The sequence below is a fragment of the Raphanus sativus genome, chromosome 2, assembly GCF_000801105.2.
Source record: "Raphanus sativus cultivar WK10039 chromosome 2, ASM80110v3, whole genome shotgun sequence".
NCBI classification, from domain to species: Eukaryota; Viridiplantae; Streptophyta; class Magnoliopsida; order Brassicales; family Brassicaceae; genus Raphanus; species Raphanus sativus.
In genome coordinates, this window is record NC_079512.1 from 38,535,550 (window position 1) to 38,603,823 (window position 68,274).

The following is a 68,274-nucleotide window of genomic DNA, read 5'->3' on the forward strand; positions in this document are numbered from 1 at the left end:
AAATATGTTAAGCTAATAGAAGAAAGAAAAATAAAGGCATTAACTAAGTTGTGCTTAATTTAGTCATAGTGGATCATAATAATATGCAAGATCAACCTCTCAAAGATTTTCCCTCAGTTGAAATAAAGGATGTTGTTTTACATGTAACATGACGGAAGTTTATAGATTAAAGAATAAACGTGATTTTGGTGAGGTTTGGCAAGTGTACATACACATATATGCACATGATTATTCTTCACTGTTAAGTCTGAATTGCTTTGGTAAAATAGTTGGCATAGTCCGAAATTTATTGTAACTGCTAATCTATATTTATTTTTTATTTCTTTTTGAGAAAGGGCTAACTAATCTATATTTATAAACCATTGCAGAAAGACTCGATGATGAATTTTTGTTCAAATAAAAATCGATAGATCAATTTTGGACCAAATATATGTGGATCGGATTGGATTGGATTGTATAGATCAGATTCTTATAGCATATTAAACTAGATGGATTTCTAACATAAAATCAATTTATATAATTCTACGAAAGGTTTGGATCTAAAGCTATCCCCTCGTTAATAGAAGCAAATTAGGGTTGCATAATCAAAGAAGTTAAATACTACGAGGTTCATTGAATAAGTTGAATGTCAAGGAAGAAAGTGGAAGAAAATAGATTAGTTAAATCTAGTAAAACGTGTCGACGAGATGTGATCGGAAAATATCGGACAGGCTTCACAGTTAACAGGCCGATTGGCTTAAGAATTTTCATTATTTTCTATAGCATAGGGGACATCCCTAATAACTTAGGGTTGTTGAAAATATATACGCATATAAAAAATTATTATTACTGCAATAAATTTTTTGGAGCATTTAGACTAGTTAAAATTAAAGATAAACTAATGAGCCACCAAATCTCATAATGATCTTGTGGCGTGTCGGGGGATACGGGTGAAGTATGGTTTGTCCAAAAGTAGACAGCCAGCAAAGTGAGACCGAAACCCTAACGAAAGCCTAGTTAACGATAATGATTTATCTAGTTACCATATTATAATCATCAGCAAAATATTTTCTTCTTGTCTCTCATGGCTACATACACACTTATAATTAGGTCCATGCATAGGATATAAGAAGTCAATCAAGTTGGTCCTTTGAAAATAATTAGGCTTAGTTGTTTTTTGTTTACATTAATTATGAGGAAAGGATTGAAAAGTCTTAGTTTTCATCTTCTATGAGTCAAAGTATTGAATTTGACCACATGGGATATGTGACCCTGACATTTCAAATATTCAGGAATTATTAAAAGCTTACTAACAATAAATTCAGGAATTATATAAATATAAATTTGTTTTGTAAATATATCTTATAGTAATTCCAAAAATCTATGTTATCTTGATATAGAATACTTAGATAATCTACAAAAACCAATCTTCATAAAAACAATGGAAAATCAAATTCGATACTTACTAATAGGTCACTGCCAGTTACAAAAAAAGATAAAATAATAAGTCATTGCCTATGAAATGACAGCATACACATTATGGAAATGCTACATCGGTATGTTTTTGCAGTAACAAAAAGGAAAAACATGTACTGACAAGAAATGAAAATGAACGAGGTCTCGGTTACATAAATTGTTGATATTGACTTGAAAGCATATTTAGCTGTGCTGTCAGAGAGATTCTCTTATTGGTGAAGTTTTATTGGGATCCGTAAAGTTAGACAAGTTATAGTATACTTTTCATCCAAAATACTTATGTAATTGGTTACGTATATTTAGGATTATTTACTCTACTTAAAGCAATTAACCATATAAGCCAGTCTTGATTAATTAAGCTTAGCAGCAAAGATCCGATCATAGGTCGAGTCTCTTTGACGCTATCTTCCCACCCAAGTTTTGCCTAATAGAATATTCCATTAATTCTTATGGTTTATAATAATCAAATAAAAGGATTCCTTCTTCATGGCAAGCGGCTCAGGCCTGCTCTGGAAAGAAATCTGCTTCGCCCAAAGACTATCTGACTTCGCAGGAGACACAAGCTCATCAGCTTTCATAGGTACCATCTAACTCTCTAATCTGCTACTTGGATGCTGCTTGGCACAGTTCTTCCGGTGACAGTGGTTTGGGCTGGATTGCAATTGATCCAAACGGAACAGTGCGTTTCCAAGGATCATCAACTCGCCAGTTTGTTGCCTCAGTACTGATGGCAGAAGCTATGGCGTTACATTCGGGCCTATCATTGGCTGTTGCTTCAGGTTTCAAGGACGTGGTCTGCTTTACGGATTCCAAGTGTCTAGTTGGCCTGTTCACAGGATCTTCTTCTGTGATAGCTCTGAAAGGGATCAGTCATGAGATTAGTGTGCTGTCTAAATCCCTCAATTCTATCTCTTTTCAGTTCATCTCTCGTGTCTGTAACTCGAGTGCAGATAGATTTGCGAAAGATGCTCTGTTTTTGTTGTCTGACTCTCCCTCTGGTATGATAAACTATGTAATGAATGTTTAAGGTTTAATGAATGAATGAATGAAGGTTTGAAAAAAAAAAAGATTCCTTCTTTTTTTTGTATATGAAAGGATTCTTTCTTCTTTGCTAATAGATTCCATGCAATGAGCTTAGCTTATCTAAAGATTCCATAATCTAAGAAAACTCGTGGCCTTAATCAATAATATAAACGAAGACTGCCCAAAAAACCTTAACTAGAGATGTTAACTCCATAAAGACTAAAATTACAACTTGAACTGCACAGACGAAAAATATATAAATAAACCAGTTTTATTAAGTTAATTGTATGTAGTTATATCTGACTATCAGAACAAACTAAACTATCAAACACACAACTCAACAATCATTTTAAATATATATATTTAGCTGATTATTAACAACACTCAACTCGAAATAATTGTACTAGATGCAATCTATATCTCCTATATTTGTTTTCACTTTGATCAGTTGCTTCTATTTTAAATGGGGGGAAATCATTGGACACTGAAATGTGAATTAATCTTATAAAATGTGAACTGAAGAGAAAACAATACTTATACAGTTAGCTTCATTCTATTTTGAGAATCATGATGACATCTAGATATAAGTCAAGTATATATATTCACGCATGGCGATAAATTGTATATAAATTTATATATGATCGATTATATATAATGTTTTCTTTGAAAATGGATCTACATTTTAAAAGAAATTTTACATTTGCATTCAGTACAAATTTGTTTGTCAAAGATAAGTTGAGTACGCCAATAGCGGAAAAACAACTGGATTAACAAGTTATTTAAAAGAGATCTCTCTTTTTCATATCTCTAATTATGCTCCAGATCTCAGTTGTTTCCATTTCACTAACCGTTGCAGGAAATCCATAACCTGTTAATATTTAAGAAAGAAATTAAAAATGTAGTCAGCTTAATATACAGAAGTTGTTTAAGGACTTGTAAAACATTTATGAACTTATGCCCCTTTTCAAGAAAAAAACATTTAATACGAACTTAATAATTATATCAATTTACCTCATCAGGCTCTTGCAAAGAGTAAGACGCGTTAGTCTCCTTTGGAGATTTGGAAACAAGAATGCCAAGACCTTGTCTTCTTTCTCTCAGTATCTGTAACATCAAATTATTCGATCATCGAAAGATATTTTTAATTTTGAATCATCCAGTCATTACGAGGTTCTATATATATATATATATACCTTAAATGCATCTTCGTCTGTGCGATCATCGCCGATGTAAAGGGGAAAAACGTTGGTACAATTAGCGTACCCTACACAAGCCAACACCAATTTTAATTAATAACTATTGATCTCAAAACTCATCATATTACTCACAGTTAATTGGTCGATGAAGCTTTTACCAAGTGACTCTAATAAAAACTCGAGGGCTTTGCCTTTATCCCATTTAATGATAGGTCGAATTTCCAAAACCTGAACGATTATACCAAAACATAAACCCGCTAATTGAGAAAATAAACTCTAGTCACGTTAAAAAGTGGGAACTAATTAATTGTTTGTATCTTACCTTTCTTCCTTGGGTAAGACGGAGCTTAGGGTAGTCCTTCATTACTGATCGAACTTGATTGGCCAAATCACTCCAGTTCTGTCAGTATGTAAATAAATTTATTGATTGGTTATTTTTCTATTTCATAATAGTGGAATATTGAAAAAAGAATTTGATCGTACTTTCTCATCGACGCGTCGGAAGTGGACAGAGACACAAAACTTGTTGTTTTCTATGTTGGCTCCGGGAGTTGATTTTGTTTTCTCCATTAGTTTTTGATACACCTGAACCAAAACATGTAAACTAATGTAAGTAACAATAAAGTAGTTTCATCTTATCATTCAAATATAATAGACTGAATATTGAAGGAGAATGTGACCTCGTCGATCATGGGGAGGAACTCTGTAGCTGGTTGGCAAAGAAGAGATTTATCCTGTAATTTTGTGACAACAAATAAAACTGAGAAACTTATATTAATGATTTATTTATGTAAAAAGTATAAAGAAAACAAAACTTACTTCCTCATACTTGGAGCCTTGCTCTGGCCCTTTAATGTCCATTCCGTGACTCCCAGCATAATACAACTCGGTCAATTTCACAAAATTATAAACCTGACAATATCAAATTATTATAATTAGTTTCAATATATATATAATCAACTACTAATAATTATTCTTTAAACCTCTTATACCTTTTCTCTGCATCTCCCACTAACTATGGCCGTCGGAAAACAATTTGCTAGATTTCTCACTGTTCTTCTCATCTAAAATCAGACCAAAAAAGAATAAGTCAAAACACTTTTTCAATAAGTACGTACATTTGTTTTTCTTCTAATATATATATATATATATATATATTTAGGTTTTAGAAATGAACCTGCTTAGACATGAAAGCTCGATCTGGATCATCAACAATGGGAGATAAAGTGCCATCATAATCCAAGAACATAACGATTTGTTTTCTTTCAGAAGCATGAAGAATCTCTTCGAACATATCTAAAGCTGATGGATGTTCTTTCTGCAAAAATTATACAGTTCTCATTAATTATAAGAGAATTAAAAACAACATAGATAAGTTAGAGCTTGATGATCATTGACTAATATACGTACGAGCCAAGAGCTTTGTTTCATCAAAGATTTGAGATGAGTAGGAGAACAAGCTCTCATGGAATCAACCCATGAATTGATTAGTCCTCCTCCATTGTTGATAATAAGATCTCGAAGAACTTTCTTCTTCACCGTCGGCACATCCGTAGTTGAATTGTTTTCTGTTTCTTTGTCCACGTGTTTTGTGTTTTCTTCAGTGAATCTTACTGAAAACAACAGAAAAAACAGATGAGTATACGTAAAACATATAAACGTGTGTTAGTGTATTAACTATCTATCTCAAAAATTTACCCATTGTTTGTTTGCAAATTTGAGCCGAAAGAGAAGACAAGGAGATTTGAGTTGTAAAAACAGAGTCAGAATGTATGTGTGTGGGCTTTGAGAGAGACAGAAGCTGAAGTGTGGTATGGTCTGTATTTATAGTAACAAATTATTGTAGAAAAAAAACAAGAAACTATACTTTTTGAACAACATTTTAACTTAGCTAAAAGGGAAAAAGGAAATTCAGATATTGTGGTGTGTGAACGCTGGAACCCATTTGAGTGTGGGTCTGATTATTATATGGTTAGTGGGCCCCACAAAGCGGCTTTCCCGCTCTCACCGATCATTAAGTTTAGTTTTAGCGTTGCAGCGTTCCCGGCAACCGCCATCGTGATTCGTGGTCCCCTCCCATTAACACCATATGCCTTCTGTATTTATTTATTCTTATTTTGTTGCTGGTCCTAATTTGTTTTTAGTAATCATCTTCCTGTACTCAAAATAACAATTTTCTATCAATGAAATGAACGATAATTTCTTTTTTCAACGTATAGTTTTCTTACTAGCTTGATATTATAAGGAAACTAGACAAACTGGCAGTTAGATATCATGTATTAAATTATTTAGTAAGTTAGAAATGTCATTTAATTTGTTACTTAGTCTAGTTGTTGTGTATCATGAATTTCAAAAGGTTTTACTGTTTAGTTCCAACCAATAATGTATCCATATAATAGAAAACATAAATCCAAATCTAGTCTCAAAAGATATAGTCCCTCCTATATGGTTTAGACATTCATCTCAGTTTCCCTTGATTATAATCTTGTTCGTGGGGCCTATCCAAAAAGAGCTACCTCTCTCTTGGAAATTATGAAGACTTCGACCGTTCTATATTTTTATCTTCGGTTCTTTTTCTATCTACTTGTCTCCATTTTGTTTTTGGTAAAATTTGTCTCCATTGTTTTGTAATCAGTAAAATAAAGCTAAGCTCTTTAGATGTACGATATACAATCGAAAACCCATACTCTCTAACATGGTACAATTGGGACTTTCATCATGATTAAAAAAAAATCGAACAAAACGCTAGCTCGAATTAAGACTAATGTTGCACCAGCCAATCATGCCCCCTACCATGTCGTTTTATTAATACGACAAAAGTTTCCTGTAACTGCATCAAACATTTTCATTAGTTTCATTAAACTACAGTCTGTAGACTATTACAGCTGTTGAAATTCAAGACAATGTACAATGGTTTGAAAACCATTTCATTTTAAACACCTTTTTTTTTACAGTTCACATCTTCTTTTCTTTACTAATCTATTCAATACCCTCTTTCTTTTTTACCTTTATAATAATTTGTTTAAAACAATTCAACATCCTAGTCCATCATTTTTAATTCATACTTTTATATTTTATAATATAATAACTATATATTAATACTATTTTTGATTGTAATTAACATAAAAAGCTAAAATAACATAATTTTAATGAGAAGAATTTTGAGTGAAAAATATTATTATTGGAATCAATTTAACAAAAAAAATTAAAACACTAAAATAGTTTATTATATTGAAAATAACATTTTTCTTTTGTATCCAAATGAAATAAGAGTAATCTATTCTTATGGATCATAAAAATATGAATTTTGATATAGTTTTCATTTAAAAAAAAACAATTATATAATAAATGAATTAAAATTATTGGATGAAGATTAAAACAAAAAATGCCCAACATTTATATTTAATTAATTTGCGCCATGTGGTAAAGTTGAGCCACATATTTTTTTTATTAACCGGTTAAAATTTTACAACTATATTGAATCTATCTAGATAAGTTACAACATCTCAACAATCTTAGTTGAAATCAAGTTTCAACACCTTCTCAAAGTTCCAAAAAAAGAAAAAAACACCTTCTAATAGATATTCCTCAGACTCAGTTGGGTGCAAAGTATTCATACGGCTTGATTCCGTCATAAGTTTCCATCGAATAAGGATTTTCACAAAACCTTTTTGCGATAAACATATTCATCCTTAATCTATTAACCATCCAAGTTAATCGAATACCATATATGATATTTCATTTGTATGAAATATTTAATTGTGTCCACTCCTGAGTCCTGATTAGTGATTATGTCCCCCGCGCATGCATGCACCAGGATTTAGCTATGAAATTACGAAGAATCTGAATAGGGTTCTTAGTAACTTCTACAAGAAGGAAACCTCATAAAAAACGTGATTTTGGGACTAAACTATTCAAAAAATATTCTCATGACCACTATTTCTTAGATAGTTCGGTTTACATTTGATTGGAACTTATTAATTATCATTTTTCATATTCTGATTTCAATCAGATGCTCTAAAACAACATTCCGATGATCTAATAAAGCCCTGTATACTATGTAAGAAAACATTTTTCGTCACGATATACGTATTTATAGTAACTTGATCAAACGTAATAATAGTGCAATCAATTCGATAACCAAGGAGTTATATATATACGTAACACCCGCATATGTATATAAGTTAATCTGCAAGAAGGTAATAACATATGCGTCAAGTTGCATGGCATGGTTCAAACCAAAATTTTGAACCGACACCTCACGTGTAACGAATCAAGAGTGTTCTACGACTCTACCTAACATGTGGATCCCTACGAGGGGCATAATAGTATCATATTCAAATAATTGTCCCAGTTACATTAACCCCCTCTTTTCGGATAATTATTTTAGCGATCTATTGGGCTGATTACGCTTGACCAAAGACCAAAGTCTGGAACGGGGAGGGGGGGGTTTGAGAAAAGTCTGAAACATTTTTTTTGTCATGATGTTGAGTGATTATTAGAACATTCTAATGAAAATTAGTTGTCGAAATCATGTTATACATAAGTTTCATGTTAGACTTACATCAATCTCAATTATAATCGATCATTTTTCAGTAAGTTAGCACTTCATGAAAACCAAGCAATAGGTTGCATGTGGTACTTTTTTGACCATTTATATCACATGTCATTTTTGGATGCCAGAACCTCTTGTTGTAAACCACCAAACAAGTAAATTCTATGACTGTGTACTTTATGGAAAGAAAAGCATTGCATACTTAATACTATACTTAGGCTCCTATTGGTGAAGACTTTCTCTTTAAGTTTTGGTTTTAGAATTTAAAAGTTGTGGCTGTTATTTTCAATACTTTTGAAAGTCCGATTGGTATCAAAGATTTTACAAACTGTGAATATTATAAAGACATATATTAAAATTATGTACAAAAATAATATAAAATCTGTAAGAAAGAAAAATTTCGAAAATAAAATATGAAAATATTATTTAGAAAGATAAAAGTTCATATTATTTTTTGTATGTTGGTTTAATAATCAAAGATTACATTAAGCAGTGGAATAAATTGAAAAAAAAAAAGATGAAGTTGTTGAGCTTCTGGATTTAGAGATACATATTATAACACATTTTCAAATAATCTATATGATTTTTTTCTATGTTTCCAACTCAAATTAGCTCCAAACTGGTTGTTGAAATTCTTCAAAATCTTTGCTTTCTGATTAGTATTTAGATTATTCTCTTAGTTACTTCCATTTTTTTCTTCCAAATAATTTGTTGAAGAAATATTGTTGTAGCATTGTTTGTCCATTTAAAAGTCTGAAAAATTTGAAACATATTTACAATATTAATTTTTAATCAAACAAATTATGCATAATATCAATACTAAAATCAAAAAATTTCACTCAAGATGAATAGACTTTAAAAACAAAAGTGATACCTCTACCCGGGGGCTGTACCTCCATCTGGGAGTTAGACTTGTGTTATCATTGACCCGGTTTAACCCTTTTTTTTAGCAAAAAAATACAGAAGTGATACCTTATTCTCATGGGTAGATGATGAAACCATATGTGTTGAGTTTGGACTATATATTGAACCTACAAAAACTTTATACAGCGGGCAGTTTGTTTATCAAAATTTTCATAGTGTATATAATATTATGTTCTATTTTTTTTCAACAAAAATAAGCTAACTATATTATTTTAACATAAAAACAATAAATCATAAAGAATTGTGATTGGCAAACTTTTGGTTGTCACAGCTTTAATAATCACAGAGCCTCTAAAACTCACCAATCGGGCCCTTAAAATCTTGTCAAAGAAAAAGTTTTATCTTTTTTTTTTCTTTCGGCCAAAATTACCTCAAAATAAGAGAGAGAAAAACAAATATTAGTTTAAAAAACAAATATATTTTTGTCCATTGAGTCAATTGCGTTGACTAAACTGCTAACGGCAACCGCTTCTCCAAACTTTTCGGCATAACTCGTGACTGGTGGGTCCTAAGCATGCAACAGATACACAGTCTTGCCACGTGGAGTAGTCCATGGTGTCTAAGGATCCTGCCATGTCATCATTTACCTGTTTTCAGTTCACATACAGCAATAGATAGTATTGATATAATTGATATAATAAAAATTGACATTTTTACGTGCTAAATATTCTACAAAACAAATTCTTGTATCCGATGAATTTTATAATTACCTAGACACAACCATGTGTAAAATAGATTCTATGCAAAATCTATGAAAAGAAGAAAGTTGATAGCCTTTAATTTGAGAATATTAATAGATCAATTATATGGACGTTGTATATGAAAAGAGAAAAGTTGACGATTCTTTCTTCAACATATATCACTATTCCATCAAGTTGCTCTCATTTATTTAATAATAAAACAACTTGGTAAGTTCTATATTTTCATTATATGGCTCTATAAATTTATAAATTTTAGTACACCACAATTAATAGTAATAAAAATCTTTCCATGTTTATATATTTTTATTATTATTACGACTATACCGTAGTTGTTTTGCAGTTATCCTGCATAACATTCGACCTGTACCAAAATTAATTAAGTTTATCTGGCATCCCAATCAACCGGTAAGCTTTCAAATCGTATTCTTTTTGTAGAGTTGATGACATTCGACCTTGTTGATCCACGCCAAGTTATGATTCTACAATAAACACTGTAACTACCAACTAGTCTGTGATATGATTATTTGAAGAACAATATAGTCACATAGATACCTTATGCTAGCCTACTAGGAGTAAACCTAGATTTCGGGTTCTGATGATATTGGTGAAATAATTAATTTACGCCAAAACGCCCCCAATCATTGAGAACTTTTCCACGGCTTAAAAAACCACAAGCTGTTAAGATACATGGATTTTTGTTATTTTTAATTATAAAAGGCTCAATCATAATAGCTAGGAAATACTGATCTCTTAATGTTCAATTACTTTAGTAGATAAGAATAAATATGTTCATATATACCATCACAACGAACGCATGTATAACTTATTTTATATATGAATGTGACGAATGTGAAAGAAATGAAACTAAACGAATGTAATTTTTAGACTTATTTGCTGAAAAATATATGTACAGAGGAAGAGAAGAAGAAAACAAAGTATGTAATATATATCAATTCCAAACCAATAACCACATAACTAAATCAAAGTTCTGTTAGGTTTATCGAGAACGAGAACCTTTCAGAAATGTTGGAGCTTAATATGCAGTGCAGAAGATCATCTTTAAAGAGAGAAAGAGATGTTGTTACTTTAAAATCATCGATGTCTATAGATTATGTGTTAAAAGTAAAAGTCGTAGGTTACTCTCTATGTTCTCCAAGAGTCGCCAATCTACAATTTGGGTGGCTTCTTTATATCACCATGGCCTTCAAACCTTTAATGGACCGACACTTTTTTGGTGATTAAAGCTATGAGGTTGATATATGATCATCCTTTTAACGTATCTGAAAGGCATGCATATTAATCATTGCTTTCATGCGATATGATGTTCAGTATATTTGTTATTATTATGAAAAACGCTAAAGAACATTACCCGATGATATATCATATATCTGATACCCACTAAGTGGGTCTTTTGATCAAAGGATTTGAGAACATATTTTTTTTTCTTTCAAATCTCCTCTTATTGTATCTCATATTTATAGATTCTATATGAAAATTAATTTTGTTGGATTATTTATATGTAAAAGTTCTCATAAATTCTAGTTTATTGAAAAATATGCATTTTATCAATGAAATCTATCAAATGGGATTTGATGGGTTTGGATGATATTTATAATTAAAAAACAAAGAATTGAAATATCACTTATGAAGGTATTTGAAGCTTTTTTAAAAAATAAAAAAATCCGCCCGTTAACATATAAAAATAAGATTCTTGTAGATTTTTTCTTCATGTTTTTTTTTTTTTAAAAAACAAACTGTTTGAGATGAAATAGAAAACTTATTTAAAAGTGATTTTTCAAAAAAAATATATTTTTAGATATTTACATAAAACGGCATCAAACTATAGCAATTTTGAAATAAAATACTGTTTTAAATATTTGAAAGTTAAAAGTTTTGTTCCAAAAGTTCTGAAATTTCGTCAACAAAACCTTAAAAGCTGTAACAAATCTTTTTAAAGTTTACTTAAATCTCAGATTTTCTTAGATTTACTTAAATCTCATATTTTTGAATCTATTCAAATCTTGAAATCTTTGATTCAATAAGCACTCTTAAGTGTATCTAGTTGAATAGTAGCGGTGTGTATTTACGTCTATGCTACAATTGTGAACTGATAACATCGTTAACGCGTAAGTAAAATAACTCAAATACAACATCGGCAATTGATTCAATCTATTTCATCACTAAAAACCAGTAAAATGCGTATAGTTTAACTATTCCACGCGAATTACACGGTCCATGTAGCGATGTCGACCTTGAAAATTATTATAGTTTTCTTTTAGAAAATAGTTAAAAAAAAAAAATCAACTGTTTACTTACCCAAAAAGGATCAACTGTGTAAGAGCATCTCCGTTGGTGAATCCTTTTTTGGGGTTCATCTTTTTAATTTTTAATTATTAAATTTTTTGGTTTTTCTTTTTGATTTTGTTTAAAAAAAAAAATAGATCAATCGCGGGCCGCCACGACACGTGGGGCCCGCACTACAGTGATGAACCTCATGAAAAAGGGATTCATTAAGAAGAGATTCAGAATACAGGAGTTCATGAGATTTGATTATTTTATATTTTTTTTTTTTGAAAAATGTGTGAACATCACTCATGAACTCTCAATGCCGATGTCCTAACTAGTCTTACTAGATGAAAGAGTATTTTCTATAATATAAAACGATATCGATCGCTAGACGGATATGGACGGGAACTAGTTGGATCGACTGTGACATTTGTAAAAATAATAATGGATTTAGTAAGCTTCGCGCTGGAGTTTTTCACTGTCGACGTGTTCTTACATTAGGTTAAACGATTAACTCTAAATCCTCCTCCCAGTTTTTGGTCTTTAATCATTAATATAAAAGAAAACATTATTCTTTATCTATAAATTGGACACATAAAGTTGATGTATCCTCTAATTTTCCCTAATCGACGAAGCACGTGCCCTTCTCTATCACATGAATGTATTTTATAAGCACACATATTAAAGTTTGACGTGTATATCTTTATACACGTCAAAATATATCTATAAATCTACACTACACATTTATATCATATATGATATATCTACTCCGGATCGAATAGAAGTACGTTAGATATAATTATTTTTGTTAAGTGCTGTATTATATATTTTGCTAATTAATTTTAAATTCAAATTTCGCTAATAATTTCAGTGTAAGCTTTTGAATTAATATCATATGCGAATCAATAATATATATACGCGTTGTATATGACATGCACTCAGGGGCGGACCTAGAAATAATTTACATGTGGCACAATATATATTAAAATTTTAAATATAATTTATTTCATTAAATTATATATATTTTTTTAAATTACATTATAGCATTTCTAAAAGAAAAGTTACAATTTTAATATAGAACTTTTTAGTCTTCAAATTTTTTTTTCAAAATTTCAAATCAGTAAGATTTTATTAATTACTATTTCAGTAACTTTTATATATATATATGTGCTATTTTATACAATGTTTATTACATATTAATTTTGAAAATATAAGGACCATAGACTAAAACACAAATAATTTTGATAAATATAAGGACCATAGACAACACACAAACAATTTTAAAGTTAAATTTGAAGTTTTTCTTTTAGAAAAAACACTTGTTTTTACAGAGAATCTTTTTAAAGATGTTCTTAGTCATTGAAAGCTTACAATTTATAAGAAATATATCATATAAAAAGAGATAAATATTTTTCTAATTTTAAATATCTCATTTTAAGTAATTGTAAAAATAATATATAGCACATATATTTATAAATTATTTAATTTAGTTTTTGTTTTAATCTAAGTGCTGAAAAATAATAGAACTGTTAGTATATTAGAAAAAGGAAAGAAAGAAAACAGTTGTGGAAAAATATACTCCCTCCGTTTCATAATAGATGATGTTTTAGAAGGATAATCTTGTTTCAATGAAGTTTTGAGATTTTAAGGTTACTTTAACTTTATTGGAAACTGTTTCCAATTAGATTTTCAGTCTTTTAATTATTGGTTAATTGATTTTAAAATTATATCTTTAAAATATTTTTATTAAAGAAATATAATTTTCTTAATCTTTGTGCATTAGGTAAAACATCAAGTATTATGAAACAGAGGAAGTATTATTGAAGGTGGCAAAATAAATGAAAAAAAGGAAAGGTGATTAAAGTCTATGAATCATTTCTTCTTAGAGAAGAAAACCGGTTAGTGGACTCGAACTCAAAAGGATGAGGCACCATCTGACCTTCTGAACCACTTGAGCTAAACGATAACATATGTATGGTTTTTCATAAGATGTTTATATTATTTAGTATGTGGCATGTGCCACACCCTTTACACAGCTGGGTCGCCCTGCATGCACTAATGGACGTCTAGAGCGATCGATTAGCGAATTGATTTACAAGTAGGAATTATTTCTGCGGTAATCATAATAGTCTCTCGTATACGTACCTACGGGGCAACTATTTTTTTTCTGTTGAAAGCTCATCGGGCCTATTGGTTTAAAATCATATCAGATTATAGCACATCCCAACTCTGATTTGGACCAGCGAGGCACCGCCACGCCTAATCCGTTAAGTACCAGTCCTTTCGGGCTATTTATAGAGAAAATACAAGTATTTTATGATCCATTTTGGCCCATAAATGCTTAAAAGGCCTTTAATTAATTACTAAGCATGGTGCATATACAAAGTTATATCGTGGATTTAAACTTAAAACCTTTTGCAGATGGGCCTGATTTTTTTGTCGTAGTTGGGTTCGAGTTCATGATTTGAAGTTGTTCATGATCATTCCCTTATGAAAATTCTAAATCGATCATATGGTGTATCAAAAGTTGAATAATATTAAATCCGTATCTATCACAGTTTATCAAAAACATCAAGTGTATAATTTTTTTTACTGAACTTTTATGTAAATTTTGTCTTTTCTTTGGATTTCCCCTGAAAAAAAAACAAAATCAAAGTTTCTGAGTGCCAAATATATTTTTTATTTATCTTAGTTTGATATGCTGGATAGACTATCAACAATAGACAGAGTTTTGAAATGGAATATTAGAATGGAAGATGTTATGTCCTTTGTCGGACAGCAACGCAAGAGAATCTGTGATTCTTTAATTGTTTTTTTCATCGTTTTATTGGAAAAAAACTTAGGAATGAAATCCTGCAGAATTCTACTCTACTCTACTGACTAGAATGCTTTTAAAGTAATCATGCAACAAGTCTCTTGATGTAAAACACTATTTTGCATCAGATATACAATACAGTGTGCAATACACAATCTATGGAGAGAACGCGATAAAAGAGGCATAGCGAAACCCTATACACCTGCAACTTTGGAAAAGATTATTGAAAAGCAATTAGGTAAAACTCAGCCTTGTAAGGGTGAGGGAAGCTAACAAACTGGAAAGTGTCCTTGCATTTTGGTTTGGAAATAAGGAGTAGTTTTTTTGTTCCAGTTTGATCTAAAAGCAAGATGCACTTATAAACAGTCCTTTTGTGAATACAAATTTAACATTTATTCAAAAAACATACATATATATTTATATTTATATAGTTATAAGGAATCACAGTTCGAAAAATTATATATCAGTTTTCTTGGCCGTATGAACACTGTCTTTATGTTCCAAAGAAAAGAATCAGAATATTGGATTAGGCTGCTTCTGTATGTACATTTATATGTTATATGATAATGGCAACATACAGACTTTATTTTATATCATTGTTACACTCTCTTTGCCACATTTGATGGTTAGTGTAAGATTCTTTTCCATAAAGAATCAATCTTTATGGCTCATGATTTTCCACAGGTCAATTAGGGACCCCTCTGCATTCACAATAGACACAAGCATACACTTTTAAAATATATATAATTATTCATATTTGATTAATAATATGTTTATTAAGAAACAGAATACCATTTTTTCTATCAGTATAGCTTTTTGCTTTTGATTATTGAAATGCTAATTTTTCTTTATGTTAATTAAACAAAAATATGCTTGGTTTTCTGTTCCGCTCATGTTTTTTTTAACCACCAAATATAAATTTGAATCACTCTCATTAACTTTATTATAATAATAAAAAGTAGATTATAATCTTTTGAACTATACTTCAGCATGCAAAAAGAGTAGTATAATTTACATTCATTAGAAACTTAAAGATGGTATAAATACATGGAGACTTCTCCGGTTGGTCAAAAGACAAGGTTTGTGAGAAGAAATAAAAATAAAAACATAAACCAGCCAGACCGAACACATGAGGAAGATTTCAACAGAACAAAGCCTAGCTGATTCTCCACAACTGTTGAAAATTAAGTTGCAGAGATTAGCTAAACTAATATGACATTTAAGATTCGGACAACTTGTTAATCGCATTCCCAATCATCTCCACAGAAGGAAACTTCTGCAGCACGAATCCCAATCTCATCACACCCTGAATCGAGAAATCTAAGAACGTAGTGGTAATACCCGACTCCGCGCGAAGAAGATCCAACCAGAGACTCGTCGGAAAACGAATTCTCATCAGCTCTCAAAACCCCAATTCAGTTTCTTGATACTCTGCTTTTGGCGGGAAAGGCTCTGTTTCAGAACAGGGGAGTTCATCATTCTCTGTCTTTCTCAGCTCTGACAAATCGCTTCGAGCTTTGCTTCAACAGAAGGATGAAGAGGCTTAAAGATTCTATCACCGCCTCCGTATCCATACTCGTGTTTGATGTGTGGGAATTTAGCTTGCTAATTCGCACGAAGCTGGTAAGCAGCTTTGATAAGCCATGGCTGCTTCTTCAGCTGTGTCGAAAGTTCCAAGCCAGAGCGGGTCCGGTTCTTGGGTAACGGATCTCAGGCAACCCATTTTCCCCAGTGCCGTTGTCTAACTCCTCTGTAGAGTTTCTGAGTGCCATGTTCTTCATTGGGACTGGTTTTGGTGAGAGGTTTGCGATGTTGGTGTTGCGGTTTGGTTAGCTGGTTTTGGATCTGATGGATTTGGTAGGCGTGAGCTGGTTTAGACCGAGAGGTGTGCTTTGATTGAAACCGAAGATTGTGTTTGGAACCGGAGGAGGAAGAGAGAAAGAGAGTTGGTAAAAGGGTTAAGTACTTTCATGAGCTCTTCTTTGAAAGGATCAGAATGATCAGTGCTGGACTGAACATATCTATGGCTGCCATTGGATCTTCAAAGGATAGATTGTTGAAAGTTTGAAACTGATTGAAATGGAGTCAAAGAAGGATCAAAACGCAGCCTTCTTAGGTTGAAATTAAGAATTTGATATTAGTTTTCGTTTTGTTTTGGCTCTCTCTAAATTTTGTTTTTTTTTTTCTTTTTGTCGTTCTTGGTTTCGCTGGATGCGAAGTTCTTTGCTATATAATATGAAAAGCTAAGCGCCCATTGAACTCTTAATATATTTTTAACTACATAATTTTAATTCTACAGTTTTTTGTATTAATATATACATCTTGTTTGATGCTTTTGTTCTATTCACTAGGCAACTTGTTAGCTTCTCGTCAGCTCGAAGACATCTTTTATTCCATGGGGCTGGACAATATGAGAACGACTTCCACATATTCTTTGGATCTAAGCCGTTCCCGGAATATTGGAAATAGTAGACTTTATGGCGTGTGTGATAAAGAATCATCAATCATCATGGATTTAACATTTCTGCCGCAAAAATTAATAATTTCATTCTAATTTTCAAACTGAAGAAAAAAGAAACAGATTTCATTATTTTCCATTACGAATGTTATTATTAAGTTTTTTTTTTTGAAAAAAATGTTACTTATTAAGTTGCTTTAAAACATAGTTTTGTCCATTATATTCTGAACCTATTTTCTTTCTAAAAATTTGCCCCAACGAAAATTAGTTCAAGTTTTTCTTACCACATAAAATTAGTTCAAGTTTATAATTTTTAAAGGGACCATAATTAGCTTAGCTAGTAATAGTTTTTAATTTAAATTTAGTTAGGGATGTGAAAGATTTATATTGCTTAATGTGTCTGCTAGTTAGTAGCTTGCGTAATAAGTAATAGCTTTAAAAAAAATCTATACACTGTAACTTCCCATTTGATCTTTGACTCTTGTTATAATATTTTTTCCTTTTCTTTTGTAAACTACTCTATTATACTTTTACGGATAATAGTTTCGATAAAATTATTGCCGAAATTAAAGTTTTTCAGCAATAAATATACATTACTAGATTCTGATTCGAATGTATATACTTTGGTTTTATATTTTTAAAATTAATTTTTCATATTTGTATTTTTCTTTGTAACTATATTTTTGTTTTTCTTAGTAATCATATTCATGTACAAATCTTAATCAAAATCTATTTTAATTAATTTTATATTTAAATAACTAAAAAATAATAGTTAGAATAAATTTTATATTAATAATTTATGTTCCTAATTTAATAGAATAGAAGAAAATTTTCTTAACAAAATACACAAGAAATTGTAAGAGCCAAAAGTCATATTGTTGATTCTAGGGCAAGTTGAAAGGCCAGTTTGCCGTCGAACCACTTATATTCTTTTTTCTTCTTCTTTTTCTTCGCTAAAAACCCACTTATATTCTTCACGCAAAAAAAAATATTTTATCAAATAAAAACAAATCACCAAATCTTGCGGAAAATGGTCAATTTTAAGTTCAATAATTTATGTCGTCAGTTTCAAAAAAAAAATATAATAATTTATGTAGTTTCTTTTCTTCACGCAAAAAAAAATATTTTAGCGAAACTAAGTCATATTATTCTGTTCAAAACGGACCTTGCGGTCAAGTGGTAATGGACGGGCCTGGAATGTTAACACGTTTCAGGTTCGATCTTCCTACTATGCGAAATTAAGTCATATTGTTCTGTTCATCTAACGCAAATATTAGTCTATACTTTAGAACCCATTTGAATGCTCTGGAGAAGAAGTCGATCTGTGGACTTGCGACTCCTCTGGATTCAACTAGGTTACAGTACCTATTTCACCCAAGATTAACAATTATTTCAAATAAATTATCCTAATTATGCCATTTTCTAATAGTATTATGTCACTCATGTAAAATAGAAGGAAAAAAACACATGGAATAATAATTCAAATACCATATAGCATCCACGCAAACAAAATGAAGAAGCTGCAGTAATGTTAACCATGAGAATACTATTTCTTTTTCTTTTTTTCTTTGTTGCTAAAATACTATTTCCCATTTCCAAATGTAGTTTATGTGGTTCTTCTCATGAACATGTATTGGATTACATAGATAAATGTATGTAAAAGTGGGGAATAGATAAATTTAGTTTGAAAGTCAAGAAAGCTATGTAGGAGGAAGACGGAAGAGGTGAGAACTCAGGGAGGTTTGAAGTTTGCGTCACAAGGAAGCTAATGGATCTTCTTTTCACCACTTTTTAAATTCCTTTTGACAATGTTTTGTTTCTTTTTATAAAATATATATAGCATCGTCAGAATGTGATGTAAGATTATCATTATTGTTTGAATATGGTAGAAAGCCAAAGAAAAGAAAATTATATATAATCAAAAGAAAAAGAAATTATACAATGGTTTTGAAAAATTCAAATCTATAAATGCACTCTCATTTAATTCAATTGCATAATTTTCTTATCTTTGGCACTAAATTATAACATCGTAAAAAGGATACTTTTTTTACCTAAATAATTCCTTTATAAATGATAATTTTCACAATGAACCAGTGGAAATCGTATTGTCTTATTGGAAAAGAAAGATTCTTCAAAAACCCAATGTGGAAGCAGTGGGGGAGCTAGCCTTCTATCATGTGGGTCATATGAACCCAAGTGAATTTTGCAAAAAAAAAATTACATGTATTTCTTACAGAAAAATTTAATGAATTAACTTTGTTGACTCTTGTAAAATTCAAATGTTATCAGTTCAATCCTTGTAAATTAATTTTTTCCTCCGCCACTAAAGTGGGGTCAGTTATTTAGAGAACAAGAAATATATGGGATCCACTTTAGCGTGTACACACGTAGGATCCTACGTGAAGACACTATCTCTCGGTTCTCCACGACCTGACAAGTGACAAAAGCTAAAGAAAGAACTTATCTTTAATCTGATCGTTAATCTATTGCTAACCAAATGATAACGTAGATTAGGAGCAAATCTAAAGTTATCAAGATAAACTCGATTACACGTCTGTTAAAGTAAGCCGATATAGAATCTAAACTTTCCACATTTTCTTTCAAAAGATAAATTTTATCAGTTATCGGCAATGTGAAAACGAAAGAATATTCGTCGATGTGTGTGGTTGATGATCTGGAATATTGCAAAGATTCGTAATTTTTTTTTTGATAAATAAAGATTCGTAATTCCACACACACAAACTGTAAAATACTACCCAAGACAGTATATTATTATACACTTAGGCACTTAGCTATCCCATCAAACTTTCCAACTATTCAGTTTAAGTTGTTATAATGATTATGAAGTTCATGTATTATAAATAGTTATCTAAGATGAGCTCCAAGCTCATTTCCCTATGATCAGATAAAGAGTCAAAGTTTTTTATTTTTGTTCATAAAGAGTTAAAGTTTCCTAATGTTTCCGTGATTAGTACCAAAAATCTGTAATGATATATAAACAATTTAACAATCCTGTTTGTAGTTATCTTGGACAAATAAACTATAAACACACATCACCAAAATAGACTAAGGTGCCGACTGGTTTTCCCGCTACCACCCGCAAACGCAGCTTTTGCGGTTTATATCGGTTGTTGGCGTTTCGAAACAATCACAGAAAACACTACAAATCGCTTCAAACCGCTCCGAACCTCTTAAAATCAAAAGCTGGTTCCAGCTAGCGTTTGCGGTTGCGGGCGGTTGCGGGAAGGTAAATTTTTTTTAAAAAAAAACAGAATAAATAAAAATAATACTAAAAATATCCAATAAAATTTTTCAATTGAAATAATAGAAATTGTAAAATGTATTCATATTATATTTCAATTTATATTATAAAATTCAAAACTAAAATATTTTCTATAAATTTTTAAAATTGAATAATATGATTTTATAAATATAAATTTTATATTTATCATATTATTATGATTTTTAGTATTTTTATAATTACATAAAATGTAAATATTGTTAAATTATTATTTAACAGATGTTGCGTTTTGTAGTTTACCAGTCATAAGAGTCCCGCAAACGCAACAATTTCTAACAGCTATACCAGTCGTACAAATTTCTAAAAAACGCTTAAAACCGCAACCACCCGCACCCGCAAACTCCCGCAACCGCAACCGCAACCGCTGCGGTTACACCAGTCAGGCCCTAAATAGTTATTTGAACATATATTATTATATAAACGGTGCTTCATGGACGATTTTCGCCAGTGACTTTCATGTATCGTCTTTGATAACTGTACTTTATATTTGAATTAACTATTTGTAAAAATTATTTTGTAATCCTTATTATTAGTATTATGATATTATCTTTATCCGAAGAAGCCATATACAATTATATAATCATATTATCATGACAACCTAATTTGTTATGGGCTAATCTCCAAGTCAATCCACTAAGTGTAATTAAATTTGTTTTATAATCGACAAGATGATGTAGTGACCACTCTTTGTTTTATACACCACATCGAGTAATATTTTTTTTTACAAAATTCAACGAAGCAAGTTGACTTTAACAAATGTCAACTCTTCCACCACCATTGGAGTTTGGAGGTGAGGAAAATATCATACATAACAAAGCTAATTTACCTGACCGTGACCCAATATATGAGACTATATTTCCTGGGTGACCCACATGCATATTTCTACTCGAACTTTACCAACGAACTTCTTGCTCAATAATCCAAACCAATTCATTGAACTTATTATCGGTACTCAAATACTACCATACTACTTAATCAAATAAAAAATATAACGAAAAACTGATCGTAATTATAAGCTATGTTTTTTAATACATGCACATATATATTCCATAGAAGAATTTTCATTGGTTTTCCATTATAGAAAACAAATGGACAAAAACTAAATAATGGTGTCTTACAAGGACCCTAGTCGTATAGGTTGGTGCATGGTATGAGACAAAGTCCAAAAAAAGTGGATAAAAAAAAAGAGAGAGACGAAGTATGGTGGAGCGCTCCTAATCGTTTGGGACATTCATGCGTCTTCATCAAACAAAGCAAATACAGTAAGGAATCCCTGTCTCATGCACTCGTGCGTGGTGCGACCTTGCTTCTGTTTTGACTGACGTCTATGCATGTGCTGGTGAAACTATTTTTTTTTCTCCTTAGAACTATCAGACATTCTTACTTTTATATGTTTTGGTGAAATGATTTATTCTTGCTCTAGAATTATGACTACTAGGAGCAGCTGACTCAGATAATCTAAGCAAGACTACTAGGAAACAAAATGACTCGAGAGAGTTTTGGCAATCATTAGTTACATTACAGGTCTACCAGAGTTAGAATGATTAGCGTAAGCAACAACAGCTTCTTCGCTTCTCACCTTTACATCTTCATACATTTTCAAAGAAGCTTCTGAAAACTTCTTCAGTCTCTCCAGAAGCTTCGCCAAACTGGAATGCACGCTGGACAGATCTTCAGAAACCAACACCGGATCATCCTTCTCCTCCCCTAACATCTCCATATCCATCGAGAACTCTTTGATCGACCCACTGAGTTCATCTGACGGCAGAGACTTTATCCCAGCCGACCAATCTCGGCACAAGACGAATATCGGCGGGGCGAGGACACGCCGCGGGGACCACGGTCTTCGGTTTCTCGTAGAACGTTCTTGAGGGAGCAACACACAGTTGTGTAGCCAACCATTGAGTGCTTCGACGTAGCAAGTCATACTGTTAACCAAATCTGTAAAGCTTAGACCAAAACACTCTGTTTCCTCTACAAGCTCTGACCATACCCGTCTCTTGAGAGCGTTTTCCCGCCCTATTTTGGACGTGTTCCTACGATGATAAGCCAATGAAATGGTAATGTACTGCGAGTGGTGACACTCCAGCATTGCTTTCCACATTCTTATCAACCTTAAACACAAAGAGAAGATCAGTTAAAAGAGTTTTTCTTAATAGGAAAGTTTAGTTTACTATATATATAACAATACCCTTGGAGAAACTCTAAGAGCTGTGGGTGAAGCTCTTCGTCTCTGATCCTCTCGATGCGCTTCGAAATGGCATCAACGGACTGTATAGCGACTCTGATTCGTGAATGAAGATCTTTTGCAGCTGCTCTAGTTTTATCCATGGCTTTAGCACTGTGATCCTTTGTGAATTGGTTCCTTAACTGCTCGCATTTTCGATCATACTCTTTCCTAATCATCTCACTCGCCTGCGCACGCAAAGAATAAACAGAGATGAAATGTGTGAGCTTGATGAGTAGAAAGTTCTTGGGAGCTATTACCTTGACTTCATCATAGAGTTTTCTCTCCCAAGCGTACAAACGATCAAGAGAAGAGGTGTGACTTCCTGAGATCATACAGAACTCTTGCATGAAATCACTTCCACTTTCTTCATCATCATCTTCATCATCTTTTGGTGTTTCAATCAATGGATTTCTAGAAGTGGAGGATCTTGAAGACGATGTTCTTTTCCATACAATAACTTTAGTAACTGGTTGGGGCAATGATGACTCTACATCAAAACTAACTAACATTCAGACACTTAAAAAAAAAACAAGTAAAGAAGATAAGAAAACATACAGACCTTTAAAAAGAGGTGAGTGACTCTCCTTCCCTTTACAACAAGCTCGTTTCAAAGCTGCGAGAAACGCAACTGAGTTTCCCTTTCCTGTAAAATACAAAAAGATTCAATTTTTTTTCAAATTCACAAACATTTCATTTACTAGTAAAAGATGAAAGAAGAAAACAGAGAGACTTTAGTAAAAAAAACCTGGGGTAACAGTGAAACGGACACTGAGTTTGTTAGCTTCAAGCATACGAGAAACCTCTTTACCAGATTCAGAAGCTCGGAAGAACTTATGCTCTATATCTTTCATGCTTGACACAAAGTCTTTAGCTCTGTGTGTAATAAACTCTGATGGATCTTCTCTTTCACCATCTTCACAGCTCTGTTTCCTCTGCTCTGTTTTATTTAAATCTTCTACATTACTCTTCTCTAACCCTGTAACTGATACATTCTCACAACCAATCTCTGTCAGTCTAAAGCTATCGAGATCGTCACAAGTGTCGAAGTAGTCCCAAGAATACGTCTCCGGCCGGCGAGGACGCGTCGGCCGAGGAGATAACTCCGGCATTGCGTCTTCCTCGAGTGGGTTAATCGTGAAAGTCACTGTGGAATCAGCCGCCGGCGTCGACTTGGTGTAGCTTAGACTCAAAAGAGGTTTAGGGTTCGAGTTGTGACTCAACGGCGAGTCAACCGAGTCGTCGTCGTCGTCGTCAGGGTAAGAAGAAGAAGGAGATGAAGCCACGGCGGGTACAGTCTCGGCCTCGGCGTATTGACGGAGACAAGCTCCGATGTTACGGAGGGAACGGGTGTAGGACACGTGTGCGGCGGCGAGAGCACATCTGGAATCAATGGCTTGTTTGACGAATCTCTTCCTTTCTTTACATAGAAGCAGCGGCTCGTTCTTCTTCTTCTTCTTCTTATTCGTCGATGGTTTTGAGGTTGAACATCCCATCTTCTCCAGAATAGAAGGAACCATTTTTTTCTTCGAATATATAAAGTCAAAACTTTGGATTTGTTTTACCCGGAAATCTCTCAGAATGGTTACGAAACAGAAGGAACTAAAGAACCCATGCGAGAAAGAAAAAAAAAAGATAAGCTTTGAGGTTTTTCGTTTTTTTTTTTTTTTGAGCAGAAACAGAGTGTGAGCAGTAGCTTTCAGCACGCTTATTGAAGGTACTTGGCCAATCACTTAACGGGGGGGGGGGGGAAAAGGAGAACTAGGACGAATCCAAAAATGCTTATTGAAGGAGAAACCTGATAAAGTGAGTTTCGTTCAGACAAATCTGAGAGGAAGAAAATTAAAGATTTTGCACAAATGGTGAGAGAGAGTGTGAAAGTTTGTCTTGGTTGCATCGTTTTCGAGAAGAAAGTAATTTAATTAGTACTTCAAAAAAAAATATGTGCAGAGTGTTTTTTAGTTCATTCCAATATTAGATCATTACTCGAAAAGCTGAGCTATAATGAAAAAGTTAAAGTGGTGACGAGAAAATCCAAGTGAAAGTCCTCATCTTCTCTGTCTTTAGCTATTATTATCAAATCTAGTTTTATGGGTCTTTTATTTGAATATCAACATGAAAGCTAAAGTTTTTTTTGTTCAATTTATTAACTTTGGTAATTGAGTTATTATTACTAAAAAGCGAGAATCATGTGAAGGTCCGTTACCTTTATATACTTTACTTCTCGTTGTGTATAGACTGAGCAGGAAAAGAGGGAGGGAAAACAAAGTCAAACTACGACCATATTGGTTTCGAGACCTGGTTGGTTTGTTTAAGGCTTATCCAGTATAATTTCACTTAGAGCATGATTACCGGGGTCCCTAACCCCAGTCCTTAAGCTATTTTCATTAAAAAAAAAGAAAAAAATACATAATTACACAAGGACGTGTCTTAGTTAAGAAACGTCCTTCACCGTTTCGTCTCTTCTCTCTCTCCGTTTCGTTTCTTCTCTCTCTCTGTGGCTCTCGTCTCCATCCTCTCCTCTCCATCCTCTCCTCAATCCAAAAGTTAAGCTTCTATTTCTGTTCGATCAATTGTGAATTCTCCTCTCTTTTCTCTTCTCCACACTCTTCAGGTATCTCTTTCTCTCGCTTACTAATCAATCGCTCTTCAATTTGAGTTTCTTTGCTTAAAAATTGAAACTTTTTTGGTCTGGTTTCTTTATTGATCAGGTGAGCAAGCATGTCTCTCAAACCTAGCGCGAGTGGTTATTTTTTTTTATTCTAATGATGTGTTCTGGATAGGGCTGGGCATTCGGAGGTCCGTTCGGGTTTCGGTTCGGGTGTAATCGGGTGTCGGGTTTTCGGATATGAAAAAATCAGCACCATTCGGATATTTAAAAAGTTCGGGTCGGTCTCGGTTCGGGTGTTGTCGGGTTCGGTTCGGGTTTCCTACCATACAAACAAAACCGTTTACACCCGATATATTATATGGTGTCGGATCTTAACCGGGTTTTGGTTAACCGAACACTAATTTGTACCTGGTTAGACAATAATTAATACTCACTAATCTTTTTGTATTTGACAATGATCTTCCAATACAAAGTACCAAACGAGATCTTCCAATACAAAGTATCAAACGCAAGACCAAACGACTTAGAAATGTATGCAAGTCTTACAAGACAAACTAAAAAAGAAACATAATTGTAAAACCAAAATATAACTTTATTGAAACTGAAACCAAATAAAGCTCACAAGTACTGAAATGAAAACCAAACAAGAATCATTATCCAAAACCAAACATAAGCAACATTATTCAATGAAATGATAAAACCAAATCTCTAAAACTTGAAACTTCAATCTTCAACTTCGACTTTCAAACTTGAAACTTCAATCACCAAGGTTGTGAGCCTCAAACTCTGACACAAGAAGACAATCGATTCAGTAAAATAACCCATTTAAAAAATTTAAAGAAGAGAGCTCAGTTGAAGTAATATACCTTTCTCAAGTTTATCAAGCTGCTCAACGTCTGCAAGAATCTGTTCGTTTGTGATGATGCTTTCACCAAGTTTAATATCAGCCAGCATCCATTGCTCACTACACAGAAGAACCTCTATCATGAAGTGAGTTAAGCAGCTTCTGTGTGGTTCTAATATCCTGCCAGTTGTGCTAAACGCACTTTCTGAAGCCACAGAAGAAACCTGCATAGCAAGGAGATCTCTGGCCATTTCAGCTAGAACCGGATACTTGATTTTGTGCACTCTCCACCATGACAGAACGTCAAACTCGAGTCCCATTAAGAGTTTAGGAGTCTCGACAGCTTCCTTCAAGTAAACCTCAAGTTCATCCCTTGTATCTTCACCCTTTTCAGCTACAAGTTCCTTGTACACAGCATCCATCCTCTCATAGCCGAAATCATCAACAACCAGCTCCATTCTTTCTGATGCTTGCTCTTGAGACTCTGGACCAGGGACACTAGGCGCTTGAGGTGACTGCGAAGCTTGCCCTGAAGACCCTCTGAACCGCAAGCTATACTCCTTGAACATGCTTTGGAGAAGATCACTCACTGATCCTAGCATTTGCTTAGCCTCAAGACTGTCTTTCCCATACAGTTTCTCAAAACATAGCTTAGCAAAATGCATCTTATTCCTAGGATCAAAGATTGTCGCTAGGATCAACATCTTATTAACACCTTTGATACCATCCCAGTACTTCAAAAACTTCTTCAACATATCTGATGCTGTCAACTTCAAGTCAGAATCAAAGCTATTAGCTAAACCAGTGAGATTTCTCTCAATGGTAACTATCTCACCATAGCATTTGTATGCATTGACCGTAGAGGAGGCAGAGACAATCAGTGTGCTGTTGTAGAAGATGACCAAAAAACGAATCAGCTTCTCAACACCACTCCAGTCGCTAGCAGTAGGTGGTCCACACCTCTTAGCTCCATTATCTACTTCCAAAAAGTAGTCATTGTACAGCCTATCTTCTGCTTCCATCCTATCAAATGCTACCTTAAACTGGAGTGCTCTAGATAACATAAGAAAAGTAGAGTTCCACCTAGTCTTTATATCAAGAGGCAAGCTACCACGAGTCATCTTACCAGTTGTGACTCTTTGATCAAAAGCATTGAGCCTACTGGTAGAAGACCTAACATACTGAACCGCATTCCTGATAGCTAGCACATTATCGCCTAGATCACTCAAACCCTCCTTAGCAATCAGATTTATAATATGCGCAGCACACCTCATGTGTAAAAATTCCCCATCTAAGACCAAAGCATCAGGAGATATTGAGCTAAAGACCCTATGGAACTTCCCAAGAGCAGAAGTGTTGGCAGTTGCATTATCTACCGTGATACAGAACAATTTCTCGATACCCCAGTCGGCTAAACACTGTAAAAGAGTTGTAGCAATGGTCTGACCTTTGTGATCCATCACGTACTTGAAGCCAATGATCAGCTTCCTCAGCTGCCACGATTCATCAATGAAGTGTGCAGTGATAACCATGTAACTTGCACCTGATATGCAAAACACAAGAATTAAACGTATAAGTGTTTGACATCGTATGCAAGATGAATCGTATTGAAATATTTAATAACCAAAACACATTACCTGTCACTTGAGATACCCAAATATCAGTGGTAAGGGAAACCCTTTGTTTGCTTGCTGTAAGTAAGTTCTTCAATGCAGCTTTCTTCTTAGCAAACATCTCGACAATGTTTCTGGTCGCAGTCCTTCTTGAGTGAGGCTTGAAGAGGTTAACCTTGCAATTTAAAAGAAGAAAACAGTAAGAAAATTGATGACTTTAAAACCAAATTACAAAAGTAAGACATTATAAAAGTAAGTAAGTTTGATGATTTAAAAAAACAAAAAAAAAAATCAAAAGAAAATGTTGTACCTTGTCGCAGAAGTTTTTAAAACCAGTACTTTCAATGAATGAAAGTGGCAATTCTGCTACCACCACCATCTCGTTACAAGCTTCTCTGAAAAGCGCTTCAGTCACCTTGGATGCCTTTAGGTTTCCTCCATTACCAACTTGCTGTTGATTTTTTTTGTTCCTAGTCAACCACGCTTGGTGTTCTTTGCAGATTTGAAGATGCTGCTTCAGGTTAGAAGTTCCTGACTTGGATGCACATGAAAAGACCTTCTGGCAATGGTGACAGATACACTTGTTTCTATTCTCTTTGGTTCTGGTGAACTGCTCCCACACAGTAGACCTTGGGACAACCAACTTCTTCGCCTTCATCGCTTGAGATGATGCTCCAGATGTTGCATTTGCATCGGCAAATGTCTCTTGGTACTCTTGGTCTTCACATTGCATTTGAACATCAGTCTCTTGGTTATCAAAAGCTGAGGATGTCATCTGCAAGAGAAAAAAAAATTAGTATTAGCTTTAGAATATATGAAAACAAAAACAAAACAAAAAGAACTAACATCATCACACGTCTACATATAAATGAAAAGAACAAGAATTATTACAGACAATAAGAGGAAGAAAACAGTAAAAGAACTAACATCATCACACGCCTTGTATCTCAGAACTAACACTAGAATAACTAACATTACAGAACTAACATCACACGCCTTAATACTCAGTACACACAATAAGAAGAATAAGTTCTTAAACGCATTAAGACGCATGAGAAGTTCAGAACTATAAGCGACAATTCAACCCAATATCTAAAATTGAAAATAAAATACATGACTTATAAGAAAATAAAGCACCTTGATTGATTACTTTCTTACTAAAGAGGTGAATTGGCTTGTGAAATCTAACGATACGCAGAGACATATATACTCGATGGATTAAGGGTTTCACTTTCATCGAAGTCGGTGATTCAAAGATATTTGATTTTCGGGTTTATGGAAAGGATTTCGGGAAAGGATATACGGGTGTTGAGATTTGGGAAAGGATTGGGAGATTTTCTCAGGGATTTCCGCAGAAGATCTTTGTGTAATCGAAACAAAAGGGGGTAGGGTTACACTGAAGGTTATGTATCGATCGGTTATCGGATGTAATCAATCGGTTGTCGGGTTTTAAACCGAACCGAACCGACACCCATTATAACTTCAAAACAGGAACCGCATGGTTTATTAAGCACATCCAAAACCGACCCAAACCGGCTAAATCGGACCGGGTTCGGTTCGGTTGATCGGTTCTCGGATTTATTGCCCAGGCCTAGTTCTGGATACGTGTCATGAGTGAAACATAATTGTTTTTGTGGTTGCGATTTTCTCTTCTCATAGGACTTGTAGCTTATCAGGAGGGTATGCTTTGTTCTCTTTCTATGGCTTTGTTGTCTCAGATGAGTGTTAGTCTATTTCTATTCGACCAATTGGGTTTCGATTGAAGTTATCTTCACTGTATTGCAGGAATGCTGCTTTCACTATGTTGGGCACTGATGAGACTTTCTGTGAAAGCAATAGAAGCACAAGGTGCTCGAGTTTGTGAGTACTGTCCATGACCTATGTGGTGTTCTTGGTTTGGACTTTTTAAGCACTGTCACAGAAGTTCATCCGAGCTTAGATGAAGACACCACTGTCCAGGCCAAGAGCATTAGCAATGAGACGCTTTCGAGGTTGGCTAAAACCGTCTTGACTCTTAAAGATGATAAGAAGCAACAACTTCAAAAGGTAAAAAAAAACAGACAAATCTCTCTCTGCATCATGACCTGAGATGAAACATATGCTTTATATGACTGTGTTTCTTGATTTCAGCTTCAAGAGCTGGCTACTCAGCTAATTGATCTATGGAACCTGATGGATATCCCTGATGAGGAGAGGGAGCTTTTTGTTTATGTTACTTGTAACATCTCAGCTTCAGTCGATGAGGTAACTAAACCATGGATAGTCAGATAGCTTTTTGATTATGTTACTTGAGCTTACTGAGTTATTAGCAGACATGGATAGTCAGATAGCTAAGGCTAAAGAAGAAGCGGTTAGTAGGAAGGATATTTTGGACAGAGTTGAGAAATGGATGTCAGCTTGTGAGGAAGAGAGCTGGCTAGAAGACTACAATAGGGTAATAAAATAATGCATATGTTTTTTCAAACACTATGATACATCATAACACATTAACTTTGAGTTGGTTCTTGAGAATAGGATCAGAACAGGTACAGTGCAAGTAGAGACGCTCATTTGAATCTCAAGAAACAGGATCAGAACAGGTACTTGTGGTCATATTGTCTCTCACGGAAGCTTGTAATCTTGTACTCTCTACTGTTGTTGTAATGAAAGTGTTTATAATTTTCTTAAAGAAAACATAATCAAGAGACTTTCAATGTCCTACCAATAATCACCACTTTGTTTAAAGTCCCACCAATTGTCCCTAGCTTAGCAATACTAATAAAAAAATCTAAGGACTCAAATAAAAGTCCCACCAATAATGTTGCTCTTATGAAGAAAAAGAAAACGCTCTTGGTTCGGTTCTAGGTCTTGTCTTGTCTTGTGTATAGAGAATCGTTTTTTATTTGTCTAACGGCTCCTTGAAACCTGAGCTTCATTTTTATAAGAAAAAATCCTTCATGACTCATGAGTCTTGTCAACTCTATTACTCAGATATAACTAAAATAAGAACAACTCAACTTTTGTAAAATTTTTAGTTAAAATTGTGGACGACACTAAAGTATGGGGAGACTCGTCCATAAATTAAGATAATGGGCTGTGGATTGACTTTCGCATTTCACTGTGAGCTGGTATGGAGTGTCGACTAACTATAGAGCATGAGTCCTACTAAACCACGTAGGCTAATCACCTTACATGCTGTGAGTTAGCAAGCTCCACATGGACCACTAAAAGCAAAAGAAAAAGAAAAAAAAAGAGAGAAGAAGAAGCATGAATCTAATTGAAAAAGTTACACCTTCCATGTAAAAGGATCAGAAGAGATGGATCAATCAAATGTATAAGAGTTTTTAGGATTTAGGTTCATCAAGGTTTAAGAAGCCTTGTAAAAGAAGACATATCTAAGGTTACCTTACAGGTTTGGGCTTCAGTGCAAGCATGCCGGTTATTTACATATCCGAGGCTACCACACATGCAAAAGAGTTTGGGCTTCAGTACAAATATGCCTTACAAGTTTGGGCTTGAATCTTTTATTTTTTTGAACACAGGGCTTAAATCTTTATACTTGGAATTCTGATGCCTTCCAAGCCATGCGATTATTAAAAAGGAAGGAACAAAATCACGATTCTACACTTTTACGTAGCTTCACTTCTCCATGATCATGCTTCGAATATTATATGAACGAAACGTATTTTCTTTCTCCAAATGCCCAAATTTTAAGAAAATACAATACGTACAATTACAAAGAGAGGTTGCGCGAGTGCTTTTTATTCACCAGTTATATCTCTACGATATGTTTGGTTTGGATCCCATTTAAAATCTATAGACCTTTTTTTACAGAGTGAATATGAGTCTGATAACTGATTCGGTATGAATATCAGATAAATATGGGCAGCTGTAACCTGTAGTTCAAAAGATCGTCGTCGAAATATAATGGACTTCAGTTGCAAAAAAAAAAAATAATATATATATATATAATGGACTTAACCCAAAAAAAAAGAAACATAGCGGATTTTTAATAAATACGTAGGGAAAAAACCCAGGATTAATAGTATTTGCTTCTTGAAAAAAGAAAGTCACTGTTTGGTGTCCACATACCAAATATATATCTGAAATTATTGGCCTACCAACAAAGACCCGAGGGACAATTATAAAAATATTCAATCGTATCATATCATATCAAGTTAAACATTTAAAAATAAACTAGATTTTGATCCGCGCTTTAAAAACGTGGGTTTATTTTCTTTTATTTTTTTTTAAATTGACAAATATTTAGTAAATGTCATATTTTTATATATTTGTTTTTTTATAAAAGACTTAAGATTTTTTATTTTTCTTTATCGTGTTTCATTTTAAAAGAGTATAGGCCCGCGCACAATATCCAGACCCGAAGAACCAACCCGAAACCGACCCGAAAATCAGGGTTCCGAACCCGATCAGACCCGGGGTAAATATCCGAATGAATTCTAAATTACTATATCCGAAGAACCGGTCCCGAATCTGACCGGACCGAGAACCAAATGAGTACCCGAAGATATCCGAAATATATCTAAAGATATATGTTATAATTATATTTATAATTATTTTAATTTTTAAATTAATATTATAAGTTAAATATAGTAGTTATTTTTGGTAATTTGAGTATTTTTGGATAAAATATGATAGTTTGGATAAAAGTTTACCCAAAAAACTGTATTAAATGTATATTTTGGTTACTTTTGAATAATTTGGATACAAAAATTTGAACCGAATCAGATACTTTGGTTATTTTAAGTACAAATAACCGAACCCGTTAGATACTTTGGTTATTTGGTTATTTTGCAGGTTCTTATGCATGAGAACCGAATCCACCCGGACCCGGAAAGACCCGACTCGAACCTGATCCGAAATTTTATAATACCCGAATGAAGTTTAATTTCAAAACCCAAATGGGGTTTAATTTCAAAACCAGAAAAACTCGATATCCGAAAGAACCGATCCGTACCCGAATGGGTATCCGAACGTCCAGGTCTAATGAGTATTTATGTTTAGAAAATTAAACTTTATTTTTAATGTATTAAGTTGGTATAACTCTGATATATTAATTTTATTATGTTGTTAATTTTTTAATAAAAATTATATACTTTTAATAAAGATTTATACTTTTCAATGAAAAAATTCAAATTTTTTTATGAATGCTTAAATTATATTTAAAAAACATAATAATTAAGTTATTAATTTTTGTTCACTACACAAAATATTAAGAATGGTTGAAAATAAATTATTTGAATTTGGAGAAAAAATAAGAATTGTATCTGATTTCTTAATCGGTTCAAATGGTCCAAGAGAGATGATGTGGGCAGTGGACTGGATCTAAGAAAAAATGACCCAATAAAAATGTGTTATTAATATTACTTAATTGTCCTTAATGAAATAATCAATGTTAGTTAAAGAAATGACAGGTTTAGATAAAAAGCACAATAGAATTCTGCTTTAATAGTATTAATAGCATAGATACGTAGGCATGAATTATAATAATCATACACCGTATGGTTGCTTGTGTATATAAATGGAGCGGCATGGTAACACACAATTCCCCCCTTCAAGCAACAATCTAAGTTACATATATAAAAAAATAAAAATATTTTTCCTTCTTCTTAAGAATAGTCAGAACAATAGGATGTTGATTGGGAATCGGCGACGTCAACAAATGCAGAGAACACCAAGCATGCCGAGGATCACTATCGAGGTTGATGATAATCAGACCGCCGGCCAAGACACTGACGTGGCTATGGCGGTGGTAGACGGCGGAATTAATTACGACCAGCGGTTCTCGGCTGTGTTGTCGCCGGGAAATCACAGAAGGAACGAGAGAAAAGACGATGGGAAATCAACGTTGCAGTCGTCGTCTTTCCTTGGAAGCTGTGGCTTTTGCAAACGTCGTTTAGCTCCCGGTCGTGATATTTACATGTACAAGTATGTTATTATTTTTTATCTTACAATTCTATATTTCTAAACATCATCTTAATTACTACAGTATATACATATATACATCACTACAATAACTGCTTTTAAAAAAAAAATCTGACGCATCGGAAAATAACATTTATAAATTTGTATATAATGTAAAAAATTGTAGAGGAGATGCAGCGTTTTGTAGCATGGAATGCAGAGAACAACAAATTGAGCAGGACAAAGGCAAAACTCCAAGCAGAGTCGTTTTATCACCGTCAAACTAGATATGTGCATGGCTCAAATTAGCTTTTACTATTAAGTTTGTGTGTGCAATTTGAGCTTGTGGCTGTTAATTATTAATCAGCATCATTATGTAAAAATTGATCCCTAAACAAATTGGAATGAAACTCGTTCATGTCATGCATATTATTTTTGTTCCACATTACTTTGCCTCTTTGATAAATCTGGGTTTATTTAGCGTGACGATATGCTTTTTATATGTACATTTAAAGAGCTAGTGAAAGTTGAAGTAAGCGCACCACGAACCTCCCTTTTATAAGACTAAATAAATCTCAAACCAAATGCAACTCACGGTAATTAAGATTTTAATTAGTAAAAGTACACACCTTTTAATAAAAAGTCGCATCATTTTCCGTATTCTATGGCTAGTACATGAATAATGACAGTGTGAATAATTTCTATTGGATATTATGAACTTTCTTATGATATTATATATGATATTTTTGTCAAGGCATCATTGGTAGAAATTTACAAAAGGTTTAAATAGTGGAATTGAAATAGAGGTCATTTGTCTCGTGACGATGAAAGCGTATGATAGTTAATTACGAAGCGTAAAGTAAACTAATGATAATGCACGTCATCCCCGATCAATATTTGTATTGATTTTCTAAATATACTGTGGAAATGAGTTTGTTCATTATGTAGAATTAGATTAGTTTAAACAGATGAATACTTTTGACACGACATTTAAAATGGAATGAAGGAAGTAACTCGTTGCTCAATAATTGAAGACTAAAAGATGTTAAATACTACTACTATTAGTGATGGATTATGCGTTATCACTAGCTTATAGATAAGGATTAGGTTTATAATTGGTCTATAATGTATTGTTTTTTCTTCACTCGTTTTCTGTACTCCAAACTTCGAGGCTTAGTTGTTGGAGTTTCAGGAGTCATCACAACTTGTCTTCGTTACTAATTACTGATTAATTAATCACCAACAATTATATAAACCAAGGATTTAACAAGATTCATTTGGTAGTAGGGTATCTTCAACTAAATTAATCCTTCAACATATATTTAAATTATCTGCGACATCACTCTCCTTTTCTTGAATAATAAGAAGTCGTTGAGGTCATTGATGATGCTGTGATAGAATGGAAATTTTAAACTATTCTTTTATGGTTTATGAATCAAGAATTGGCCCAAATTATAGACTTGCAAATAAGTTTTGTTTTTAAAAAGGAACATCATGAAAAGACCAATACGTTTTAAAAAATTTACTCGTCATTTTCTATACAACTAGATCGTAATTTTCTTAAGTTCACAATAAAATAATAATACCGAATTAAAATTGACAAATTTCATTGGACGGAAATCATGATTATATAACGCAAATTACAAGAAGTTTACACAATATGAAAAAAAAAAGAAGTTTACACAGTATGGAAGTGAACCATAAAGCGATTATATGAAATTATGGTCCAACCTAGAAACACTTGTACAATAAAACTATATAACCCATCTGGATTACTAGAAATACAAGTTACTTCACACCCAACAGAGATCAAACCAAAAGCTCTCTGATCTCTGAAAACACAAGCATTCATATTTTAAAACACATAATTAAGAAAAAAAACCAAACAAAGGAACTTAAAAGTCTTTATATAATGAACTCATCGAAGGTTCTTATACGCTTCATGTTCACTTGTACTCCAAGATCATGTTGTTCTCCGGAGCCAGCCCAACGCAGGCCCTAAGAATGTTCTCCAGCATCGCCCGCTGCTTAGACAACGCATTAACCACCGGTGTTCCAGGCGGCACGAGCGGTGCCTTGGTGAGGTAGCTGAGTATAGTGGCCACAGGATGGAAAGAATGAAACTTCCCCTGCCAACAAAAGAAGAATCAAAACCACGTACGGTTTCATGAAATCCCAATAATATAATTGGTTTTGTGAAGAGCCACCGACGAACCTCTTTCTCGGATTTGAACTGAATCCTGGTGCTGAGTTCAGCGAGGAGAACAAGATCCAAGATAATTGGAGCAGCTAGGAGAGAGTCCTCGCAGGTGTTGTGCATCACAATTGTGTTCTTTCCTCCCATGAATATCTCTGATGTATACTCATCCATGGCTCGCTTGCTATCTGCAACATACGGTACATACTGCAACACACACAAAATGGATCAATACTGCAATATACAAAAGGTTTTGAGTGTTTTTTAATTAAGATAGTTAAATAGCTTACCTTGATGACAACAACATGGTCAGGGTGTTCCCCGGGCTCGAAGAGGATACCGTTGCTAGCAACCATATCATCCACCACATTACTTTTGGAGATCTCCTTAGATCTGAATGTCTGTGGAGCTGAGAGGTTCATTCCATCGTTGTTCCCTAGGTGATTGTAGCTCACTATTGAAGTAGGCTGTTGTTAACACAACAAAAACAATTTTTTTTTTAAATAGGTTTCTTCACTAACAATTAAGAAGGAGAGTTACTTGATACGCAAGCTAAAAACAAACCTTGATTCCAGCACCAACAAGGAAATCAACCAAGACGGATTTCATCTTGGTTTGACCACTCTTGAAGTCATCACCACCGATCAAAACATTGTTCTTGATAGCCAAATCAATAAGACCTGGAACAAAGGTGTTCTGAGGGCTTCCATTGATGAAGGGGATGCCTTCAAGAACACATGCAATCGCATAAAGCGTGGAAGGAGAGATCTCAGACTCATCCCTTTCCACAGACTTCATAAGATTCTCCATTGTGTCGTTTAGCCCCACGATCACATTGCTGTAACGCTCTGTGTTACCCGTCCACAGAACCACAACCTTATCCACCTTGTTCTTCTCCTTAAACTCCCTAACATTCCAAAAAAAATAAAAACAGAGGAGATTGATTGATTCAAGTCTGTTTAATCATCCATCACAAAGTATTATCTGATGATTACTAACCTCATGTCCTTGATGATTTGGTCGACTTGTTCCTTCTTGGTACCTTTGATGACGTTGTTGGCACGTGACCCCTGATTGGCAGCGACGAAATCAGGATCGAAGATACCAGGGAGTGGGACAATGTTCTCCATGAAAGGCCTAAGCTGTTTCTGCAGATCAATGTCAAGAACCTTGGCTCTCCCCATAGCGTCTGCTAGATTCATATCACTTATGTCCCATCCACCAAACACAACATCATCTGGATTAACCTGTTTTCAAAAAATCTCCATATAAAACACACAATCAAGAGAAGAAGACCCAAAAAAAACAAATCTAGATTTTGTTTACCATTGGAACGAGACTCTTGAAAGGAGCATAGATCTCTTCACCGTTGAAGGATCCGACACGAATAGACGATGCTTGTGTTAACGACCCGAAGTAGTTAGCTTGTTGCACTTTGTCCTTGGTCGCCCACGAGATTCCTCTGTTTATGTTTTATGTTTCGGATCAGATCTTAAAAATAAAATGATTAACATTTTCATGGATAGGAACATAAAAGACTCACTCTTTATTGGCAATTACACCGGCGGTGAGGGTTGATCCATTGTTTCCTCCCCAACCAACAAGCATAACCCTGTCGGAAACCAAAAACAAAACAAACAAAAAAATTGAAAATTTCGTAAATCTAAGACCAACCCCACAGATGAATTCACGACGGAGAAACCGAGGAAACTTTTTTGTTTTTTACCCTAATTTGGGGACACGAGTATCGGTTTTGAAATCGTATTTGACAACCTTGGGCTTCACGATCCACTGGTAAGCACCGTTAACGTTCTCGTGAACGACTTCCGTCGTCTCGTAATCGTACATCGAATGAATCTCATTCTCTGTGTATTTCACGTTCGGGCTCTCAACTTTGAAGCTCTCGATGAACATCTTTTACAGATACCTCTGTTTTCTCGGTTTTTGAATGATCGTGTTTTGTTGTTGTGGGTTTGATCTTCTCTTAAGTGGAGTTATTTATAGAAAAGAGCGCGAGGATGATAGACACGTGGCGTTGTATCAGTGGTTTGTGGTCCCTCTTAGCCAATGCATGTGAGAGAGCTCGTTGATGGTTATTAGTGAATCATACGTGTGTGACGCCTCACACGTGAGAGGCCCTAGCGGAGAGAAAAAGTGTGACACGTCGGAGCTCTGGACCATACACGTGGCGTCGTTTTGCCAGTAGCAATGTTTTGTCGGATCTTCTTGTCGGACTCACATTTTTTTGTTGAAGCCTGAAGGTACTCGAACAAGGTGGGGGGACGCTAGTTACTTCCGTTACTCTCCAGTGTTTCCGTCGTTGATGGGATATTATCTCCGTTACAGTTATAGTTTACGACAGTCGTTCCTCATTTACAGAAAAGTGAAGAGTGTGTAACAGTCTAACACACACCACACTTAGCTGCCACATAATCTAAAATGAATGTCACGTTCCAGAGATGGCGCGTGTAGTATCTAATGTGCCTTTTAACGGTCGTTTGAAAACATTGTCTGAAACGTTTTCTTTAGTTGGGTCCCGCGGAATCTTGTTGGCTTGTTTCGACACGTGAATTATGAAGCAACCAGCATACATATGTTACAACATTTTAATTAGTTTTATATTGTTGTCATAGTAATTAACGTTTAATGTTTTTAATCTTTTCTAGTTTATAAATATTTCATGTGGACGTTTCTAGTATTATTTGGAGATACTCAGTTGATTCGTACAGACAATATAAATCCTTTAAATTAATTGATACTACTATGCATAAATTTATTAGTAGTAATTCCGATGATTTCGAGGTACACTTATTTTTATATAAATGAGTTATCTAATTATTGTATTGATAACAAGTCATACCATCTTACTCCTTATTTTTCAAACTATATTTTCCATATTTAATAAATTTAAAGTAACTTAGATTTTTCTTAATTAACTAATTATGACTGAGTAATGACCATAAAACTTGAGACTAACCATTATGAAAAAAAAAAATATATATTATATATATATATTATAATATAACTAACGATATCAACATATTATATGTTATTTTCACATATAAATATTATGAATGCATACTAATACATCCATTTCAACATATTGAAAATAACATTAATGTAATGTTTTGTAGGCTAATTAAGATCAAACGTGAGAATTTGACTCGCGTACCACATTTACATTCCAGCAATCGCGTCATATGCATGCTAATTTTAGTAAAACTAGATAAAGATAGGATATTCTAGTCGACATAAGAAGATATAAACACTGAATCGCATGGTATACAATTTACTTTTATTTAATGGAGGATGAAGGAAGTATACAAAGGTGTTTTGGGCATATATATCTTTGAATGGCTTTGTAAAAGTTGATCGGTATGGTTGTGGCCATACGTACGTTTATTTGTAGCCTTTCTAAAACCTTTTTCTATACTTCTCCACGCCACATATTTATCTTTATTTCACTTTCTTATTTTTCATTCTTTATTTCTTATATATGAATGGTGTTGATGTATGCAGGAAGTTTCTCGTACCATTTATGAAAAGTACACTAAGTCACTAACCATACAATAATTCTTCAAATAATTTTACCCAAATTTTCTTTTCAAAGAATATTAATCATACAATAATCTCTTTTAGTTTTTTTGGCATATACTTCAGTCATCGTAAGTCTAATTAAGATTTTAGTCGAAGCAGAGAAAATGTAATTATTTTAGGATTAAATCGGCGCATGTTGTATCATTCTGAACTATTCAACAAAGGATTTTTTTTTTTTTGCTTAAGAACTATTCAACTAAGTTTTAAACCCTTTAACAAAAAAAGTTTTGAACAGAAATGATATAAAACAATTTTAATTTTCTTGAAAATCTTTTGCAAAAAAAAAACAATTTTAATTTTCTTACAAAGCAGTATAGTCAGAATGTACACGATATATTTGCAAATGGCAAACGAAACTAGCAATTAATCTGGTGCGATTTTACATTTGTGTGTGTGTTTTCTTTCTAGAAAAAATTACATTTGGAAACACTTTTCCACTTTCGTATTACATGCTAGGTCACTTTGTGCTGGAGAGGCACATTATCATATCAAAAGACTATAATCTCCCTGAACTAAAACACCATCGTAACGGGAGTCATTTCTTCTTTATAGATTCCAATTGCTAAAGCACAAAACCTATGCCATCTTTTTTTTTTTTGAACAACTCCCTTTTCCTCTCAGACGAATAGAAAAAAAACCCAGATTCTTCCAAAAAAATCTCAATTTCATCTAAATCGATTGAACAATATGCCTTCAATTCCGTTCACAATCTCTGGCGATAAACGCAACTCTAATTCAATCTGCATCCATATTTCCATCCACCAAACATCATGACAAATCACAGATCTCCTAGTGTGGTAAGTGCTGGAACCAGCTTTATCTTCATCTCCTCTCCGAGATTTTTCAAAGTTGACGGCTCTCCACCATAATCTCAGCTAGGACGAAGCTTCTCACTACCAGAACCAACCTCTGTCTTGCCCATGCCACCAAAGCTTCTCACCACCGGAATCTACCTACGATTGGAATTGGTTTTGACCAGCAGCTGGGGCAGGGTTTGGTCTACTCTCCTCCGCCTGTTCTTGGGTCAAGATCTCCAGTGACATGTGAATTGAAAATAAATATAAGTAGAAGTTGAAGCAGAATTTAGTTTCTGTTCTGATCTAAATATCTTTAGGGATCACAAAATCCTTCGATTTGATATTAATTATGTTGGCCTCTTTTGTTCTGGTTACGATGTTGAGGTTTCGACGTCGAAGACCGGCAAGCACAGCCATGCTAAGTGTCAATTTGTTGCCATTGATATCTTCACTGCCAATTGTTCCTTTTTCCCACAATTGTGATGTAAGTCTTTAAAAAAAACAAACTTTAACTAGATTGATTTCGTAGGACATAAGAACTTTTTATGATCTGATTCAGATTGTTTTTCATAATGGGAAATAAGCATTTAGCTGTTTGTATAATATTGTCCACATCATGTGTTCTTATTTTTGTGTCCACAACTTTTATGTCCACAATTTATTTCTTCTATCCACTATTAGAAAATGTTTTTTCGATAATATTTTAAGTTTATATATGATTGTTCTGTCCACAAACTTAAACTATAACTGAGTGTATAGCTCTGACTAGTATTGTCACAAAGGACTTTTTCTTATTAGGTGAATGCCTACAAATACTTGTCAGAATCTCTCTTAAGCATGTTCCCAACAGTTAGTTAGACCTCTTGGTCTTATTACAAGTAAACTTGAAGATCAATACTTTAGATAGTGTTTTAGATTCTAAGGGATGTGATTAGTTTAAAGTCTTTGTCTTTTTTTTTTCTCTAAACAGGAAAAGAGATGTGAGTGTCCACATGAAGTCATGAACTCGTGTCCACATTTGTAGCATCCACATCTTTGATGTGTTCACGCTTCTTCACTCCGCATATTTCATTTTCTAAAGAAAACTCAGATCGATGAGTGGTCTAACTCTAGTCGATTGAGAACTTAGTTTATAAAACATTTCTGGTTCAGATCATAAACAAGCAAGAACTATATGATTTGTGAAAAAATAATAAAAAGAAAACAATTTTTGATGTGTTCATGGAAGATTAGATTTTTACTCATTATTGTCGACATATTTTTATGTTTTAGATGGCTTAAATGCACATCAAGACTGCTCGTGAAGTTCCTCAATATGAAAGCAATTCTAGAGAGCTTGATTTCACTCAAAGCAAAGATATAACAAAGGTAAAAACATGTCCGGTTTTTAATGAATTTCTTTGACCGGTCTGTATGAAATATGTGTGTACACAACTTGTCCATCCACAATTTAGTTTCCTTGTTTTCTCAGAGATTGTTTGCAAAATGATAAGACATGTTTGCGTGTTTAGCATCGTTCATATTTTTGTGTTTAGCATCGTTCATAAGTGTGCTAAATTGTTTTGATCTTTGAGATTTGATTATTCTTTTGGATCAAAGTTTGAATCTTTTTTCTAATTTACATTTGTCTGGTGAAGAAAAAAGTGTATGAATGGTTCGTGTAGTCAAAGTAGATAAAAAATACTTGTTCACAAGTTACCGTCCACAAACATCAATCTACATAGTAAAAGGATGTCAAAAACTGTATGTGTACGGCTTGTGGACAGCTATTTGTGAAATGTCCATACCTTTTTATCAGCATCCACATTTGTGTATGTTCACATCTTTTTCTTTGTCCACATCCACATTTTTTGTATATATGTTAATATATAAATATATATATATATATATGGATGTCAAAAGATTGAGAATTTCATATATAATTTATTGTGACAGTTATAATTATTTTATATATCTTAAGATTTGAAATATAAGTAAAAGAAAACATAAAGTGAAATAATATAAACAATAATAACCAAATATAAAACCTAGAAAATACTAACTACATTCCAACCAGACATACAACTTATAATCACTTGCTCGGCAAAGGCAAAACTGTATAAAGGGTATAGTGGTATAAACACATAGGAGAAAGAAGGAAAAAGTGTGCCCCAAGTGGCATGTGTCTAATGATGCAAAGAAAAAGAAAAAAGTGTCTGATTTGGTAATCAACTCTTCTTTCTATCAGTGATCTGATTTGATGTTTATGATACTTGGTGTTGGTAAACTGGTAACAGTTTTATTAGAATACTGAATTTAGCTGCAGCCATTTACGATTCTTTGATTAATATGGAAATAAATATATACTCACTTTGTTCTAAATAGTACATAAAATTTTAGGATTGTGCATAATTATTAAGAAATTTGTTTTTTATCTTTTTTTTTTAACTCGAAGAAAGTTGAGATACATAATGTCGATAATAAATCAAAAACAAAGAACATAAACCAAACAAAGACATAAACAGAGCTTAAAACTCATATATGTCCATATATTCCTTCCATCTTTCCAGAAGAATTCAATATCAATGGAACTGACCTAAAGAACAGATGTCTTGAGTAGTCCCAACCCTGAAGGGAATATCACCAAACCATACTAGAACCAGCAACACCACTAACAATCGAGAGGTCAAATCTACACCTATTCCAGCAGCTGCTATCCATGTGAAACTTGCATGACCAGAAACCACCATTAAAACTAAGATACAAGGACAAAAAACCTTGAAACGCTACTTAGGAAAACGTCAAAGAAGACCACCAGTTCTTACACGCGGACACTCGCAAGGCAGCCAAGTGACCTACAGAACAAAGACTGCCCACCTCCTCGCAAGAGAAAAACTGAAGGTCAAGTTAACTGCTTCGTCTAGAAACCATCTCCCAAAACCACAAATGTCCAAGATAAGGTCTAGTAGATACCTCCACAGCGAACATAAATCACAAAAAACGAACCCAAAAAGCCAACTTAGGATGCGGCGAAGTGACTGAAACAGCAAGAACCAAACAAAAGTAGTATTCCCACGACTTCAAACTAATATTTCACCACACAAGAACATAAGTTCCGGTGATCGAGATGCTAGAAAAACCATCATTCCCAGAGACACAAAGCCGGCGATAGAGATGCTAGAGGAACCATCCCTTCCCGGAGACAGAAAGCCGGCTGTAAAGAGCTTTGAGAACTTCTTTCCCCGGAGTTTTAGCCGCTCCCGGTGGCGGTGAAAACCACCAACCACCAGAGCAAGATAGAAAAGACCGACGACTGCTCTTCTAACTGAAATTTGTTTTTTATCTTTAAAATATTATTAAAATATATTTAAAATTATTCAACTAATCACAAAACATACTACAAAGTATTAGTGGCTATACAGTTTTTGATAAAGTTAAAAATTACATTGATATATAAAAATATTTTCTATTTTAAAACATCAAAAACTTCCTAAAACATCGAAAATGGATGCGGTTGATTCGAATGCCACCGCTTCGATGGGTTGTATGGCGCCGGGATCGGTAGCGGTGGTCAAGTCGGTGGATGAGGGATTTGATTCGGTTCGGGTTTCCGGTAGATCCGAATCCATTGCCGGAGATGAGTCCGAGAACATTGTGGAAGTGCAATTGCAGCCGTGGAATCAACTTACGTTATAATTGAAAACTAGTACTTGTGATTAAACTGTTTAATGGTTTTCAGATAAATGGACCCAGTCAAGGCCCGTTCAGTTCTGGGCACATGGTCCAACTCACTCATTTGCGCAAGGGATCTACTTCAAAACGGATTTTCTTTAGCTTTTCTTTTCTCATGGACGTATAAAATATTTGAAGTAAAGTTTGTATTTTGAAATATAGATAGAAAAGTTAGCATAAGGTTAACGCGTAGATACTTTTGGCTATCTGCCACTATTTTAACATAGGATCCAGCGAATTTAGCGGCCATAACATTAATGTCAAGCAGATGAACAGTTAAGTGTCTTGATACCAAACCATATAGGACATAGCTCATAAATATACTTATCTATTCGCATTATAGAATTACAGGTTACATCAAATACAGTGTGCGAGAGTCTAAAGTCCACATTCACATTTTGGGATGTGTTCCTGGGTTTTAGATCAAAGACGTCGGTCAACGAATCAATTTTTTTTTAAACTGACACTATCGTTTTCGATAAACTCTGTTTTACCTAGCAGTTAGTATTAGTAGATTACTTTCATTTCGTAGTTTTAATGTTTTATACTAGGTATCTAATGTTATTATCAGCTAATGCACTTTTTCTGCATCGAATTATCTTTTCACGATTCTCACTGGTTACTGAATTACTCAATAGTCAAAAGTCGTTGATTGTTGACTTGGGAGTTGTGACAAAATTTTCCAGTTAGTGTTAGGTGTCCAAACAAAAAGACAACGACTCGTTTGATTCTTTTTTCAAAGCGTGTTTGTCATAGTTGCTTAGAGAATTAAGAGTGTAATATCCTATGAGTTGAATATCCATAAACTCGACTACTTGTATACATCCATAAACTCGACTACTTGTAATATCCTATGAGTTGAATACAAGCAAGCGATTTCATAATAGACACATTTGTCAAAGTCCAGTTAAAAATGAAATCAAACTTAGGAATATGTACGTGCCATGTGACTATCTTTATACTCACGTTAATTTTTCAATTGATAGAATGCATAACACTGAAGAAGTACTCTATAGTTTACAAGCTTGCAATCAGTCAATCAATATGCAATTTGCAAGTTGTTAATAAAAGTATGCATGAGGATACAAAGTTTATTTTATTTTAATTTGTTAAGCACATGAGCAAAAGCCAAATGAAAGCGCGTTGAGAAAAGAAGAACATATCAAAAGGTGTCGTTTTTGGTCGTCCATGTGACTGATCTCAACTTTCTCACTTTTGCATTGAATTCTTATCCTTCTTCTTTATTTCCATTTCATGTTTGTCTTAATGATTAACTCATATAGTAGACATTATTTTTATTTGATGTAATCAAAGAAACAAAAACCTTTTTGCCTTGTTAGGTTTTGTAATTATCATTTATTTTTAACAAATTAGCGCGTACAAAATTAGACTCGATTTTAATCTACAAACCAACCTAAAAGTATAATAATTTTAATTTTGGAAAGATAAGAGGATGTGATCACCATTTAAACCAATATCAGTTAGGAGTTGTGGGAGTAGTTACGATTAAATTCCTTTTGTCTTTATGTAAAAGAGTATGATTTTTATATGTACAGTACACACAAAAAGCTTATACTAAAGAAAGCGACTGTTCTTATTTCTAGATCTCCCAAATGATTACACTATTGTTTTTACTCTCCCACGTACAATGAGTATTTATTTTTACTAGTTACCCAATACGAACAATCACAAACATACAAAAAACAAGTTAAGAATCATAAAAAACGAGACAAGTAGAGCAGAAAATCTGCAACATGACGGTGAGGTTAAAACAAGTAGTAACGTACACTGAATTGAATATTATCAACAAAAAACGACCGAACTAGTAAATTCTCTGGTCTCCATCTTCTCTCTTTGGTTCACACGCAAACACTCATATATATAACACATAAGCACACTGTCACTAATGCTTCTCTCTCTGTCTCTCCCCCCTTTTTCTATATATTGACAAGCTTGTGATCTATACTCTCAAGATCTGTCTGAACCGTGAGTGGATTCCTAGGAGGTTTTCAGAGAGAAATAATGGCTCCACTAAAGTACTTGTGTTTTAGAAAGATACTGTTGTTGTTGTTGCTCTTTTTCATTCTCTTTTCTTGTTCTTCTTTCTTTGTTACTTTTGCCTCATCAGAGGCTTCTGTTGACGGTGAGCTACAACAAACACAATCCTTAGATCTACATTTTAGAGTGAGAAGATTGTTGGTGAAAGATCTAGAAACAGGTGATGATGTTGAAGAAACTAGTCCTCCTGCTCGCAAGAAGAAGAAGCTTACTGATTCTGTTTCATCAACACCAGCTGGTACTAAGAAGAATCAAACCAAGCTCATTAAACCAATCTCTTCTTCCACCAAGAACCAGACTAAACTCGCCAAGACTACTATGTCTTCCAAACTCAACTCCACCAAATCATCTTCCAACACCACCAAGGCCGGATCAGACCTCAAGAAGCCCAAATCCTCAAATTCTACTTCTTCCACCAAGAAACCAGCAGATCTGTCCAAATCAAGCTCATCAAAGAACAAAACCACCACAAAAACCCAAAGCTCCAAGCTCTCTCCTCCCCCACAGAAGAAGAAAACACCACCATCCTCTTCAAAACCAGTGACCAAGCCCAAACAAGCAGAGAAAGCAATCAAACCATTCTGGCTAGACGACGAGGAAGACGAAGACTTCGTCAGCGAGTTCAGAGACCTCCCCACGAGATTCCAAAGATCACTGATCCCAGACCTAGAGAGAATCTCAACCACATCCAAAAGCTACATCAACAAAGCCAACAAAGAGATCACCAAGAACTTCAAACCTTACTTCGGCAACAAATACTCACCGACCATCGCCTCAGTAGTCTCCTTCGTCTTCATCCTCGTCCCTCTCCTCCTAGTCTCCCTCGTCTTCAACCGTTTCAAAGCCTACTTCTCCCTCCAGAAACTCCTCATCTTCATCCAAATCTACCTCTCCATCTACTTCTCTATCCTCTGCCTCTCCTCGCTCGTCACCGGCATCGAGCCTCTCAAGTTCCTCTACGCCACGTCGAGCTCGACCTACGTCTGCCTGCAGATCATGCAGACCTTGGGCTACGTCTTCTACCTCTTGCTTCTCCTCATGTACCTTGTTCTCGTATTCTCGACTGATTGTAGTTTGGGCCTTAAGGTACTGGGCTTGGCTCAGACGTTCGTGGGTTTCGCGGTGGGTTTGCATTATTACGTGGCGGTGTTTCATAGGGTGGTGCTGCGTCAGCCTCCGAAGACGAACTGGAAGGTGCACGGTGTTTACGCCACGTGTTTTCTTCTCATCTGTCTGTTGTCTAGTGCGGAGAGGAGGAAGAAAGAGTACTTGGAAGATGGCGGTGACGAAGGCAAGAAAAACTGAAATTTTTGCTTTTTATATCACTCTTTTTTCCCTTTGTTTTTATATTTAATTTCGATAAATTCGGCAAAATTTGCTGAAAATGCAATAGAAGAACACATTACTAGTGGAGGTTGGAGATATCTACTTCAATTGTATTTATAAATCAATCTATAAATGTGGAATAAAATTTCATATATTAATACATCGTAAAATATATACCAGTTTTTTAATTTTTCACTAAATTCATACATCGTAAAATTTCATAAACTTGTAACGGCGGCGAAATTAAATGTTGTTTCTCTAGATTTAACATCAGAAGTCAAAATTAATTAACGTGGGGTCCACAGAATCGTAGAGTCGACGACTTCCGTGAGAAGGGGGTACTACAGTCATTTAGGAGCTGCCGACAGAACTGAATGCTGTTGTGTGACTTGTGTCGGTGGAGAGAGGAAAAGGGCCTTTTGTTCCTTAACGTGTTGCTTGTCTGGGCCATTCATTTCAAGCCCATGTTTTATATTAAAAAAAGTGAAAAATTAAAGACAGTCGTTAAAATAAATTAAACCTAATTGAAAACAAAATTAACACCAACACATCAGATCAAAATTCTAAGTAAACTCATATTTTAATTGTCTATTTAAATTTTAAAAATCCAATAATTTCAGACTAAAAAGAAAAAAAAAGAGCTGCACAAGTTTTTTTTTCTTTGTTTTGGACAAAGAGCTGCAGATGTTGTTTTCTTGGTTTGGTATAGACATCAAGGATAGATTCACAAAAATCTTGTTCTTTCTAGTGTCGCTTGTTGGGGCTAGTGAATGTCGCTTTAGAGGACCAGTGAACAAGATGCCCACAACATATTGTTTCAGCTTTTACATTTAAGGCCCATTTGTTCCTGTAAAGCACACTCATCTCATTCACGTTCTGTCTGCTTGTAATATATTGTGTTTGGAAATATATTAATATTCAGAGAAAATTAAGGAAATTCAAATTTGAAATGGTTTGGAATATGTGTTTGAATCATGTGAAAATTCGTTGTTCAAAAAAGAAAACGAATCATGTGAAATTTAAAATAAAATAGAAAATGTTGCAAACACAGTTCTAGAATATATTATAAATATTTAAACAAATTACGAAAATGTTTGGGGGTACATTTACTTAAATGATATAAAGCCATTAGCTCAAATCAAAAGATCAGATCGGAAGAAAAAGCTTTTTCTGAAAGAAAAAAAAAACAGTTAAGAAAGAAAGATGGAGAGAAGCACGCCAGTGAGAAACCCTCACACTTCCACCGCCGATCTGCTTTCCTGGTCGGAAACTCCTCCTCCTTCTGATCACTCTTCCTCTTCCGCCGCTCGTTCTCACCAGGTTCCGTTTATTTTCCTTTGAAATGTTGTCATTTTATTTCTTTCCATTTCTAAAAAAAAAAACTGAGAGAGTTTTATTGTTCTTTATTTATTCATTTTGCAGCCGTCAGATGGAATCAGCAAGGTTCTTGGCGGCGGTCAGATCACAGACGAGGAAGCTCAGTCCCTCAATAAGCTGTAAAACATCCCACTAATCTCTCTTCTCTCATTTAGATCTACTACCTGTATCTTGATACTTGTACTTGGAGATAAAAACAAAACTCTTTAAAAGCTTTGATCTCAAGTTCTGAAAGTGATTGCCTTTTTTTTAATTTTTTAAATTGTTTCTTTGTTTGAAGTCAGTTCATCAAGCCCCACCTCCATTACATGTCAAAACCACCACTGTTCTGTAATTATCCCACTATTATCTTATGAATTGAATCTTCTTTTGAATGTTTTTTTTTATTTTTAGAAAGTGAAATCTTTCCATACCTAGTTTCTTCATTTCTTACCTATTTTGTTTTGATGGTTACAAAATGTTTGAAAGGTGGGTTTTTTTACCGGTCTTTTAACAGTTTTAATAATATATTACAGGAAGAACTGCTCAGGTTACAAGTTAAAAGAGATGACTGGAAGTGGCATCTTTACCAATGAGCCCAAAGGCGTATCTGAATCCGATTATGCTTCTACTGATCCAAAGACTGGACTTCGTTACTATCAAGTAAACTCTTTTTACTTTCTCTTATTACTACTATGTTTCAGTTTCAACGGGTATATATATACAGACTAGTGTGAAAAAACGAATTGGTTTTGTTTATTATTGTTTTGCAGCAAACTCTAAACGGAGTGAGTCAGATATCATTCAGCGCTGACGGGAATGTTTCCCCAAAGAAACCAACCACTTTAACCGAGGTTGCAAAGCAGAGAGAGCTGAGCGGGAACTTGCTCACCGAGGCAGACTTGAAGAGCAAGAAGCAGATCTCAAGTGCTAAGATCGAAGAGATAAGCGGTCACAACATCTTCGGACCTCCAACTGAGATTCAGCCTCGGTCCTTGGCTGCTGCTCATCAAGAAGCTAGAGGTAACAGAGACATGGGAGAGCCTGCACCAAGGAACCTACGCACTTCTGTTAAAGTCTCCAATGTAAGTATCTGTATCTTCTTGGCATTGCTTCGAACTGGATAGGAATCATAATATTTTGTTCCAAACAGCCTGCAGGAGGACAGAGCAACATACTGTTTAGCGAAGAGCCTGAAGTGAAGACATCGAAGAAGATACATGACCAGAAGTTTCAGGAGCTCACGGGCAACGGTATCTTCAAAGGAGATGAGTCGCCTGGAACTGGAGACAAGCAGCTAAGCTCAGCTAAACTCAGGGAGATGAGCGGGAACAATATATTTGCAGACGGGAAGTCAGAGTCCCGAGACTATTTTGGAGGTGTGAGGAAGCCACCAGGCGGTGAGAGCAGCATCTCTTTGGTCTAATAAAAACTTGTGACAGTTTGGTATTCAAAAAAAATCCAAAGCTTCTCACGTTTAATGTTCTCTTTAGAATCTTAGTTTCTTAGATGGTCCAAAACCCCTTTGAGCTTAATCTTTGTATGGATTATTGTCTTTGACTTCAAACCTTTTGGTGTTTGTCTCTGTTAACTTATTTATATGTATTTGAGTATGGTTTTCTTTTTTTTTTCTGTAGAGATTGCTTCTTCTTCTTTTTTTTCTGTAGCATAACCTCTCAAGCATGAAGCAACGACGTCGTTTGAGTAGTCAAAAAGTAATAAAAAGAGAAGCGACTTCACTGGGGATCGAACCCAGAATCTCTGGTTTCGTAGACCAGCGCCTTATCCATTGGGCCATGAAGTCTTTTGCTATTGTTGAACACTAGATGTTTTAAGTGTGTACAATTATACACTAGATGTATCATGTATGAGAAGAACATTTTGAGAGGGAATATACTCATTTATATGATATAACAGAAAAGCGCGAAGCGTGAGGTCTAACTTGTTCGTCACCTTCACTCTCACCTCACCCCAATAAAGTCTACCGAATGATATTATTTTCTTATTTAGTTAAACATTGTCCCAGAAAAACATTCTTAGAGGGAATATTGAAGTTGGATAAGATATTCAACAAGAATAGAAAAAGCCAAGAAGACAGAGATATGTGATTTTACTTTACTTTTTTTTTTGACCAAATGATTTTTCTTTCTTTTAAGAAGGTTCTGTTTCCATTTTGTGGTGGCGCACATTTTTGTCAACAGGGGAGGATCGTGTGAAAGAATCTGAAAGCTTTTTCCCACCAAAAATAGAATTAGGTTTTAAAAGGAGGCTCTCAGATAAGAACATCATGAGGAAACACAAAATTTTGAGAAGCAGCGCCGAACTTCTTAATCCCATCTCTGCTCCTCCTCCTCCTCCTCCTCCTCCTCTCTCCTCCTCCTCCTCCTCCTCTTCAGGTTCCCCAAGTCCTCCTCCTACTATATTTACTTTCTAGAGGCTTTGCTTTTGGTGTTAGTGGGATTCTTTAGGTTTTGATTGTGGGATAAAATATGATAATGCTTAGTTGCTTGCCTGAGTGTGTTTCTTAGGTTGGAGGTTAAGTTTTTGTGTGATCATTCACTGATAGCTCTTTATTCAATTTTTTTTGCTTTAAATAGGATGAGGAAGATGAGTCAAACAGAAATCAACCAGAGTCTGTCACTGAAGAGAAACCTAAGGAGAAGGAGAGCTTCTTCTTGTCTTGGTATAAACACCACTTGAGGAACTTTTATCAGGCTTTTAAGTTTCCCAAGGGATCTTCTCATGTGAAACCAGATGATGATGATGGCCTTGAGAGGAATCCCATGCAGAGTAAAGAGGAAGCAACAATAATAGTACAGCAAGCAATTATTATACCTGAAATATCAGATCCCTCTTTACTTTTAACGGAGCAGTGCAGACGTTCCCTTTATACTTCACTTCCTGCTCTTGTTCAAGGCAGGAAATGGGTTTTGCTCTATAGGTGAGAAAGAGAAACCACACACATTCATACTTCATAGTTTGATTTTCTAGATTTATCGGTGTAATGTGTGTGTGATCATTTTATTTTATTTTATTTTTTTTAGTACATGGAGGCACGGTATATCACTATCAACGCTGTATAGGAAAAGCCTCCTCTGGCCTGGTCTCAGTTTACTGGTAAACTTAAACTCAATAATGTTGGTTGAATTATGGACCTATAAGGAAGATATGATATCAATGCCAAACCAATGTTGTTTTCAGGTTGTTGGAGACAGAAAAGGTTCGGTGTTTGGTGGTCTTGTGGAGGCACCTTTGCTACCAACTGATAATAAGTATCAGGTTTGGTTCCCAAGATCAAAACTTTCTTTCTTTTTTTCAATCTAACTAGTAATTGACATTCTTTTTGTGTGTTAGGGAACCAACAGTACATTTGTTTTCTCTGATAAGTCTGGACAACCAACTATATACCGTCCCACAGGTATTGTTAGTAACTATTTGCATTACTCAGCAACATAGAGCTTCTTTTTTTCTTATAACACTTTTTTAATAATGGTTTTGCACATTGAGCAGGAGCAAATAGGTTTTACACTTTATGCTCCAAAGACTTTCTAGCTCTCGGTGGTGGTGGACGGTTTGCTCTCTATCTAGATAGTGAGCTGTAAGATTTTCCTACAAAACTCTTATAAATCATATTCCAACAACAAAGAACAAAACCAATCTTCCTTTTGATTCACTGTTTTGTAATAATAATAGGCTACACGGATCAAGTGCGTGTTCAGAGACATACGGGAACTCTTGTCTTGCAAACTCTCAGGACTTTGATGTTAAGGAAGTTGAGGTAGTTTAACTGAAAAGGAAAAGCTTCTTGAATTTCAATTTACTATTGTTTTGTTTCAGCCTTTTTTTTAACTGAACAACCATTGACATCTGTTTGCAGTTATGGGGATTTGTGTATGGCTCAAAGTACGATGAGATTCTAGCTCTCAGCAGAACAACCGAGTCTATTTGCAGGTGGTCATGATACTGGCGAAACAAGTGCAGTTATCTTTTGTAATGTTGCTTTTCTTTGTTTTATAAGTGGGTTTAAGACTCAATTTTGAATGCGTCAAGATTTTCAACTATGTCTCTCCTTGTTTGCTGTGTTCATCTTCTTGAATTTTTCAATTTCTTTGTATTTAATGTGATCTTTAAATGATACATCATCATTCTTCATATGATGATATTGACCTTGTTGTGTGTCGCAAGAACTCTGGTGAAGAAACTTTCTCACTGAGGTTGAATCACTTTCCAATATCTTAGTATATGTTTTCTCTTCCACGTGTGTGTCTCAAGAACTCTGGTGAAGAAACTTTCTCACCGAGGTAGAATCACTTTCAAATATCTTAGTATATGTTTTCTCTTTCACGTGTAGTTTTGCTTCCCCATGTCAACTTATTTGCTACCGTTCCTGTTCCCAGTCTCAATAAGCTGTTGTTTGTAATAATAGTTTTGTTTTCCCTCTCAGACAACTTTGCTATTGACTTGGTTAGGCCTAGTTGCAACTTGCAAGCAAAAAAAAAGCACTGAAACTAAACACATAAGCAAACAAAGTCAATGGTGTTTTTTTGTTTGTTTTATACTCCCTCCGTTTCATAATACTTGATGTTTTAGAGGGATAATTTTATTTCAAATTAGTTGAAGTTTTGAGATTTTAAGGCTACTTTAACTTTAGTGGAAACTGTTCAAACTAATTAGATTTCACAGTCTTTTTTATTATTGGTTAATTGATTTTAAAATTATATCTTTAAAATATTTTTATTAAAAAATATAATTTTCTCAATCTTTGTGCACTATGGTAAAACACGTTGAAACGGAGGGAGTAGAAAAAATGTTGAAACAAAAACTGAATATGTAAAAGGAGAATGGGCTGAGTGTTTACCCATTAAGACTTCATTCAGCCCATTAATTAAATGTAAAGAGGAAGAACATAAAACCCTTTCTTTTCATTTCTAACCTATCCTGAGAGAGAAAGAAGAGAAACTCCGATCAAAAATGGGGAGTCGATTAGGAAGACGAGTTGTTCATTTCGCGAATCTTCCGATCAAGCTTCTGATGCCTACGAAGCTGACGAACATCCACGAGTTCGCGCTGAAAACGATACCTTCAGCGACGAAGATCGAGATCAAGCGAGTCCTCGAGTCACTCTACGGATTCGAGGTGGAAAAGGTGAACACTTTGAACATGGACGGGAAGAAGAAGAAGCGCGGTGGTCTGTTGATAGCCAAGGCTGACTACAAGAAAGCTTACGTCACGCTCAAAAACCCTTTGTCGATCTCCAAGGATCTGTTCCCGGTGAAGTACATCGAGGAAGATAGGAAGAGTAAAGTGAAAGGATCTAGCTTTGTGGAGGAGGAAGATGATAAGAAGAGTCACTGGCTTGATCAGAAGGAGAAGAGGGAGGTCGGTGGCTATGGTAATGGTAAAAGTCGTCGCGGCGGCGGCGGTGAGAGGTCGACTTCGACGGCGAGAGCTTCTGCTGCTGCTGCTTCCGGGGCTAAGTTTCCATGGAGCAGCATGAGATTTGGTGGCAAGTAAGGGTTTTTTTGTTACTAGTCCTCAGTAGGGTTTATGACCAAACTATTATTTACCTGGGGTTTGTGTTTCTTTTTAGCTGTCGGATTATTATGGATTTTGTTTGTGCTGCTTGCTTGTTGTTTCCGTCTTTAAAAGACGAGCTTTTCGTGAATCTGAATCTTATAAGCTCTCAGAGTTTTTGTGTCTTTGGCAAATAAATTATTCAATTGCAATTTAGCAAGATTGAGTTGAGTTTATGTTCAATCACGTCAGAATCTACAAAGGTCAACACTTCATTTCTGTTAGCCAATCATTCCAAACTTTCTCTACTAGTTTAGTGGTTAGTTTTTAATTTAGGAATAAACACTTTAGACATCTTAACAAAGGTAAAGAAATGGTTGGTGGGGAACCTATGCAATTGATGCACTCGCAAGTGTTATTCACAGAAAATGTGTCGACTTATCAACATTATGAAGCTTGGAACAGAAGACTTGAGTTTTGTGGGAAAGAGATTCAAAACAGAGACAGCGAAGAAGAAAGGAGGACAGTGATACAGTTTAGACTACAAATGATTGAAGCTATTGTCTCCGCTTTGCCTCACTCTCAGTGTCAGGTAGATCAATATCAGCGTTCCAACACTTGATCTGCAGATCACAGTGAATGCATAAATATATATATATATATATATATTGATTAATTACACGCTGTAGAGTAGTGTTAGTAATACTTACAAGATGGAGAAAAGGATGACGATTTTCCTAGAATCAAACGAAGCAGCACGCTTGTATCTTCTCCACCTGTTGGTTGGTGCATCATGGCATCTCTCGGAGATAGCTTTATCTGCAACAGAATAGACTCAAAAGATTTCAGTTCATAAATACCTAAGACCGTGGCATGATGCTTTACTGAAAACATTTGGTTATCTTTTTACCAGTGGTCATGCTTGCTTGTCTCTGCAATACCTTTTGCATATGCTGTATAAAAAGACATATAAGAGTAATACATTATCTTTCCAAATGAACCAAGAAAACTAGCATATAGGTACTTACAAGAGTCTCGGACTTGAGATTTCCAAGGACTCCACCGTCGTGGGGCTCAGCACCGTTGCCTTTCTCGAGGTTAATGTCGACGACGCATGACTGGTAGGAATCAGTGCCACCAAGCAGAACATTGATGCGGTTCTGAGTCTTCTGACAGTTGAGTTGGGCATCGATGAACATCTGATTTTTAGAAGGAAGCAGAGCCTTGACGAAGCTAAAGAGAGTGAAGTGAGGGACGAGGGTATTGCCTTGGTCAGGTAAGACTGAGATAGTACACACGTCTTGTACCTAATACAAAATGGAAGTGAACTTAATCGTATTAACACACACACAATGTTCTCCAACGTCTCTATTGAGAACAATCACTGATCTACTAGTGTTATGAGCTCTCAAGTTACAAAGTGTAACCTAGAAAAGAGAGAACTCACAAGTGAAGTGTCTTGTTTCAAAGGGAATGCAGCCTCCTCCTCCTCCTCCTTAACAAGAAGAAGAGGAGAAACATCTGCATAGCAAAGTAAACAAAAGTCATGTTACTAATTAGCATATATGCTTTTGCAAATCTTAAAAATGATGGCTTATACCTATGGCGCAGTGGCTAGGCTTAGGTGGTGGCTTGAAGCTTGGATACTTGAGTGGTGAGTTACTATCTGCGAATTGCTGCTTCCTCTAAAAGAAAAGCAAGAAAGAAGCAGCCAGGAGAGAAACGAAATGAATCAAAACGAATCGCAGAGAGAGAGCCACAGAGTCTCTCTCAATTGTTCTGAATCGGACTTATCAGATTTTCCAAAATCGAAAAGAGAAACCGACACTACAAGGAAGGAAGGAGGAGGAGGAGTGGTATTAGTTAACTAACCCCTTCACCAGTGGCGGTGGCCATCGCAGCAGAGAGAATCGGAGAAGCGGTTTTTTTCAAGAGAGGAGGAGGAAGACGAAAGAACAATGCATGTAAAGAAGAAGCTTCCTCGTGACGGCAGATTCAGAGAGAGAAAGAAGAACTGTGTGGAGAGAGAGAGAGATAGAAAGTTCGAAGCAGCTCTTTATCTCTACTCCTTTTACGCTTAGGGCCCGGGCGTGATTCGCCTGTGAATGCCTTCCTTCTTCATTTCTATCTGATTGCGACTTCTACATAGACAACTACTTACATTTCCTAATCTCTTTTCTAATTCCCATACTACCCTTTATGCTTTTCTCCATTATCTCTCTCTCTCTCTCTGTCTTTTTATCCTCCTCCTGGATCGACCAGTCATGGCAAATATATTATTAACTAAACTTTGATTAGTGTTTTCATTTATTATTAATTTATTTACTACTTAGTAATACACCATAGTGTATAATGGGATCAACTGCACCATGACATATTTATTTACTCTGACAATTCTCAATGCATGTCTGCATATTCTTGTACCTTGTATGATTATTAAAGAATACTCACTGGTCTGTAGAGAGAGAGGCACTTCGTTAGTATAATTTACTATTTATGAGCTGTCCATTACATCTACTTTTCTTGTAATAATCCACATAAACAATCATTTTATACAGTTCCCGGAAACATTATGTTGAATGGTGTATTCAATCAACTGAGAGACATTAACCAACCAATATCAAATCCCACCCATCTCCATTTATTCATTTCTTCTTTTTTGCTGAAATGTAAATTATCATATGCATTCAATTCCCATGCCTGTTGCTAGCATTTTAAAATTTACTCTTGAGTAGCTAAAAAAAAATATATAGAAATATATATTGTTTTCTTTGTTTTGTTAAATTAATATATGTGATAGTAGTTCTTAAACTCTTTGAATCTTTGAAAAGTCTGGAAAATCGCAATGTGAAAATATTAATGTTTGTAGAGAGAAACATAACGAAAAGGACATGGCTCACGGGTGATGCTATTTGCATGCATCTTCTTTCTCATCTTCTCCCGTGAGCTGCTCTCTTTTGAGTTTATGTCTCTATTTTCTAGGGATTATTTGTTTATTTGTTTGTATTTTTGTTTTTAACTTTTACTCTCATGACAAAAGTTTTTCAATCGCGGGGCCCTACTTTCATTTTCAGCCCAATCAATCTTATAACGGGCTGTAAACAGACTTTAGATTTCCAATCACACCAACAACTACAGTATCAACATTTTATCTGAACCATATATACATATTTTTTTCATACATTTCATCTGAAACCTAAACAACATTCATATATAACTTGAAAACATGATATGTAAATTCTTATTCCTGGACAATGAGTTATTTGCCAGTAAACTGTACATGGCCTTTCAAAGTTTACAGGTTTCAGTTTAAATAAAACATTTCCAATTTAAAAACTCACTCTTTGGGAGAAAGAGACAGAGAAAGTCAAAACAAAAAAAGAGTAACTGTCAATGGAATTGACCTTTTAAGTCACAAACATATACCATCATTACTAATAAGTTAAAGAAAAAAAGCGAAGAAAATTCCCTTTTCTTTCTGATACAGCTTTTACTTGGTTGGTCCAAGGCTCTCATAGAACAAGATGTAACCATGGTCAGTGTTGCTGGAATACTCCTGCGACGATCCAAAGAATGTTTGCACAGCCGATTCTTCAATCATCTCCACGTTCTCATCATCAAAGAAGAGCCAATGGTTATGGCTTTTCACCAGGCTTACGTAATGGCCATGGTTCGGTCCACTTCCTACATGAACCACCACTGCAAAGAGTGAATACTCTACGTCTGTGTATGGCTCCACGGTGTTGCTCAGTTTCAGCTCCAAAGGGAAGACAACTCGATAAGAGAGCTTCTTGTAGCGGCCTAGCTGTTCCATGTACTTGAACCGTTTTAGATGGATGACTAAGATGTGTGGTGGCTTCTTGATCTTCATCCTCTTTTGTGCTTCTTGTAAGCTGCAATAATAGAATATAAATTAGGCCTCGGGTCGTAGCTAAGAAAAGTTCATTACGCGTAACAAAATCATGACCAACCTGCAGCATTTGTCACAGAAAAACTTGTCTTCAGCGTGAAGCGTCTCAGTGGAGCTGAAGTTTTTCAAACAGCTAGTAATGGAACTGTTCTGTTCGATATCAAGGCTTAGGTCTAGGAAGGTTTCGTCTCTTGCTGTCACAGTCTCGCAGCGCAGACACCTTGTCTCGTTTGTAAGTATGCCCTGTGTAGATATTTAGAAGTAAGTAAATTAGTCACACAACTTAGAAGGAGGAAAAGTGAGAGAGGTAGTTTCATAAAAGAAAAGTGACCTGAAAAATATTGTGAACCCAAGTAACAACAGGGTCTTTGTGCACACCATTTGGGAGAGGAAGTTTGGTGGGTCCGTTTGGAATCTTTTCAGGAGATGAAGATGAAGTTTTATGTCGAGTATTTGTAGATTTAGCCTCTTTCTCCAGAATGTCAACAACTTCGTTCAATAAATAGTTGAGGAATTCATGTGCATCCTACATGACAATAGAATAAAATGTATATTGCTTTTTGTAAAGAAGAAGAAAGATAACGCTTAAAGAAAAGAGAGGAGAGGAGATTGCAAAAAGCACCTGGTGCATGTAACTCCGGAACAGCTCATTCTGTTTCTTCAACCTTTGCACGAATCGCTTAGGCGCAATAACACCCGTTTTCTTCTTCTGGGAGCTTATCTACGGAATGAAATACAACGATCATACATCGTTTCCAGAGAAAATAACCAGAGAAGGGTATGGGTACGGAATATTATGAAAGCAAAATATACAATATTGCAGATAACCCGAAAATAGACACAAGACAAACACAGTCCAATGAAGATTGAATACTTGAGTTAAGAAGCATTAACAAAAGAAAGAAAGAAAGAGAGGTAAAAGTGGTTAGAATACCTGAGAAAATAAGTCAGCGAGGCAAGTCATAAGATTCTCTTCAGAATCAGCGACGCTTTTATTACTGGTATAGTATTCGAGTAACTGTTCACGAAAGGGAACACAAAAATATAGAGCCTGCACGCACCAAAGAAAGGGGATGAGAGAGATTCAACACATAGACTATGGAGTTCAGATCACACTGTTTAACGAAGAGCGAAGTTAATCAAGTAAAAAAAAATTTGTCTAGTGGAGAGAGAAGCGATTCATATACATAGCACACCAACAGAGAGCAAGATATACAATAGTAAACCTAATGAAACAAAAGCCAAAATTTTAGGAAATTTTACAGATGCTCTCTCACTAGACCGCGATAATAATAACGCCCTTCCCAATCACAGAGTTATCTACAACCTCTCAGGTTTCAAACGAGAAATCGCAATGCTACAGTTACTCAAGTTTAACAACCCCTTTTGAATCGAATTCGATGACTAAATCATATGTCACACACCATCCAATTCGAGATTCCAAGTATGGATTAGGGAGGGGACACCTGTAAAACGCTGTTGCAGTAGCAAGTGTTGCCAAAATTCTCGAAGCCGAAGTAGCGTTCTCCTTCCGGGAACTGCTCGCCCAGTGCTTTCTCCAGTTTCGACCCCGCCGCCCCCATCCCTATCTATCCTTTCTGATCCTCTCTAAAATGATGTGTATGTATCTTCTCTCTCTCTCTGCTTCCTATTCTTCGATTCGATCGGATTATTCCTCCTCTCTAAGGATCGATTTTCATTAACCAAACAACAACAACACAAAACAAGAAAAAAAAAATCAAATCTTTTTTTTTTATTTATGGTTAAAAAGGCTTAAAGCGAATCAAAGGAAAGACAATTGACGATCAAAACAAAACAAAAACAACAATTGTCAAAATTGCAGATTGCAACTCCAGAGTTATAAACTTTACGAAATTAACGTCCATCTTTTCTTTTTATATTCATCTCTACTCGTCTATCTTTTAGTATTTGTTACATTCTTATTAGGCCTTTCTTGGGCCCAGAGCCTGCTTATCATTCGGCTATAATAATTTATGAATAGTGGGCCCTATGCAAATATCATGCCTATGTAGAAACCTCCTACCAAAGTTGAGTTGGAACCGCCTGCCTTGACTACTACTGTTCAGAAGTCACAACAACTTGTTAAACTATTTTCTTTTTCTTCCCCAGTAAAATACTAGGGGAATTGATGCAGAAACAAGCAATCAAACAAGTACTGCCGTTACGAAGTGTTGAATCTGTTTTTTTCAATATACTATTCTTTATATGTACAGTTAAACAAATTTATTTGAACAAGACCAAAACTCTAGCAATAAAGTTAGGACAAATCATGTAAGCAAGTATCAATAAATAGTAGTATAGTTTAAAAATCACATGGTTTCTGAATGTGTGTTGGTAGGTTGGTAGATGGAATAAAAGTCATAGTCATTTCCCAATATATTGGTCTCCAACAGTGACCCATTCAAACATAAAACCAGTATGTATTTAAATTAAAAATATTAAATATAATTTTCTCAACTAGTTAGCAAGTTAAAGAATTAAAAAAAAAACCAACTGGTTAATTTTAGATAGTTAGTTTAGTGAGGGGTTTTTGGGCTGTAATGCAATATGGTCATGTGTTTTTTGTGGAGGATCATATAGTTGGTGACACTAGGCTCCTTCCCACCAGTTTTCTTCCTTCCTCTTCAAGTCTCTCTTTCACTATATATTTTCAAATAATCGAGTAGCTTTCTTATACATACATTAATCTATAGTAAGCAGATTTATTTGTACACCGTCCAGGATCTGATCAGTTTCTGCGACTTTATTAGTAACATTCAATGGAAGGATTAGCTATCAGAGCATCGAGACCTTCCATTTTCTGCTCTCTTCCAGGTCTCGGCGGGGGTAATCAGCAACGACCTCCAAGTGACGGTTTCCTCAAGTTTCCGGCCTCGTCGGCAGATAACAGCACAAAACTAGTCGTGAATTCTGGTTCTTTTCATCCAATCTCCGCCGTCAACGTGTCTACTCGAGCTTCTCTCACCGCAGATATTCCCGCCCTTTCAGGTAAGTCTATTCGTTTCTCTCTGTTTGGTTCATATAGCAGCAGTTCCTAAGCTCTCTTGTCGAATCTTGCTCTGTTTCGTTAGGAACGAATGTGAAAGAGGAGAGAATCAACGGAGAAAAGAAGAAGGCAGACAACATCGTATGGCACGAGAGTTCCATCTGCAGATGCGACCGACAAGAGCTTCTTCAACAAAAGGGTTGTGTCATTTGGATCACTGGTCTCAGCGGTTCGGGGAAAAGCACTGTTGCTTGTGCGCTAAGTAAAGCTCTGTTTGAAAGAGGCAAACTTACTTACACACTCGACGGAGACAATGTACGTCACGGCCTTAACCGGGACCTTACTTTCAAAGCTGACGATCGTACCGAAAACATACGAAGGATCGGTATAACCACTTTTATCTTCTTCTTTTCAAAATTTACAAATAACTAATCATGTGATGAATATTGATGAATGATCTTGAGCTTTCAGGTGAAGTGGCAAAGCTGTTTGCTGATGTTGGCGTCATTTGTATAGCAAGTTTGATATCTCCTTACCGGAGAGACAGGGATGAGTGCCGGTCGTTGTTACCTGAGGGAGATTTCGTGGAGGTACATTAACGTTATATATACCTTATTATAGTATTCATTTAAATTTTCATTATAAATAAACGTTATAGTATTGATTTAAAAACAAATGTTTAAACTGGTTTAGGTTTTCATGGACGTTCCTCTTTCTGTGTGTGAGTCAAGAGATCCAAAGGGGTTGTATAAACTCGCGCGTGCCGGCAAAATCAAAGGTAATACAATACTACTATTACTTTTTCAAAAATATTGACTTTGTAAAAACAGTCTCTAATTTACGAGTAATAATATTCAAATATTTTTCTTTAGTCTATATGGGTGTGTTTTCTAAACTCAAAGTAGTACTACTAAAAAATGTATAATCATTGATTTTTCTTTATCCAGGCTTTACTGGAATCGACGACCCTTACGAGGCGCCACTGAATTGCGAGGTTAGTTACGTTTCTTCAAATGATGTAAATGAAGAGTTTTACACGTAAAACTTCTAATATGTTATTGATGTATGTATGTATGATTACAGGTCGTGCTCAAACACACAGGAGACGACGTTTCTTCTTCGCCACATCAGATGGCTGAAAACATCATCTCTTACTTGCAAAACAAAGGTTACCTTGAGGGTTAAGTCAAGTCCGAAAGATATCAACGGCAACGAATCCCCCCCCCCCCCCCCCCCCCCCCCCAATTTGTCGAATCTAATTACAGTTTTATAAATGGTTACATGTTTGCTTGCTCTGTCTAGTTTACTCAAAAGCTTGAGACCTGACTTCCTCTCGCTTCAATTCATCATACTATTATTTGTTTCTTGAATTCTGTTAATTGAACCCGGATGAACGTCAGATATATATATATATATATATATATACATACATCTTATGTCATCGACTGTTTGTATAATTGATATCGATTAAATGGACTTTGTTGTATTTACTTTATCTTAAATTACTCATTAACTTATATATTTGATTTGAACTCAACCCGTGTGGATACAACCAGAGTCAGACTAATATTATGTGAACAGATCTGTTGAGAAAACCTGTCTACTGTATGTTAACTCGGTTGGACTTGGTGTAAGCTAGTAATTAATTCTTGTAAGTTTATATGTTTTACTATAAGTTTTAGTTAAAACCATGAAGTTTAAAATACATAACTACGGGTTTCTTGGTTTTGTACATTAAAGGTACTAATTAATATCTAAACAATCTGTTGAATAAATGACCAAAACAATATAACATTATAATTTGAATTTTCATAATGTTAATTCTGAAAGGCTTTTAAATATCTATGTACCACTGTATGTCTTTTGAGATTAGGAAAAATATATTTATCAGGGATAAAGATGTTTTCCTATAATAAAAAATAAATATCAGGTTTTTGAAGCTAATATAAAGATGAGTCCAAGAAATTATAAATTTATCATTCATATACTTAATATAAAATTCTAAACGGATATTTACCGCAAGGTCCACAATAGCACTAAATGTGTTCTTCAAAGTTAATTCATGTTAGTTCATAACACATAAAAACTTGAAATAATGAATTAAGGAAAAAGAAACAATATTCTGGCATTTCTTATGTAATGGAATGGAGGTAGTATTTTGCATATATTGTTAAACTCATTATGATATAATTGTAACATTATTTTGTAAGGCTGTTTAGTTACCACTTATAACTTTGCAAAATGTGTATATATACGGTCAGTTAATGTGGCAAACTCACTGTTGTGTGAATATGATCTTTGTGGAACGTGAATATGATCTAAGAATTCATCCACTCATCAACTAAATAATTTGCAAACTGCTATATATTATTTGGAACTAGCATATTAGATCCATGAGTCATGAGTGAATCTGGTTTCAGTGAACGACGTGAATTTGAGAAATTCGACAGGTGAAGTTTGACGGATGGCGCACGTTTTTTAATATCTGCATGCATATGTGTGTTTCACAAATATGAAATAACTACCTTGGTTGTTGGCAAGGACACGGCAGGCAATCCACGTGATTTAAGTTGAATATTAACCTTTTTCCCATCATTATGATTAAACATATATTTATATATTAATCATACAAACTGATAATTCAATTAGCTATTTCATCCAAGTGGATATAGTGGTGCTCTCCCAAAAAAAAATTATCAGAATATTGTATTGAGGCCTTTTTAACAAACCTTCAAAAAAAAAAGATTCAATACAATATTCCGATAAATTTATTGTTGTATTGAATCTTATAAATTTACTCCCTTTCTCCGTATCAAATGGTGTTTAGAAAATTTTATTTTGTTTCATGAAAAAAAATATTCTCATTATTCAAGATAAAATTTATTGTCATTTGGAAATTTATAACCAATTATAAAATATTACATTTTTATTGGTTGAATTTGTTGTAAGTGGAAAATGCACACAATTAAATATAATAGAAGATAAATTAAGTGACAATAAAATTAACAAACACTGTTTGCTTTTATTAGGACTCTCTATGAATAATCTTGTTACATTTTACACAACTGGTTAACATCCTAACAATTGTTACCAAAATATTCTTGATTTACCCAACTTATGTTTATCTCATGTCTATTACGTCAGCCTCTGATTCATAACGATTCAAGAACACCAAAAAAGACTTTCACCCTTCCTCTATAATAATAACCTCAGTGTTTTGTTGATTTTTCCATCTGACTCTTTGCTCTTTTATTGTGATTACCATATTCCTAAAACCTTACTCCAAGAATCTTCAAAAAAAAAAAACATGCGTATAGACAACATTCAATATTAATAAGTACATTTTTCTTTTATGGAAATATACTTTTTTATTTCTCCAAAGTATAAACTTAATCACCAAATTTATTTATTTATTTTATTTCCACGGTATATATTTGTTCCTCAAATCTAATTTACTCTAACTCAGCATTTTGCATCTACATGGTCTCTCCCACTCTTCATGCATCATGGAACTCTGTTTGACACCAACTACATCGACAACTTCGCCGAGGCATAAACCACATGTTTATCATTTTTTACCTCGGCTTGTTGTATCCACATGGTATTCCCACTCTGTATGTACGTGAAAATTATGAGGAGTTACTTACACAATCAAATGCACGACCCATTTTTTTTGTTTTTTGAGAAAAATATTGTTGAAAGGTGTGGCGCGTAAAAAATAGATTCTTAAAAGATATTTTGGATTAATTTTGTTGTTGATAATGAAAAAGAATCTGGCTATTAAAGAATCAGGTAGGTACTAGTATCAAAGACCACGTGTTTAATATCTTCAAAACTTTTGGTACGTTGTGTAAAGTTACTAAGTTTTTGTTATTTTTGTTAAGAGCCACTTGAGTTTTTTTTTTTTTTTTTTTACTGAAAACTTGACTTGTTATTGCATTTGTACTGTTGCATCTCTAATAAACCAACCCCTTTCAATATGGGTTTAAACTTTTTTTTGTAACTGACATATGGTTTAAACTTTACACCCTAGTTAGCCTTTTCAATGAAAAAAATCTTCACACAATTTTTTCTACGGTTTTCTGTTGAATTTTTGTACGAATAGGGTACTTAAAAGAGATGAATAACTCTAGATAACAATCAAATACGTTTTACTTTTCCAAAATTACCACAGATTGAAATAAATATCTTACACTTTTTATTTAAGAAAATTTTCGTATGACTATTTGTAAAAAACGAATTGCATTTATATTAAATTTGTTTATTGTAAGGAAATATAATCATGATTAACATGGCTAAGAAAACAGTAAGTCATTCAAATACGATATGTACGTATATATGTAAGAAGTGAACATTTTGAAAAAAGAACATATGATTTATTTTACAGTTTTTATCGGGGTATTTTACGTATTTGGATTTGGATATCTATCAGCTACACAGGCATGTCAGTATTTAGGCACGCATTAGATCATGGTTTGCCTGGGTGACTTATGCATGCACTGATTATAGTCATGACTCATGAGTAAAATACTCTTCTCTAACTCTTATGTTAACTGTTCTTATTACCACCTTGTGATTTTAAACTTTGCTCGAGAGTCCGATCTCTCTACAAACATACACTGGGATTCATGCACGCAAGAACATATCGTGAATAGCCAAACTGATTTCATTTGTTAAAGTAATGAGATGACAAAAACGTTGAGGTCAATTTATCATAAGATAAAAAGAGAAAGACTAAAGAGTGACGATTAGTCTTGAACGACTTCGATCATGCGATTTATACGTCATCATCAAAGGACAAGAGGATATTTACATGAAATATAATATATAAAAAATTATACCATTTTATTGTACTGTAAATACTATTAGCATTTCATTGTGTGGGATTCGTTGTAAACTTATAAAATGTCCTCCAAAGCTCAATCATTGATTTCTGCTAACAATATTATTACTAGAAATAAATGTGATTGAATTTGAAATGCTAATAGTATTTTTTTTTTGTGTTTACAACGAATCCCACACAAGAGTCGCCCGTTTAATTAGCTATGAAGTATGAACCAACAAAATCGATATATCAAGTGTAAAATAAACGAGGTTAGTAACTTGTTGTTGATCTCTCTTTTTATCAACTATCAGGCACACGCGTTGACCATACAAATCACGAAGTGATATTGACTAAGTTAGTAATCAACTTGGGATCTTTCCACATTATTGACTCCAATTTTCACGAGGGTTTTTGGCAGGTGAACTCTACCTAAAACAATATTGGCTTTTATTATATTATGCAAATAACTATTCATCCACAATGTATAGAAGGGGGGACTAATTAAATCAAATAAAATTTACACTATTTCTATATACGTTATCGAAACATTTATTTTGTCGTTGCCTACATGAAGAGAAAAGAATGACATATGTTTGGTAGAACAAAAACAAAAAGGGATTATTAATGAATGCGCCATCTGCTTCTAGGATGATCTACTAACTACAAACTCAGAATTTGTAGTCACAGATTAATTCTGTTTATTTGCATGTAAACAACAGATTGTGCATTCTTATGTTTCATATATGGGTTTTGGTCCAACAATTTACTTGAGGTTAAAACTGATAATGAATTTTTATACGGAAGGCATTATTTATCTCAAATGAAGGCATTATTTATCTCAAATGATTCTAGCACTATGATAAATTAGACATAAAGTGTCAAACTGGTTGATTCTCTTAGATACAAAAACTGTCATCATTGCATAATCAAAGTGTTATAGATATATACACACTTAGCGGTTATATATATGTATATATAATGAATTCCTCAGATAGATCATAAGTATCATAGAGGAATAATACTTGTTTAAGACTGTATTGGTAGTTCGGCTGTTTTAAAGTGCATATATAACACGAGGAATTTTGGCAGGTCACCAACAAAAACAGTTAGAATATTTAAACTTTCTATCTCAAAAATTTATTACTAAACATTTCTATTAAAATATAGATATTTGAAACGTAGGAATCGTATAAGTTTTCAACAATGGTGGTAGTAATCAAGATGGACCCGACCCACGCTGGCTACGCACACATCGACCACCAACATTTTCCTCACTCCTTCCTTATTCTTTGTTCAAACATATGAGGGTATTACAGTCATTCCACAGAACACAGCGACCAGTTAAACCATATAAATTGGAAGGTGAGGGCTCTAATCCATGCAGAGAAAACAATAACACACAGCATAGTTTGATATCTCTCTCTCTGTCTCCTCTCAACTCGAAAACATGAACACTTTTACCTCAAACTCTTCGGATCTCACTTCCACTACAACTCAAACGTCTCCGTTTAGCAATATGTATCTCCTCACAACGCTTCAGGCCTTTTTGGCTATAACCTTAGTGATGCTTCTCAAGAAAGTATTCATCACGGATAAAAAGAAACCGTCTCTCCCGCCAGGGCCCACCGGATGGCCGATCATCGGAATGGTTCCAACGATGCTAAAGAGCCGTCCCGTTTTCCGGTGGCTCCACAGCATCATGAAGCAGCTAAACACCGAGATAGCCTGCGTGAGGCTAGGAAGCACTCACGTGATCACCGTTACCTGCCCCAAGATAGCACGTGAGATACTCAAGCAACAAGACGCTCTATTCGCCTCAAGACCTATGACTTACGCACAGAATGTCCTCTCTAACGGATACAAAACTTGCGTGATCACTCCCTTCGGTGAACAATTCAAGAAAATGAGGAAAGTCGTGATGACCGAACTCGTTTGTCCCGCGAGACACAGGTGGCTACATCAGAAGAGAACTGAAGAGAACGATCATTTAACCGCTTGGGTATACAACATGGTTAAGAACTCTGGCTCGGTCGATTTCCGGTTCGTGACAAGGCATTACTGCG

General features: G+C 34.7%; 12 protein-coding genes, 1 non-coding gene and 1 pseudogene across 14 annotated transcripts in view; 7 read left to right on the plus strand and 7 right to left on the minus strand.

Moving 5' to 3' along the window:
• Positions 1-3,123: 3,123 nt before the first annotated feature.
• On the minus strand, positions 3,124-5,498 carry LOC108839878 (probable trehalose-phosphate phosphatase H). Its single transcript, XM_018612660.2, has 12 exons — positions 5,373-5,498; positions 5,085-5,287; positions 4,852-4,992; positions 4,667-4,738; positions 4,494-4,586; positions 4,355-4,408; positions 4,158-4,259; positions 3,997-4,074; positions 3,833-3,902; positions 3,672-3,742; positions 3,490-3,582; positions 3,124-3,346 (listed from the first exon to the last, which is right to left on the minus strand). The coding sequence occupies exons 1-12, from the start codon at positions 5,374-5,376 to the stop codon at positions 3,290-3,292; spliced, it is 1,038 nt and encodes a 345-aa protein (XP_018468162.1). The 5' UTR covers positions 5,377-5,498; the 3' UTR covers positions 3,124-3,289.
• Positions 5,499-16,174: 10,676 nt separating this feature from the next.
• LOC130508438 (ethylene-responsive transcription factor ERF060-like) lies at positions 16,175-16,989 on the minus strand (annotated as a pseudogene).
• Positions 16,990-22,163: 5,174 nt separating this feature from the next.
• On the minus strand, positions 22,164-24,858 carry LOC130508313 (nitrate regulatory gene2 protein-like). The gene is made up of 5 exons (XM_057003751.1): positions 23,690-24,858; positions 23,504-23,587; positions 23,202-23,431; positions 22,906-23,129; positions 22,164-22,828 (listed from the first exon to the last, which is right to left on the minus strand). The coding sequence occupies exons 1-5, from the start codon at positions 24,459-24,461 to the stop codon at positions 22,228-22,230; spliced, it is 1,911 nt and encodes a 636-aa protein (XP_056859731.1). The 5' UTR covers positions 24,462-24,858; the 3' UTR covers positions 22,164-22,227.
• An 8,679-nt stretch (positions 24,859-33,537) lies between these two features.
• Positions 33,538-34,359, plus strand: LOC108841025 (FCS-Like Zinc finger 7-like). Its single transcript, XM_018613816.2, has 2 exons — positions 33,538-33,937; positions 34,101-34,359. Exons 1-2 carry the CDS (start codon positions 33,642-33,644, stop codon positions 34,198-34,200), a joined length of 396 nt encoding a protein of 131 aa, XP_018469318.1. The 5' UTR covers positions 33,538-33,641; the 3' UTR covers positions 34,201-34,359.
• Positions 34,360-35,603: 1,244 nt separating this feature from the next.
• On the minus strand, positions 35,604-38,087 carry LOC108843432 (inositol-3-phosphate synthase). The gene is made up of 8 exons (XM_018616621.2): positions 37,837-38,087; positions 37,654-37,722; positions 37,437-37,572; positions 37,110-37,357; positions 36,675-37,017; positions 36,401-36,577; positions 36,129-36,317; positions 35,604-36,042 (listed from the first exon to the last, which is right to left on the minus strand). Exons 1-8 carry the CDS (start codon positions 38,022-38,024, stop codon positions 35,860-35,862), a joined length of 1,533 nt encoding a protein of 510 aa, XP_018472123.1. The 5' UTR covers positions 38,025-38,087; the 3' UTR covers positions 35,604-35,859.
• A 7,918-nt stretch (positions 38,088-46,005) lies between these two features.
• Positions 46,006-47,761, plus strand: LOC108843158 (uncharacterized). The gene has a single exon (XM_018616271.2). It carries the CDS (start codon positions 46,238-46,240, stop codon positions 47,576-47,578), a length of 1,341 nt encoding a protein of 446 aa, XP_018471773.2. The 5' UTR covers positions 46,006-46,237; the 3' UTR covers positions 47,579-47,761.
• Positions 47,762-48,731: 970 nt separating this feature from the next.
• Positions 48,732-50,580, plus strand: LOC108821924 (uncharacterized). Its single transcript, XM_018594919.2, has 5 exons — positions 48,732-48,919; positions 49,022-49,095; positions 49,492-49,618; positions 49,729-50,040; positions 50,109-50,580. The coding sequence occupies exons 1-5, from the start codon at positions 48,803-48,805 to the stop codon at positions 50,379-50,381; spliced, it is 903 nt and encodes a 300-aa protein (XP_018450421.1). The 5' UTR covers positions 48,732-48,802; the 3' UTR covers positions 50,382-50,580.
• Positions 50,581-50,686: 106 nt separating this feature from the next.
• Positions 50,687-50,759, minus strand: TRNAR-ACG (transfer RNA arginine (anticodon ACG)). The gene has a single exon. It is a non-coding gene; the product is annotated as a tRNA-Arg (tRNA).
• Positions 50,760-51,444: 685 nt separating this feature from the next.
• Positions 51,445-53,158, plus strand: LOC108839598 (uncharacterized). The gene is made up of 8 exons (XM_057004380.1): positions 51,445-51,474; positions 51,553-51,896; positions 52,000-52,072; positions 52,157-52,234; positions 52,310-52,373; positions 52,466-52,553; positions 52,649-52,733; positions 52,833-53,158. The coding sequence occupies exons 1-8, from the start codon at positions 51,445-51,447 to the stop codon at positions 52,914-52,916; spliced, it is 846 nt and encodes a 281-aa protein (XP_056860360.1). The 3' UTR covers positions 52,917-53,158.
• A 717-nt stretch (positions 53,159-53,875) lies between these two features.
• LOC108843510 (uncharacterized) lies at positions 53,876-54,685 on the plus strand. Its single transcript, XM_018616724.2, has one exon. The coding sequence runs from the start codon at positions 53,927-53,929 to the stop codon at positions 54,467-54,469; it is 543 nt and encodes a 180-aa protein (XP_018472226.1). The 5' UTR covers positions 53,876-53,926; the 3' UTR covers positions 54,470-54,685.
• A 161-nt stretch (positions 54,686-54,846) lies between these two features.
• On the minus strand, positions 54,847-56,695 carry LOC108843509 (uncharacterized). The gene is made up of 7 exons (XM_018616723.2): positions 56,342-56,695; positions 56,070-56,154; positions 55,917-55,990; positions 55,498-55,776; positions 55,380-55,422; positions 55,180-55,288; positions 54,847-55,092 (listed from the first exon to the last, which is right to left on the minus strand). The coding sequence occupies exons 1-7, from the start codon at positions 56,363-56,365 to the stop codon at positions 55,011-55,013; spliced, it is 696 nt and encodes a 231-aa protein (XP_018472225.1). The 5' UTR covers positions 56,366-56,695; the 3' UTR covers positions 54,847-55,010.
• A 1,082-nt stretch (positions 56,696-57,777) lies between these two features.
• LOC108821982 (ubiquitin carboxyl-terminal hydrolase 3) lies at positions 57,778-60,226 on the minus strand. Of its 2 annotated transcripts, none has more exons than XM_018594995.2 (6): positions 59,846-60,226; positions 59,314-59,430; positions 59,002-59,100; positions 58,711-58,905; positions 58,441-58,622; positions 57,778-58,362 (listed from the first exon to the last, which is right to left on the minus strand). In XM_018594995.2, exons 1-6 carry the CDS (start codon positions 59,960-59,962, stop codon positions 57,960-57,962), a joined length of 1,113 nt encoding a protein of 370 aa, XP_018450497.1. In that variant the 5' UTR covers positions 59,963-60,226; the 3' UTR covers positions 57,778-57,959. The 2 variants fall into 2 exon arrangements, with proteins under 2 accessions (XP_018450497.1, XP_018450505.1); XM_018595003.2 differs by lacking the exon at positions 59,846-60,226 and adding an exon at positions 59,804-59,827.
• A 597-nt stretch (positions 60,227-60,823) lies between these two features.
• Positions 60,824-62,881, plus strand: LOC108828428 (adenylyl-sulfate kinase 2, chloroplastic). The gene is made up of 6 exons (XM_018602127.2): positions 60,824-61,388; positions 61,472-61,771; positions 61,858-61,976; positions 62,080-62,164; positions 62,334-62,380; positions 62,470-62,881. Exons 1-6 carry the CDS (start codon positions 61,160-61,162, stop codon positions 62,569-62,571), a joined length of 882 nt encoding a protein of 293 aa, XP_018457629.1. The 5' UTR covers positions 60,824-61,159; the 3' UTR covers positions 62,572-62,881.
• Positions 62,882-67,577: 4,696 nt separating this feature from the next.
• The window catches only part of LOC108818790 (cytochrome P450 79B1), a 2,046-nt gene continuing 1,349 nt past the window's right edge, over positions 67,578-68,274 (plus strand). Inside the window, exon 1 of the mRNA XM_018591728.2 lies at positions 67,578-68,274. This exon is cut by the window's right edge and continues 374 nt beyond it. Within this exon, the coding sequence (XP_018447230.1) occupies positions 67,659-68,274 (616 nt within the window). The 5' untranslated portion in view covers positions 67,578-67,658.

Excerpts from the sequence above, each read along its gene's own strand:
- LOC108839878 (XM_018612660.2), bottom strand. Across the intron at positions 3,903-3,996 it reads GTCTTACCCAAGGAAGAAAG|GTTTTGGAAATTCGACCTAT; the intron begins GTAAGATACAAA and ends ATAATCGTTCAG. Across the intron at positions 3,347-3,489 it reads CTTTGCAAGAGCCTGATGAG|GTTATGGATTTCCTGCAACG; the intron begins GTAAATTGATAT and ends AAATATTAACAG.
- LOC130508313 (XM_057003751.1), bottom strand. The coding sequence starts at position 24,461 with ATGGTTCCTTCTATTCTGGAGAAGATGGGATGTTCAACCTCAAAACCA. Across the intron at positions 23,588-23,689 it reads CCGTTTCACTGTTACCCCAG|GAAAGGGAAACTCAGTTGCG; the intron begins GTTTTTTTTACT and ends TGTATTTTACAG. Across the intron at positions 23,130-23,201 it reads AACTCTATGATGAAGTCAAG|GCGAGTGAGATGATTAGGAA; the intron begins GTAATAGCTCCC and ends TTGCGTGCGCAG.
- LOC108841025 (XM_018613816.2), top strand. The coding sequence starts at position 33,642 with ATGTTGATTGGGAATCGGCGACGTCAACAAATGCAGAGAACACCAAGC. Across the intron at positions 33,938-34,100 it reads CGTGATATTTACATGTACAA|AGGAGATGCAGCGTTTTGTA; the intron begins GTATGTTATTAT and ends AAAAAATTGTAG.
- LOC108843432 (XM_018616621.2), bottom strand. The coding sequence starts at position 38,024 with ATGTTCATCGAGAGCTTCAAAGTTGAGAGCCCGAACGTGAAATACACA. Across the intron at positions 37,573-37,653 it reads GGTGTAATTGCCAATAAAGA|AGGAATCTCGTGGGCGACCA; the intron begins GTGAGTCTTTTA and ends AAACATAAACAG. Across the intron at positions 36,318-36,400 it reads ACCATGTTGTTGTCATCAAG|TATGTACCGTATGTTGCAGA; the intron begins GTAAGCTATTTA and ends TGTGTGTTGCAG.
- LOC108843158 (XM_018616271.2), top strand. The coding sequence starts at position 46,238 with ATGGCTCCACTAAAGTACTTGTGTTTTAGAAAGATACTGTTGTTGTTG.
- LOC108821924 (XM_018594919.2), top strand. The coding sequence starts at position 48,803 with ATGGAGAGAAGCACGCCAGTGAGAAACCCTCACACTTCCACCGCCGAT. Across the intron at positions 48,920-49,021 it reads CCGCCGCTCGTTCTCACCAG|CCGTCAGATGGAATCAGCAA; the intron begins GTTCCGTTTATT and ends TTCATTTTGCAG. Across the intron at positions 50,041-50,108 it reads CTTCTGTTAAAGTCTCCAAT|CCTGCAGGAGGACAGAGCAA; the intron begins GTAAGTATCTGT and ends TGTTCCAAACAG.
- LOC108839598 (XM_057004380.1), top strand. The coding sequence starts at position 51,445 with ATGATAATGCTTAGTTGCTTGCCTGAGTGT. Across the intron at positions 52,073-52,156 it reads GGCCTGGTCTCAGTTTACTG|GTTGTTGGAGACAGAAAAGG; the intron begins GTAAACTTAAAC and ends TGTTGTTTTCAG. Across the intron at positions 52,554-52,648 it reads CTCTATCTAGATAGTGAGCT|GCTACACGGATCAAGTGCGT; the intron begins GTAAGATTTTCC and ends TAATAATAATAG.
- LOC108843510 (XM_018616724.2), top strand. The coding sequence starts at position 53,927 with ATGGGGAGTCGATTAGGAAGACGAGTTGTTCATTTCGCGAATCTTCCG.
- LOC108843509 (XM_018616723.2), bottom strand. The coding sequence starts at position 56,365 with ATGGCCACCGCCACTGGTGAAGGG. Across the intron at positions 56,155-56,341 it reads CCACCGCCACTGGTGAAGGG|AGGAAGCAGCAATTCGCAGA; the intron begins GTTAGTTAACTA and ends CTTTTCTTTTAG. Across the intron at positions 55,093-55,179 it reads GTCATCCTTTTCTCCATCTT|ATCAAGTGTTGGAACGCTGA; the intron begins GTAAGTATTACT and ends TGTGATCTGCAG.
- LOC108821982 (XM_018594995.2), bottom strand. The coding sequence starts at position 59,962 with ATGGGGGCGGCGGGGTCGAAACTGGAGAAAGCACTGGGCGAGCAGTTC. Across the intron at positions 59,431-59,845 it reads ACTGCAACAGCGTTTTACAG|GCTCTATATTTTTGTGTTCC; the intron begins GTGTCCCCTCCC and ends TGGTGCGTGCAG. Across the intron at positions 59,101-59,313 it reads TCGCTGACTTATTTTCTCAG|ATAAGCTCCCAGAAGAAGAA; the intron begins GTATTCTAACCA and ends TTCATTCCGTAG.
- LOC108828428 (XM_018602127.2), top strand. The coding sequence starts at position 61,160 with ATGGAAGGATTAGCTATCAGAGCATCGAGACCTTCCATTTTCTGCTCT. Across the intron at positions 61,977-62,079 it reads CTGAGGGAGATTTCGTGGAG|GTTTTCATGGACGTTCCTCT; the intron begins GTACATTAACGT and ends AAACTGGTTTAG. Across the intron at positions 62,381-62,469 it reads AGGCGCCACTGAATTGCGAG|GTCGTGCTCAAACACACAGG; the intron begins GTTAGTTACGTT and ends GTATGATTACAG.